The following is a 70,841-nucleotide window of genomic DNA, read 5'->3' as shown; positions in this document are numbered from 1 at the left end:
TCTATCAAAAACTTTTGATTCTTTCTTAAAAATTTCGGGGCAATGACTTGCAAAATCCCTTTTACTAGTACTGATGTGTGCAGAAATTCCAAGGCAAAGTGTAAATTAGTCCCCCCCCCCCCAAAGTGTAAATTCTTGGCTCCGCCCCCGCCATCAAATGGATGTTTTGGATTACCCAACAAGGTGGGCCCCACTCTATATCTAGTCGACGAACCAGATAGCTTATCTGGTCCGACGGACTAGATAATGTGAGCCCATATATATATATATATATATATATATATATATATATATATATATATATATATATATGTGTGTGTGTGTGTGTGTGTGTGTGTGTGTGTGTGTGTGGGTGTGGGTGTGAAAGTGTCTCTAGTCGGCCGACTAGAGAACCTTCTCTTGTCCGTCGGCCAGAAACACAATGGGCCCACGTTGCTTGGATGATCCAAAGCATTCATTTGATAGGTCCTCACATAGATAGGGGATGTGCCCAAAAAATCAGCTCCTTAGGATCATCCAAACCCTTAGATTTGTGGAGCTAAAAAATGGACAGATTTGTGTGTGTTTATAGCCGTCCATTTTAACATCCACAAATCGTAAGGTTGGGATGATCCTATGGAGCTGATTTTTTGGGCACACCCTATCTATGTCAGGGCCGCTCAAATGAATGGTTTCCATCACCCAAACAATGTGGGCCTCCACTATATTTTTGTCCGGTGTACTAGAAAAGTTCTCTAGTCGGCCGACTCTCTCTCTCTCTCTCTCTCTCTCTCTCTCTCTCTCTCTCTATATATATATATATATATATATATATATATATATATATGAAGATACACAAATCAACACGTATAATATGGTTAGTTGAGGATGAGAGCAAATGCGTATTTCCAAGTATAAAACTCAATTATACTTTTAAAGCAAAATTACATCAAACAGGGCATTTGTCCAAAAGACAAACTCATAAGCAAAGAAGAACTTGCAGGGATGCAACAATGTACGAGGAACATACCAGCACTTCTGATTGCAAATTCTCTTGTGCAGAATCACCTATCTTAACTTTCTCCTTCGTTTGCTTTTTTGCCTCTTTTTTACTTTTCTTTAGCTTTGTCCTCCTTTCTGCTTTTGTGAGCCTCACTACAGTTTTATCTTTATCATCATCATCTTTCGCACCACTGGCATCTTCATCTTCCTTAGATATATTTCCAGATCTTCTAGACTCCTTGGAGGCTGCACTTTCATTTTACATCAGTGAAACAAAGACAAAGCAAATCACTCTGCTCCAATCTTGTTCCAATGAAAAAACTATTCTAAAGTAGGATTGCTGAATAGCATGGAGCAGAAGAATCAAATAAATAGACATTAACTTAGTATGGCAAGCCCTAATGGAAGTACTGATGACTCAAACAAGTAGCCCAAATGCTCGAAGCAATTGAAAATCCTAAATGCTTGCTCTATGTGAGTTTTACTAGATGAAGGTGGAAAGGAGCCAAGTTAAATTTTTTGTGCCAGTTTAAAAAAAAATGTGGAGAGCAGCTCTTTTTCATTATTCTAATTTCTTTGAATTGCCCATCAGCAGCACTCACGAGCGACAAGAATAATCCAATTGCTGTGAGTTTTAGGTTATTTGGTGGCCCACACGACCAACAATCACAGTCATCATATGAAATATCAAATATTCAATTGTCGCAAAGATGGTGCGAAAAGATCCAGAGTGACTCGGCAGTCATGTCATGGGTAAGATGAAGATAATCAAGATGGCAAGGCCATGGCACAAGAGTAAAGCAAGTATATTACAATTAACTTATTATAACATGTACTTTACGATGTATATATATAAAGGAAATTGATATCCGCACGACCTATATCCAATAACAACATGCCAATCTCTTGCTTTTTCTGAACCTTTAAAGTTACTTTTGTAAATGACCACAAATACCCATCCCTTTTCTTGGTCCTCCCCGCTGGTCATAGGCAGTAAAAAAAAGAGAGAACCAAATGATTGTGGCAAGAGTATCAGCAGCAATCCTCAGCAATCCTTTCTTCGCCAAGACCATCTGCTACTAAGATCTCAAGCCCATCGTCGAAGATCTACCAATTATCTCTCTCTCTCTCTCTCTCTCTCTCTCTCTCTCTCTCTCTCTCTCTCTCTCTCAAGGTTTCATGTTTCAGTTTTGGTACTCATTTTGGTTGCCACAAAAAATGGAAACACGTCAACTTGGTTGAAAATTTGGGTGAAATCTTTTAAAATGACGAAATCGTATGGAATTATATGCAAATGATAGACATTTTAGATGAAACTTCAGGAAATACTAGAATAAGTATAAATACAGACTTAGAAACCATCATATCAGCAAGACAACCATCCATAACGGTTTAACAGTGAACACCTAGTGGCATGCATTGTCATCCATGTCCTATGATTCATACGCACCACATTTCAAGTGTACTTCATATAAATATACATCCACATTTCATATGTAATTCGTATAAATATAAAATGTAACACATGCCAGTATAATATACCAGATTGAACCCCCGACCTCTGGGTTGAAGAGCAAAGCATTATCATTAAGCTAGAGGCTCAATCCCATTTCTTGTTTATTAAGTTTCAAGGAGAAATGTAATTGACATCAAACCATGAAATTTCAGAGGGTGTTCAGGACTTGTCTTTTCATTATCAATAAGGGAATATGATGTTGGGCATCTATAGTTTGTGTTACGTGGCAACAAGGGTGGTTTTTCAGCAATGTCTGTGGTTTGTCTTTATATCTGTATGTTTGCATTTTATGGGCAGTAATAAATCGACCCCCCAAAATGATAAATCGACTCCCCATGTGTCTATCTCTCTCCTCTTTCTCTCTCTAACCCAGAGGAGAGAGAAAGACACATGGGGAGTCGATTTATCATATTTGGGAGTCGATTTATCACTCCCCTATTTTATTCCTTTTCTATATGTCCTGCATTCACTCTGTGTTGTGAAAATCTACCGTAAACTGATGCATAGGCTAGAAATCCAGATCCCTAATGTTTGGCCCAACAGAAATTCATGATACCACTTCAAGTATCAATTTTTAGAGAGCAAAATTCCTTAGTTACATATCAAGTACAGAAACCATTGGCTTGGCCCAATATTTGTTGATCCGATTCCAAACCACTCATTTAGCAAAACCCGACAGGAATTAGGTGTCTCACCTGTCAAATGATCCTAGACATCCTATCAGTGGCTTTTCCATTGAGCATTGACTGCATGGATATTATTTTTGCTAATGATCATTTGCATTCCATATTCGAACAATTAGATAAACGGTCTGGATCAACTAACAATAGCCAACAACTTTTTTATCCTTTTAGAATTATGTCTTAAACTATTTTTAATAAATCCAAATGGGGTATTCCCCGATTTACATGTAAATCTTAAGCAAATGGATTGCGTAAATGACTGCATGTAAATACCCAATTCCTTGAATTTCTCCTGTTCTTCATCAAAGAACTAAGAAAAGGCAAGAGGAAGAGAAGTATGGAATAAGATCTGAACGTTCCAAAAAGCCCGAAACGTGAATGCCCGAGGACCAGAAATGCATTTCCCCACATTTTGGGAAGCATGCCGTTTCCCACTTTAGTAACGCGCTTCCCACCCTCTGTAGCCATTTCTGCCAACATTGAATCAAACAAAAGGTCACAAAGGATCAAACAGGAACAAAAGACAGCAAATTGGGGAAACATCTTCCCAATTTAGGGAAACGCGCTTCCCGCATGTTTCAGAAATGCGCTTCCCCAATTTCTGGGAAGTGCGGCGTTTCCCGCTTCCAAAACACGCTTCCCACCTTCCAGGGGCATTTTAGGTAACTTTTAGCACTATTTATATAATTTGCTTCTCTCTCCCTCTCTCTCATCGTCCCTACCTCTCCCTCCCTATAAGAAGAACACCAACCACCTCTATTCTTCAAACTTTTAGCAAATCTACCTAATCCATTCCCTCTCAAATGCCATTTGATGTCACTGGAGTCGATGTAAGACCTTTTTCTAGGCATTTATATTTCAAATTTCCAATCTTCGCCACTAGTTTTTAAGGTTGATTCTTCTTTTTACTTTACACGGTCATTGCAAGAAAACTTAAGGAAATTGGAAGTGGAGCTTTTGGAACTCAATTTTGCATTCGATCATCATCAAAATTTTGTCTTGCAATTTGTTTCTTTCTCATCTATCGTCACAAAACTAAGTCGTTGGGGGAGTCTCTAGCATTTAACAACCTGAATTGAAAACCTTTCGGTTGTCCTTCACGATGTATCCATTGTAAATCAGCCATAGTTACTCAATTGGGACATTGCACTTCTTGGCGAGGATGCCCTTTAAATTTGCAATGGAGTCAAATCTCATTTGCACGAAAATCTTGGACAAGTTCAGACACTTCAAGGCAAAAGTGCTCCAAAAGAAGACCCAGGAAAGGCATTCATAACAAACTCAACCCTCTACTAGATGAAAAGGAAAAGGAATTTTCTTCAAAATGTCCCTCATTTTGCATGGCTTGGCTCAGGGTTGGGGTTTTCTTGAGGGAGATTAAGTGCCTCATTTCTTCCACCACTATATATAATAAGAAAGGGGATATAGGGTCGCCCTGTCTAATGCTTCGGGCTACATTTAATGATTATTGGGAAATCGAAATACATTCCTTAATCCGCACTCTCCATTTCGAACTAAATCCCATTCTCATATGAACAGTCCACAAAAAGCTTGTATACAACAATTTGAAATAATAATAAGATCCACAAAATTCCATTCTAAATGGTCATAAGATATCAACTTTGCAAATCACCAATTGGGCATCTTCTGTCTTCCAAAATTAATACATTCATTAGCCACCAAAACCCGATCCAAGATTTGTCTCCCCTCGACAAAAAAAACTTTAAGTAGGGAGCCAGTGTCTTGGCAATGATTTTATAAATGCTTCCAACAAAAACAAAAACAAAAAAAAAGCTTCCAACAAGACTTATTGGCATAAGGTATTTCACTTGTCTAGCACCATCTTTCTTCGATATGGGTTATAAAGGTCACTTTGTTACTTCATTGATTCTCCCCTTTGAAAGAATTCCTTAGCAATCCTCATCACATCCCTTCTTCAACAAATACCACATTGCTCGAAAAAAACACTGTGAATGCATCCGGACTTCTTTCTGTCCATAGAAAAAATGGTCTCTTTGAAATCTTCTTCCTCAAATTCAATCTCTAAACTTGCTAATTTGTCCCCATAAATTTGCAAAAAAAAAAAAAAGATTATCCAACATAGGAAATTCGCCACCCTTACTAAAGTTCTTTGTAGTAATCAATAATAGTGTTGACAACGACCCCTTTTTCCTCCACTCACCACAAGAAAGTTATGAGGCATTTATCTTCTCATGTTAGCCATCTTGTGAAAAAAAGCAGAATTTCCATCCCCACTTTTGAACCAGTTTTTTATTTCTGCAGCGAACTAACTTCTTCCAAAAAAACAATTTTTTTTTAAATTCCAGCTGATATTGATCACGTTTCTCTAACTCCTCGTTGTTAAGACTTTGAGATTCTTCCAAGTTGTACATTCTCTTAATCTCATTAAGTAAAAACTGTTTCTTATTTGACATTTCAGTAACTTTCTCACTTCTCCCCTCCTTTGTTTTTTTTTCAGTCCTTGTATCTTCTTACCCAAATTAAAACCTTCCCAACCCTCCAACCTTTTGATTTCTGATTCACTCCCCCAAGGCTCCATCTTGGATCTGAAATCAATAAATTTTATGGAACCGGAAAAGGGAAGGATTTGACGTTTCAATCAGCAGCAGACAAAATAATAGGGCAGTGATTTGAGACAGGCCTAGGCAACACTCTTTGATAGATAAACAGGTATTCCTTCCCCCAATCTTCAGAAATCAGAAACCTATCTAATCTGGCAAGCACAGCAGGGTTGCCCTTGTTCATCCAAGTGAAATTATTTCCATTCATTAGCAAGTCAATGAAACTATTTTTGTTAATAAGTTGTGGAAAATATCATACTAGTCGTCCACCTAGCTCACCTGTTTTCCCCAAGGAATTTGATTGTATTGAAGTCGCCCCTACAGCCCATGAGCTATCATCCCAAGCCTGAATAGAATTCAACCCCTGCCAAATATTATCCCTCATTAAAGATTTGCCGAACCATAAAAAGCATTAATGTTGCACCTGAACTCGTTAATTCTGTCGGTACATTTAGCAGATGGAGTGAAGTCCCCTGGCTTTGCCACCCACGACTACCACCTTTGCATTGTTCCACATGGTAGAAATGCCTCCAAACCTCCCAACCATTGGAATAGCCATCCAATCCAATCTCCACTAGCCCCTAACCACCTGGCCAAGTAGTCATTGAAAGATTAAGAAAGTTTCTCGTATCAAGATCGTATCCGGTTTTCTCTGCTTTGATACCATGAAGAATTTAAGATTCCTACTCATCTCAAATCGTTTTCATTAACAATAACCAATGCTTATATAAGCATTTACAGATAAGCGTAGAAGACAATCCTAATCTATCTTAACAACCTAATCTAGCTTTGATGACTAACCTAATCTTCTAATGATTAGGCAGATCTTATCCGATATATCCTAACATTCTCATCTTTAAAATGTCTTTAATCGCATTCCTTTTTTTCCTTTACCCAGTCCCCCATGTATTTCACAAAGCAATCCTCACTGATCAATATTTACATTCTTTCGCTCTGTTACATATTCCTCTCCCCTTCTCATAATGTATTGCTGATGAGATATCTGAAAATTCATAACAGCATCGTCCATTTCCCATTACTCAAATGAGAATCACAATGACAATAATTTTCATACATGAAACAATAACAATTGAAGGATATATATGAGAGCATGAGCACTTAGTAGGTTACACAACGAAATTAATTTTCACACATGAAATATTGTCAATGGAGTTGAGGTTAGGAAGGCGGGGTGCGAGGGTGTCCTCTTGGATTCGAGCAATAATTTTATCCTGCCTTATGCATAACCCTGTGGTGAAGCTCGTGCTATTGTGGCGAAAATTAGGGCTGTGTGGTTGGATTTAACAATTTTGAATCAAGTCAACGATTAGAACAGGTGGAATGAAGGCAGCGCTCTCAATGCGATTCGTTGTCTTAATAAGAAATCTAATCCACCTTGGAAATTTAGAATACTTTTTTTTTAACTGCAGGATATTCTCTTCAGGATATCTATGCTCTCAAAAGGAATGGAATAATCTACATGATAGGTTAGCAAATCATGTTTGTGTGTAGGGCAGAGAGAGAGAGAGAGAGAGAACCAGCATGGCATGATGTGTTTCTTCAGTAATTGTTGCTACTAATGGGGTTGCATCTCTGCTCTCCTTTATTTTGTTTGGGCTTTTGCACTCCTTTTGTTTATATAAATCCATATTCAAAAAAAAAAAAAAAAAAGAACACTTCAAGATAAAGCCAGCTTCCTTCGAGCATCACAAAGTATGTAACCATGTCAAAAATGCCACTTAAAAGGGGATTTGCAATTCATTTGTTGCCATTTCCACACTTCAAGAAAGGAATAATTAGATAAATAAATGAGAGACTTGAACAGACCTGTTCTATAATACAGTTTGCCATCTAATGTCTTGACAGGAAGTGCATCAACGGGATCAACCTCCAGCTTATCTTCCTCCGTCTGTCGCTGCAAAGATGTCTTTCTTATCCTTTTCTCATACAAAGATTCCAAAGCATCTTCTTTCTGATCGGCAACACGAACCACATGCCTTGAATGAAAGACGTAGAAATACAATTAATAAATAAAAACATGCAAGATATCTATCCTTCCCTCACACACCAACCGCCAAAACCCAAGCCCAAAACAGGGAAAAAGCATTACAAGGAAAATTCGAACTTTCTCTAAATTAAACCCTAAACCCCTAAAAATAGATGCATGATTAATGACCAAATTATGACTTTAATGATATAAATTATGAAAAAATCTTATATTTCTACGGATTAACACAGCAAGAGGAAAAAAGAAAAATTATGACACATTAGAATTGATCATGAAATATAAAATTGAGAAATTATCAAATACTATTAAAAACTATGTGCCTAAAGGCTAAATTATCAAAGTACAATAAGATCCTCATTTTCCAGCACATAAGCCATCAAACCTGAAAAAAATGATTAGTGAATAATAATCCATTTAATCATTCAAAAAAATCCCTTTAATCATTCAAAAAAAATCATAGTACCCTTTAGAATTGCTGAAATAGTAAAACTGAAAATAAAAACAAATGCAAGAAAATAGACTACATGTCTTTAAATTGAAGTGCAGATAAGGAAGAATCCATTTTTTAAAAGAAATGAAGAACAAAGTGAAGTAGTGGGAAACAATCATTTCCTCATTCTTTCAGAAATTATCACCTTTTTTATTATCCAAAACCCCTCTTCTTCTTTTTTGACTTGTTGCAAAATTCATTCAAAAAGAAGGAAGACTGAGATGGTCTGTAAAGGATACAACAGTGAGATAAAAATACAAGAAAGAAAATTTTAACAAGATCAAGGCGGAAGGAAATCAAACCACTCCAAGCCCAGTTCCCCATCCCAGCCCTATCTAACCTATCCGCTTCACTATTAGCAGATCTTCTAATGTGCCTGAAGACAATAGACGAGCCAAAACCCCTCTTTTTCAAATTCAGAGCAGTCACTACCATCTATCGTGGGATAGGATAGGCCCGACCAATCTTACAGATGAGATACTTAACAAATGAATGCACATCCTCTTATCCCTCCTTTCAAATAATGTGTTTCCCTTTAGAGAGAAGCAAGCTTCCCATAGATGACAATTGTTTCCCAAACTAAATCCCCATTTTGTTCCCCAAGCGTTTCTAATTTTTCGTCCACAGTCCTATAAAGAATGAGCATTTACCATTTCCACTTCCCATTTTGTTTCCCATCCCCATTTTCTAAGCAAGCAACAATGACTTAAACCCTAAATCCATAAAAACACAATACACTAGAATCGTTCAAAACCCTGCACTACCCAAGTATTGAATAAATTTGCTCTAAAAAAAAAAGGGTTCAACCATACCACGTTCCTATTTGAGATGAACAACATATATTCATTTTGTAGCATAAGAACTAGTCTAGATTAGTTTTCAAACCTTGTAATGGATTTTGTGTCGAGATTCTTGAGAAATCCAGCGTATTCACGGTTCTCTTTCACAAAGTCTAAATCCTCATCAGATAATTCGATCTCGTCTTCTCCAATCTCTGGGGGGAGCAGTGGAGGAGGGATTATCTTATTCTTTTTCCCCATTCTACAAATCACAAAATCAGAACAATAAAAATCTAACCAAGTATAAGAGAAAGAAAATCAAAGACAGATTTAGAAACTAACCAGATACAAGAGGGGATTTCTAGGGTTTCCTTTTTCGTTTCTTTTGTTTTTTGTGGGTGCCCAACAGTCACAAACCCTACACCCTTCAAAACCCTCGAATCTTTTAAAAATGCAGTACGCATCCCCCACCCTTATACTTATCGTAAGGGACATGATATTTTCACCCCTGTAGTACGCATTCGCCCCATTATAACGTGAACAGTGGGCCACTTTAACGCTTTTTTACGTCAAATCAAGTTAAAATGGGGCGTATGCGTACTTCAGGGGGTGAAAATATCATCGCCCTTCAGTAAGCAATTAAAAAATAGGGAAAATGACCAAATGAAAGGACTTTCTACTGACTATGACATATGAAGAGGGGAGACTTGGAAATAACCAATCTATAGTGATGGTGACTGGTTTGCAAGGGTTTAGGACAAAAATACCCTCATTTTTTAAATACCGTCACCTCTCTCTCTCTCTCTCTCTCTCTCTCTCTCTCTCTCTCTCTCTCTCTCTCTCTCTCTCATGGGATGATCCCAACCATCAATTAGAGGGTCACAATTCCTCTCTCTTTCTCTCTCATGGGATGATCCCAACAGTCCATTAGAGGGCTCTCTCTCTCTCTCTCTCTCTCTCTCTCGGGATGATCCCAACCGTCCATTAGAGGGCCCCAATGCCCCCCTCTCTCTCATGGAATGATCCCAACCGTCCATTAAAGGGCCACAATGCCCCCCCTCTCTCTCATGGGATGATCCCAACCGTCTATTAGAGGGCCACAATTTCTCTCTCTTTCTCTCTCATGGAATGATCCCAACAGTCCATTAGAGGGCCACAATGCCCCCCTCTCTCTCTCTCTCGTGGGATGATCCCAACCGTCCATTAGAGGGCCCTAATGCCCCCCTCTCTCTCATGGGATGATTCCAACCGTTCATTAAAGGGCCACATGCCCCCCTCTCTCTCATGGGATGATCCCAACCGTCTATTAGAGGGTCACAATGCCCATCTCTCTCTCATGGGATGATCCCAACCGTCCATTAGAGGGCCACAATGCCCTCTTTCTCTCATGGGATGATCCCAACCGTCCATTAGAGGGTCACAATGCCCCTCAGGTTCGTGCACCTCTCTCCGGTATCCTCTTATTCTGAGTGAACCTCCTCTCACAGGTTGGTAGTCTCTCCCTTTCAGTTGTTTAAACCCCTAATTTTTTTAGAAATATATGGTTTAAAGCCTTAAAGTTTGGTTTAAACCCCTAATTTTCCCAAATCACTTTAGACTCAAACCAATAAGTTAGGGTTGGTACTCTCTCTCTTTCAGTTTGGAAAATCAGTAACTAAAACCCTAATTTTTTTTTAGAAATCTATGGTTTAAAGCCCTAAAGTTTGGTTATGTTTTTTAGAAATATATGGTTTAAAGTCGTAAAGTTTTGTTTGAACCCCTAATTTCTTAGAATTGTATGGTTTAGAGCCCTAAAGTTTGGTTTAAACCCCTAATTGCTTCCAATTTTTTCACAATTTTTTTTCGACCCACAATTACGGGCAACTTCTTGCCGCCGATGTATTCAAATGATACTGCATCCTTTACAAAGCCGTCGACGTGTAAGATAAAAGAAGCTCTTCGTTCTACCGTTCTTCTGTTTACACAAAATTAAACCATTGTCAAAATAACCAATTGAAAAAAATCATTCCAATTAACAAGTAAAGCAGCCATTTTAGAATTATGCACAACTTCAACCACTACTAAATCTCCATAAAACAACATAAACCACTACTAAGACAATTCGGGCCACTTTTAAATACTCTAAACCACTACTAAGTCATGACAAGGAAATATGAACCACTGCTTACCCTATATAAACCACTTATAAATTCTATAAACCACTGTTAAGCCAATATAAACCACTTATAAACACTCTAAACCATTGGTAATCCTAAATAAACAACTTATAAACACTCTAAAACCACTGGTAAGTCTATATAAACCACTTATAAACACTCTAAACAACTGATAGGGTTATATAAACCACTTATAAACACTATAAACCACTGATAGGCCACTCTAAAACCACTGGTAAGTCTATATAAACCACTTCTTACCCTGTATAAACCATGTATAAACACTCTAAACCACTGATAAGCCTACATAAACCACTTATAAACAGTATAAACCACTGATAGGCTTATATAAACCACTGTTTACCCTATATAAACCAGTTGTAAAAACTTTAAACCACTGATAAACCTATATAAACCACTTACAAACACTATAAACTACTTCTTACCCTGTATAAGCCATGTATAAACACTCTAAACCACTGATAAGCCTACATAAACCACTTATAAACAGTCTAAACCACTATAGGCTTATATAAGCCACTGTTTACCCTATATAAACCAGTTGTAAACACTCTAAACCACTGATAAGCTTATATAAACCACTTATAAACACTATAAACTACTTCTTACCCTGTATAAACCAATGATAAACACTCTAAACCACTGATAAGCCTACATAAACCACTTATAAACACTCTAAATCACTGATAGGCTTATATAAACCACTGTTTACCCTATATAAACCAGTTGTAAACACTCTAAACCACTTATAAGCCTATATAAACCACTTATAAACACTATAAACTACTGCTCACCCTGTATAAATCATTTATAAATCCTTATAAACCAATTATAAACACTCTAAACCACTGGTAAGCCTTAATAAACCACTAATTACGATTATAAACCACTACGGAGGATTCTTAACCAAAGAAGCTATATAAACACCCACTTCAGTACCGGTTTATGGTAGTGAAATACTGGTTAAACTTAAGAAATTAGTGGTTTACAGAAAAATAACAATGATTATAAAGTGTTTAAAGTAATTTAAATAAGATTAAATAGTGATTGAAGGCTTTCTGCAATAGAAGACAGTAGTTTAACATGGGAAACTTTCATTCAAGTTTATAAACATGCCTTATAATGGAAAGAGAGGGGAGAGGGGTAAAAATACACATCTTTTCCATTAAATGGAAGCTTTCTGCAATGGAATGGTGGTTTCTAGTGAAGATTTTTAAGATTTTCAAATCCAATAACGTTTTTTTCCAATATTTGTTGAAAATGGAGGCGTTGTGCAACGCAATGAAGGGTTAGGAAGGCTTTCACATCTAAAAATGAGGTTTTCAGCAATAGAATGGAGCTTTTGGCATCTAACAATGGAGGTTTTTGGGTTTCAAAAATGGAGGCTTTTGGGTTTTTCATACGTACGTTTTTTTGGTAGGTGGGAGGAAGAAGAAGAAGAGGAAAAAATGTGGGTTTTGGGATTTGTTTTTCTCTAAATGTAATCATTTCAAAAAGGTGATTTGATAGGGAGAGAGAGAGAGTCAAGGGCATTTTAGTCATATGCACTCTTGATTGGTGATTTAGAAAACACCCCTCTTGAAATGTCATAGTCAGTAGAAACCCCTTCTATTTGGTCATTTTCCCTAAAAAATAGAGAAACTATACGGTCAGAGTCGTGTATGCAGGTGCAGCTCAAAAAATAACGGTGGGGCCCACATTATTTAGGTAATCCAAACCGTTTCTCCATAGGATGAACGTAACCCTTCGATCATTGGAGGTTTCCATTTTAAACATCCATAAATCAGAGGGTTAGGATCATCCCATGGAGAAGACTTTCAGGGCACACCCTAGAATCCAAGTCAGGGCCCCACATATGAGTGAACGGTTTGGATCGCCTAAATAATGTGAGCCCCGCTGTTATTTTTGGGCTGCACGGACTTGCACTAAATATTTTTTCTTTGCATATAATATGAGATCGTTGTTTTGCCTGTGAGCTTTCTGTTTCCATTGTTTTGCACATGATTAGATTGGATTAGGCTGGTCGGAGTTTCTACATACTTGATCCTGATGGTACGGTTTGCATAATCACTCTTGTTGAGAAAATCTCTTGAGCAAATCTGATCCGATCATGCACAAATTAAACGAAAAAAGTAAAACAATAAACAGGCCACAAGATGAATACCAGGATTTGTATGGTTAGGTACATCCACAGGCGAGAAACACGATCTTCCATTATGAGAAAAAATAATATACAATGATTACAATGGATTAAACACAAACCTACAAACCCGCAACCTTTTCCTTGTTTCACTCAAATCAAGACCGTACAAGAGTCACCCAAGAGAAAATCCCAAGTTAAAACCTGAGAAAAAGAAGAACCCAAGAACAAACCTGCTTATTCTTCATCCTCTCCCCTCTCTTTTTCTCTCTCCTTCTTTTGTTTGTTGTCACGCTTCTTGTGCAATGCAGCCAACACAAAAGAAGAAACCCATACCCAAAACCCTCTTGCCTTAACACAATTCACGTTGAGAGAGAATCTTTTATATAATAGGTTTCCAAAACCTAAACGACCCCTCTTTCCTATTTAGTTTCCCACTAGGAATTAGACCTAGCCAACGGGTGGGCCCGGCCGGGCCAGGTTTCAGCCAACCAGTACGGGTCCGGTGGTACGAGACGGGTCATAAAAGACCCGAAATTTTACGGGTGACAATTAGGTGAACCTGGACCCCACCCGTACGGGTCGGGTGTACCCACGGGTCACCCTTTTTTTGGGGTGTTTTTATTCCCACACTATAATAAGATGATCCAAACCGTCCATATGATGAGCCATAATGTAAATAGGTTGTGCCCAAAAAATCATTTCCATAGGATGATCCTAGCCCTCTAATCTATGGAGGAATTGCATATTATTATTTATGGAAACCTCTATTGGTTGGAGGGCTAGGATCATCATATGGAAATGATTTTTGGGGCACAACCTATTTACGTTGTGTTCCATCACATGGACGGTTTAGGATCCTATGACGCGGTCCATACAGTACTTTCTGAAAAATACGGCACTATAAGAACTTACACCATATAAAATCTCCATCATTTGGGTTTATATGGGCACCTGCGGGTGCACCCGGCCTGGCCAGTTTTGACGAGACCCGTATGGGCCGGGTCAAACTTCAACGGGTCACTTATTTAGTGACCCGGACCCGTAAATTACAGGCAGGCCAGGTGGACACTTTTTGTTATGTCTACAACAATTCTCTTGAACATGGCTTACAAAATGAAAGAAGAATGAAAGTAAACAAACCTATAAAACCATATAAGTCAGGTCACTAAGCCCTGTTTCTTTTGGATTTTAGGAACCGGTTGTCAGTCCGGCCAAAATTGACTATTGGACTTAAATTAAATGTAATTTTGCCAATAATCATTTTTGGTACCAATAAAAAAAAATCATTTTTGGACTCCCAATTGTAATTTTGAGTTTATTATCAATTTTGGACCTACAATTGGTTCTCAAAATACAAAACTAACTTGGCCTAAATGTGACAGGGTCAAACCTATAGGCTATTGGCAATGCATCAATCGTCTAATTATCTCTCCAGTGACTTAGGAGAAAGTGAGAAAAACGTTAAAAAATGAAGAGTTGTTATTCCCATTTTGTTAGAATCACAAGAAACAAAGATGTAGTAGGGCGTAACGACTAGATCGAAATGTTATCAATCAAATCCAATACACACACTATCATTCTTGGCCCAAGCTATACGCCTATACATGGGTGTAAAATAGTCGGTCCCAGCCCATCAAAACATGAGGTGTAAATGGTGAGGCCCACCCTATGAGTGGATTTGGTGGTTGTGGTGGGCTATGAGGTGTAACATGGAGGGCCTCACCCTTAGACCTGGCAATCGGGTAACCCGCGCGGGTATGGGTAAGAAATACCGGCGCGGGTAAGGGTAGCCTTTCATGAACCAGGAACCCACCCGGGCGGGTAACCCGGCAAATTTAAAGAAGAAAATATATATATACCAAAAGAAATTATATGATGAATGGGTGTATGAACATATAAAGATGGTACGATGGATGTACAAGCCTTGATATTTAATCCAACAACAGCTTCTTAACAAGTCAGCTGCTGTTGGATCAAATATCAAGGATGGGATGATGAGTACATGTTTATACACCCATTCATCATACAAATTTTCATCTACTTTAACAAATGTTTGTTTTGGTACAACCAAAGATACCAGTTACATGGTCTGATTGCTTTGACTTATTTTGTTGGCCCGCTCACATTGTCTATTTTTTAGTGTTTAGTGTTTAGGCCTTAAGAATAAAAAGTTGAAAACCGAATGGCGGGTAACCCGCGGACACCAACGCCCGACCCAGACCCACCCACAGGTCACGAGTACGGGTTGGGTGCGGGTATTTTTTTTTCACGGGTAATGAAATTGGTACCCCTACCCCTGCGGGCCGGGTGTACCTGCGGGTACGGGTCCCATTTTGCCAGGTCTACACACCCTATGCATGGGCTTGGTTGGAGACCGTGGGGCCAATCCCATCAAAACATGAAGTAAAATGATGGGCCCCGCCTGAAAAACACCGCTATTATTATCTATACACCGACGCTCTTAAAATAGAACAATGGTGAAGAGATATTCACGTGCTAGGAACCTGTCCTGCCCAAGAAATAATACCGGCGTTTTTTCTTATGTACAACGACGGTCCTAAACGCCCGTGAATACCATTTTTCTTGTAGTGTTTATAGGGGAATTGTCTAGGAAGTTTAGCATGAAGCCATTTTGCGGCCTAGTTTTGCAAAAGAGAACAACCACCCTATGAGTTATATGAACAAGACAAAATATGCAAAGAAGTGGTTATATATATATATATATATATATATTGGAAAAGTGTTGCTACTCAGTCTTGTAGCTAAGCTTATCTACTCAGTCAGGTTAAATACAGTGGGGGGGCACATTGTTTGGGTGATCCAAACCATTCATTTGAAAGTCCCTTACCTAGATAAGGTGTCCACAAAAAATCGGACCCACTAAAACCAAACTTGGCGAATCATATTTAATTCCCACTAAAAATTAGTATGGATCTGACTTTATGTATAAATGATAGATAGAAGAAGGTAGATAAAATGTAGGAGGGGGCATGACTTCATGTGGATTGGGCATAGTTCTGTATAAGTAGAGTCAAGAATATGATGATTTAATGATTTGTCAGCTGATATTTTGGAAGGCTAATGGTAGTTTATGATAATAATAGACAGGGAAAAGGCAAACAAAAATATTCAAGGTGGATGTGAAACAAGCACAAGGTGGAGATTGTTGGATTCAGAGTGTATTGTTTCAATTGAGAGACCATCTTATAGGCTCCTAGGAGAAAGAAATGAGGTTTTGGAGAAATCCAAGGGTCATTCTCTCTTCCATAAAAGGTAGTGTATAGATCAGAGAATACACGAAACACAAGAGAGTCCCCTCATGAGGAGTTGAAGAGGGATTTTTCTCTTTGGACCATTAATAGGGAGACAAAAGGGTTTGAAAGGCGTTACTTCTAAGGTGAGAAAGGGGGAAATGGTTACAATACTTGTAGAGAAATTATATAATGAAAGGAAGTATAAACACGTAAAGGTGGTACAATGGAAGTACCACACTTGATATTTGATCCAAGAACAGCTTCTCAAAAAGTGAGCTGTTGTTGGATCAAATAGTATGGGATGATGACCCTGGAGAGAAATAAATGAATTCCAAAGACCTTGGTTAAATTTAAGGAGGCTTTTTTCTAATCTTGCCATAGTGAAAAACTTGTTCTCGCTTGTGGGCACAAGGATCTATGTCTAACCATATATATATTTTGCGTGCTTTTGTGTGTTGCCTGGCATCGCTTCATCTTGTGAGCTTGCTATTTGTTTTGCACATGAATGGATCAAATTAGGCTGGTTGGATTTTCTTCACACTTTATCATGCTGGTGTGGTTTGTGAAAAAAACATGGTCTATATGTGAAATGGTCTAACTTGTAGGCTACTAGCAATGCATCAATCGTGTCTAGTCATCTCTTCAGTGACTAGTCGAGGAAGCGAGAAAATTGAAAAAACATGGTGTTATTGTAGTTTTGTTCAGATCACAAAAAAGATGTCCTAGGGTAAAACGACTAGAAGTGAGGGTAGAAATAGCAATTCCATGATACACACTAGTATTCGTGGTCCATGCTATGCATCGGCATAAAATAGTGGGTCCCACCCCATCAAAACATGTGTAAATGGTGGGCCCATTCTATGAGTGGATTTGGTGGTGAACATTGGTATACATGTAAAATGGTGAGCCTCACCCTATGCATGGGCTTGGGAGGAGATGATGGGACCAACCATATCAAAGCATGAAGTAAAATGGTGGGCCCCACCCGATGCATGGGTTTGAGTGCAGTTGGAGGGACACATACCATCCAAACATGATGTAAAATGGTGGACCCCAACATATGCATGGGGTTGGGTGGAGATGGTGGGCCATGATATAAAATGGTGGGCTATTATATCTAAATATGAGATGTAAAATGGTGGCTCCCACCCGTGCTAAGTGTGGGTGTAAAATGATGGGCCTCAACGTATCATAATTTGTGTAAAATCGTGGGCCCCACTCATGCTATGCATGAGGTGCAAAAATAACCATCCTGGAATACGGGTGCAACTCGGGTCGGGTTCAACCAGAAAAAATGTCGCGTGGGGTTGGGTGTGGTTCGGGTTGGGTTTTCCTAACCTGGTTTGAGTTCGGGTCGGGTTCGATTTTATAGTATGTAGGTTTGCTAGGGATTTCACGGAAAGCCACTGACTTTAGTGTGAGAGAACATCCACCTCAGATGAATTCAATGAATAAGACAAAATCTCTGCTGAGAAGTGTGTGCCTGGGTGACTATTATCTCCTGCAAATGTCAGTTGCGAAATGCCTCTCTGCGAAATTCGCTAGAAAATTCCTATCTATCTATATATATATATATATATATATATAAGTAGAGCTGAATGTGGGAAGGCAAGGTTGCGCCACGTGTCACCCCCACTGCATTCTGAAATTTAATAACACATTAAGGGGATGTGGCACACCGTTTCACACATATTCCTCTATCACACGTAACCATAATAACGAAATTTAAAAACCTGTTAAGGGGATGTGGCACCCAGAATTTAAAACGCCTAAAATCAAGGAATGGAAAAATCTCCAAAAATCAAGGATTGATTAAAATAATATCTCTCCACCGATTAAAATAGTAAAAAAGAATCCTGGAAAACGTGGTTGCGCCACGTGGCACCCCTCTATACATGCAAATTCTGCGTATAGCCCCTTTTAAGAGAAAGGGTAATACACATAGAACTTACGTTTCCTATTCCACGTATATCCCTAATTTATAGCTATTAATCGAAATCGAAATCTCTCCTCAAAATCAGCAACAAGGATTAGTATTTAACACTCTTAAAAGCTTTTTTTTTTTACTTTCGTATATATGTACTCAATTTTAACATATATCTTACACCAACGATTTGTTTTCCGATATAGTATGTAACCCTTCCCTATTTCACGATTTCACAGATAAGCAATCTTCCCTGCTCTTTCTTATTCTGCCTCTCTTTCTCTCTCACATGTGCGAGAACCCTAGCCATCCAAGCCTCACGAACACAGACTTTCACATTCCAGAAGAAGACTCAATGCATGTTTGGTGTACCGTTTAAAACACCGTTTGGCGTTTGAAACACCGTTTTGGGGCCAAACGGCCGTTTGGGAGTATTTGGGTGCGCAGCCACCGTTTGAAACGCCATTTGAAACACTGTTTTGAACCCTCAAAACGACGTTTTGCAAATGGAGGTGGGGATGTCCGTTTGCAAAACACCGTTTTGAACGGAGTTTTTGGGTTGTGCGTTTTTACGTGTTTGCCCTCACCAAAACCCATTTTTACATGCTGATGCTTTCATGAGTTCGGTTCGGGACCGCATTCGTGATGAATTATGTGCTGTTTAAATTAGTGCCACTTTTTAAATTTATTTTTTATGAACAATAGTATAACTATTTATGGCAATGATGTTTAATTTTAATTGTGTTTGAATGAGATCCTAATGACCTTTTAATATTGGGCCTAATGAGAGAGTAGTTGAGTTACATTGAAGCCAACCAAACAATGCCCTTTTTGGTCATTTTATCACTAAAACTCCGTTTTGGGGCATTTGCAACCAAACACACAATACCTCCGTTTGCCGTTTAAAATGCGGTTTTGATCTCGCCAACCAAACATGAAAACACCGTTTGGCAAAATGCCGTTTTGAACCATAACTCCGTTTTGCAAAACGGCGTTTCAAACGCTATTTCAAAAAACACACCCTCAGAAGAACAGGTAAGTTTCTTTTTTAAGTTTGTTCTCTTCTTTAAAATTTCTCATCTTTTTTTTTTTTTTGAGATTTTTACACTCAATCTTTCTCTATGATTTCTCTAGGCGGGGGGATTTCCTGTTTTTCTTCATTTTGTGAGATTATAATTTGTTCTTGCTTTTATTCCAAGTTCAAAGATTCAATTAATACCCCAAGGTCTTTCGCTGCAGATTCGTCATCCAAATTGGTGAGAAAACCCATTTATGCAGCAGCTTTTCTTATTGTTGACAATCTGCACATATTTTTACTTGATCTTATTTCATTTTGTAGAGCATGTAAGACAACAATCTGCACAGCAAAACGAGGCTTTTTCACGGTTACTCCTGAGAAGAATTTGCTTGAACATGACTTCAAGGTGTGAATCTTGCTTTTTTTAAAATAAGTTTGATATGATCTTTTTATTGTTTACATACCCTTTTTATACCGTTTGATCAATTTGCAATCTCTACCATTCAATTGGTTCATTCTCCCTTTGATCCTAAACCATTTGCCAATAGTTCAATCGTGATTTCTATTGTAGAATATTGCACCAAATTTGCTGAAGCAAAGAGAAGGAAGCTGAATTCCCTTTATGTAATTAGAAAATTAGGGTGTCCTTTAAGTTGTCATAGAAACTTATGCAAAATGTAAGACTTCCATTGACAACTAAGTCCTTTACTAAAATTGATAACTGTAGTAGTCCAAATTCTGCTTCCTAAAATATTTCTCATCTAAATCCAAGTAAAAGTTGTACAACTATGATTACAACTTCATTCGATTCTGCTTTTGAGTTCGGGTTGGATTCAGGTTGAGGGTTTGGGCAACCTGACCCAAGTGAAAACCCTACATTTTTTATGATTTTTTTTTTGCGCTTAAAAACTCAGGTTAGGTCAGGTTGAACTCGGGTCGGGTTGGAAATCGGGTCAGGTCAGGTTCGGGTGGGAAAAAAGGGTTTCTTGGCCGTTCCAAGTTTGGGGGTTGAGCTGGATAGGACATGACCAAATTGGCTAGATCTATGAATTTAAATAGATCAATTTATTAGGTTGTTTTAAGGCCTAGATATTTTTATTGGTCTTTCTTATAGACAAATTTTACAAATTTTGTATCAATATTTATCGGAATTATATCAGATGAGAGTACTTTTCGGTGTGGGTTTTTTCATTGGTTCATTTATGCACTTTTTGCCTTTATTTTATTTTTTCTATCATTTTGATGGTATTTTGATATTGTTGTTGATGGTGGTGGTGATGTTGTGTGCTGGATTTCATTTCTTATTTTTGTTTCCATTTCCATGGTCATAGGTGAAGATTGTAATACCTTTGGTTTTCAATTCTTGAGTGTTTTAAGAATAATAAAACGTCTCATGTAATACCATGTTTTATAATGCATTTTTATTAATAGTTTTATTTTTCTTTATTAACGGAAGGATGGAGATATTTTTAATTTTAAAGCATATTTTTTCCTTGCCCTGTGCATCGCACGGGTCTACAACTAGTTATATGTTATAGGGGATTGTCTAGGCTATTTCGCATAAGCCATTTTGCGTCTTAATATTGTAGGAGGGAATTGCCCCCTCATATGACTAAAATTAATAAGACAACAAATGCTAGGAGGTGGCTATGAGAGAGAGAGAGAGAGAGAGAGAGAGAGAGAGAGAGAGAGACTTATGTCTAAGTCACCACACAAGCTCTTCATGATGGGCAACTTTCACATGATGGTGCACCCACTTCTTTCATTTGGGTTTACTTAATCATCTAACCTAACGTTGAGAAGACATGATCCATCACGTTTATGTTCTTTGTCCTTTTGGTGGCAAAGCACCCACTATGAGAAGATAGACATAAAATCCTGCAACAATTTTTTGATAATAAATGTGTTATAGATGAACCCTTTCTTACTGTTATTACTGTTAGGTAATGTATATGAATGCCTCTAATAAATGACATAACTCGTTGCCATGTTTAGATAAATGCACCTATCTTTCATTTTAAGGATATGCTTTAAATGTACTCCTCTCATTACTGGCTATCTTTCTATGATTTCTAATGTTCAAATGTACTCCTCTCATTACTGGCTATCTTTCTATGATTTCTAATGTTCTCGGTTTTGGTAGGTAAGGTTAGTTGAGGGTGATAGAACCCAATTAATTATTTAGTAATCAAGGCAAACCAGGGGTCTAGAATGCTTTAAATGCACCTTGTGTCGATGTCATGATATAAAGACTTTGCAGTGAATGGCTGTAACCATAGTCTTAAATAGTTGACTCCATGATAAATGTATATATCCTTAATAATTAATGCTACATACATATACAAAATACTTGGATGGTGACAGTATAGTTACCTGGATCAATGGAATGCTTGGTACATATATGGGTTGGGTTCGTATTGTACTTGGCAGTACATTGCCTTCGAATGTGAAATTATATGGTGTCCACCGTATTTTCCATATAAATTATCAGCAAAAACAATAGAAACGGGGTTCGCCACTTTGGTGATCAAGGAAGATGATGTTCCGATAGTAATCTACAATTGGGCTCTAATACAATATACTAGTACTAGGTAAATGATATATCTGTTGAAGTATAAGTGATTAAATAACACCAACTCCAACATCTTAAGCTTTTGGAGTGATTGGTTGTTTAACGTGGTATCAAAGCTATTGCCTCACGGCAGGTCCTGGGTTCAAAACCCAACAGCTCCTCTGATATTGAAAATCTACATGTATAACCAACCCCAAAAAGAGGGGCCACATGTGAGGGGGAGTAATGAATTATAAATGTTTAAGAAACTCCAACTCCAACACATATAAGCTTTTGGAGTAATAGATTGTTTAACAAGTTCGACACTATTTTCCAGCATTTATATTCCAATTTGCTGGTCTAGTGTTAAAAATGATTTCATTTCCAACCCTTTTGTTTGAAATTTTGGAAAAAGACAAATAAAAAGGGGTGGAAATGCTGGAAATTGTACCAATAACCATTAAAAGGTGGGATTAACTATTAATCTTAAGGAAATGGTATCAATAATCCTATATTTTATACCATTAATATTCGCAAAATAATATTTTCACCCCCATTTCATGCATTTCCAGTCTTCTACCCTCTTATATGTGTCTTTCCTTGAAAGTGAAGAAAAAGAGAAACAAAACTAAGTGAAAATTTAGGAACAGACAAACAAGACGGGGTGGAACTGCTTGAAAAGGGGGTGGAAACACCATTTACCTGAATACTATTATACGTTTTAATTAATTGATATGCAATTTAAGGAATAAACATGTAGTTTCTTACAAGGGTTCGAAGCTCTAGCTAATTCCATCCACTCACAAAAGATTTGTGATATCTCTTTTTCATATCTGTGGTACATGCTCACACGTGTCTGGTGATCGATACCATTGATCTAATTAATGGGCCACCAGGAGGGTAGGCTTTAGTTAGGACCTGGTGGAGGTTAGATTATCTTAGTGCACAAATCAGTGGATTGTAAATGAAAATTAGATTTATAAAGAGTGGAGTGCCATTATCAAAAGAAGTGGATGCAGATATCATTTCCCTTCGTAGAAAGGCTTAATGATAAATATGTTAGAGAAGGCCAAGAAGCTATTTAAGAGATGGGAATTGAATGCTGAGCATTGAAGAGAACCACATGGAACTGCATATTTGGCTTGTTAGCTTGTCAGTTACGGTATGGTGTGGGTTTCAAGTTTCAACTAGGTAAAACCTTGGCTTCAACTACTAAAATCTCTTTACCCCTTTTGGGACTGCACGTAATTTAAACCTCTAGGGTGTACCGCCTATTAAGGTTGTAGCCCAACAAATGAACGGTTTGGATCATCTATGAAGTGGGCCCCAATGTCTTTTTCGAATAAAAAATCTCCTTCAATCATTCCTTTATACATAACGTAAAGCCCCCTCCTACTTTTAGTGGGAATTAAATAGTGGGGAACAAACACCTCCCCCCCCCCCCCCCCCCCTCTCTCTCTCTCTCTCTCTCTCTCTCTCTCTCTATGTGGATGTTTACGCAGATCCTAACACTCTTTTTTTTTTTTTTTTTTTTTAATATTTTTTATGGGTAAGCTGGGGTTAGGCAAGACCCCGACCAGATATATTAATAGAAAACGAAAGATAGGAGCAAAAGGGGGAAACAAAGAAACAACAAGCCAAAACAAAAGCTACAAAACAGGGCGAAACCTCAAAAAAAAAAAAAAAACTTGATCCTAACACTCTTTATATATATATATATATATATAGAGAGAGAGAGAGAGAGAGAGAGAGAGAGAGAGAACGGTTCAACTCTCTACACACTAGCTTAAAATACAGCGGAGGCCCACATTGTTTGGGTGATCCAAGCCATCCATTTTAAAGGCCCTCATATAGATAGGGTGTCTACAAAAACTCAGATCCATAGGATCATCCCAACCCTACGATTTGTGGAGGTAAAATGGATGTCTTTAAACCTTCACAAATTAGTCTATTTTTTGCCTCCACAGTTCAAATGGTTAGGATGATCCTATGAATTTGATTTTTTGTGGACACCCTATCTATGTGAGGGCCTTAAAAATGAATGGTTTGGATCACCCAAATAATGTGGCCCCCACTGTATTTTAAGCTAGTGTGTAGATAACTTATCTACATGTGTAGGAACCGTTTTCTCATATATATATATAAGTTAAGTGAAGCTACACATATGTGTAGCTAACTTAGCTACACCGACGGCTTAAAATACAGTGGGCCCACATTATTTGGGTGATCCAAACCATTCATTTGATAGGACCTCACATTGATAGGGTGTGCCCAAAAAATCAGCTCCATTGGATGATCTCAACCCTTCAAACTGTGGAGGCAAAAATGGACAGATTTGTGAAGGTTTTTACACATCCATTTTTGCCTCCACAAATCGTAGGGTTGGGATGATCCTATGGAGCTGATTTTTTGGGCACACCTTATCTATGTGAGGGCCCATCAAATGAATGGTTTGCATCACCCAAACAATGTGGGGCCCACTGTATTTTAAGCCGCCAGTGTAGCTAAGTTAGCTACACGTATGTGTAGCTACACTTTTCTCTCTCTCTCTCTCTCTCTCTCTATATATATATATATATATATATATATAGAGAGAGAGAGAGAGAGAGAGAGAGAGAGAGAGAGAGAGAGAAAACGGTTCCTACACATATGTGTAGAGAGTTCTCTACACACTAGCTTAAAATACAGTGGGGGCCTACATTGTTTGGGTGATCCAAGCCATCCATTTTAAAGGCCCTCACATAGATAGGGTGTCTACAAAACCTCTACAGTTCGAATGGTTAGGATGATCCTATGGATCTGATTTTTTGTGGACAACCTATCTATGTGAGGGCCTTAAAAATGAATGGTTTGGATCACGACTGTATTTTAAGCTAGTGTGTAGATAACTTATCTACACACATGTGTAGGAACCGTTTTCTCATATATATATATATATATATATATATTTTAACAACTTGATGTAAGTTTTGGACTTCCTTAGGCCCGCTCTGGATTGCGAAGATCTTTTGAAAAACTTTTGGAAAGAATTTTGTTTTCCTGAATTTCTTGCTTTTTTTTTTTATTATTATTACACATGAAAAAAGTAATTTGAACCGTAATTCAAGTTTTACCTAGAGAGACCTTCAATTTATAATAATATCCATCAAAATAAGCCATAATCATATAATTTCTTTCTAAATTTCTAACAAAAAATTTCTATGAAAAATGTTTTTCCTGCAATCCGATAGGACCTCGAGGAAATCAGAAGTTCATATCTATCAATTTAATATCTATGTGAACACTTGGATATCCCTCGAGGTTATTTAAAACCTTATAAATGTGAAGTTTCTTCTAAGCATTTAATAATATATTTGGGAAAACATGGGTGGACTCTAAGGTTATTTAAAAGGGAGATGATATTTTCACCCCTCATGTATTACGTGCACACCCCCCTTATAACCTGATTTGACGTGAAAAGTGGGCAACTTTATGTCAAATCACCTTATAAGGGGGTGTGCAAGTACTGTAGGGGGGTGAAAATATCATCACCCTATTTAAAATCCTTATATATGTAAATTTTGCTTTAACTATTAAATTTCCTTAAACTTACAAATGCAAATTTTTTTGTAGCTATTAACCTTCTTATACGAGTCAATTTATCTAGGTATCAAATACCATATAGATTGAAAATTACTTTACAACTATTAAATACCTTACACTTTTAAGCTTTGGCTATGTTTGCATCTCATAAAAAGTTAGTCATAAAGCACATACTTTTGGCATGAATACCGTTGCACAGTAGCTAGTGAATATCTTATAGTTGTAAATTTCTTTATATAGCTATTAAATACCTTATATTCAAGCCCTCGCTCTATGTTTATCTTAAAAATTTAGTAACAAGAGCAATTATTTTGTATTTCCTGCATGAATGATGTACTGTGTATAGCGCATGCTATTTTCTTTTCAACTATTTAATAGATTTACATCGTTCATTTGACGGGTTATACGAACAACATGCCATAAAACAAAAATGAATTAAGGGTACTGACATATCCATTATGGTGTTTTGATAATGAAACAAACTCATCTCGTCTTTTATTATTTAACAAAATGTCAAAAGTTATTACAATTCCCAAAAAGTTCTCGGTAGGCAATTAAAAAAGAAAAGACAAGGTGAGTTCGTCTCGTTTATCAAAACATGGTAGTGCAAATATCAATACCAATGAATTAATTGATCTAATAATCCCAATAGTCTGTCAGGTGACATACAAATTGGTTGTTAAAAAAGAGCAGCAACCCGCATTGAAAAGCAATAACAATTCGCGATCATCGATTATTCAGATGTGATATGGATGTGTCGTGCAAACAATTTATAAATGATAAGACTTTGAATGACACAAATGTTAATCATATCTAGAAATTAATATAAATGACAGAAAGTTAAAAGACTAAAATTTAAATCTTATATAAGAATATGAACCACATAAAATAAATGATTTGGTTTTTTAAACTCAATAATCATGGGCTGACCCTTGAGGCTAAAACTACCATTAGTTAACTCACATATAAGAGCTTGAGTCATTCAATAACCACAAGTGAAGCCTTGGTTTGACTTGAAGTTGGCATTTTTTTTTTAACTTTTGAACTTTTTCAAGTTAAACTTGAAGCAAGCTATATAAGCCAAAGCCAACTAAAAGCTCAACTAAAGGATTAAATCTCAGCTTGCTCAATGGTTAAGAAAGTTACTTTAGTGAATTTTGGGCTTTATAAAAGAGGGGGGAGTGTGCTTGAAGGCTTTTGGGTTAGGTATATGGACATCATCCGTTTCTTCATACCTCCGGACCTTGACAGTTGACGATATGGATATTAGTTTTTAATGAAGACCTACTTTTCAAAGTTCGCGCAGGGCCACTTTCATCTACATGTTTAGCTGGGGCCAATTTGGTGCGCAAATGTCTAAATTTAGTTGACCATGGATGTAGACGAGACGTTCTTCATGGATACAGCAATCCCGTATTTATTTTATCCTCGAGTAAGGTATGTCATGCAGATAACCAATCCAACAAACAGCTTAGCCAAGGATAGCAGGCTTTTTAGATGAATGCAATGTTGATTGCTAATACTATTGGATGGGCACAATTAGATAAGACCCATCTCATTGAAAGGGCTATTCATTATAGGGATAGCAAGACCGGGTTTATTTTGTCCTAGAATATGCTTGCTATCCCCAAAGGACATAAGGAATCCAAGGATTTCTTCTATCCCCGTCGAGAACAAGAGAAGACGTTGCATTCTATTGGTAAAAGAGACAAATGCCTCATTTAATTTCAAGTTTTCCAAAATCCTTCTTTGAAACTTTGAATGCCGTTAAAAGCCAATAACGCGGTATTTAATAACTCTCATTAAAACGACATTAAATTCTAGACGTTAATTTCTTGTTTTTTTCTTCTCCACTCCTTATCGTCCACCTTGGCATGCGTGGCGTAGGTTAACCACCTTCACCCACCGAGGCGCAATTTAATGCGGGCCCTTTTCTTTCCAGCATTCAATAAAAAAGCATTAATGAGGTTTCGTACGCTAAACGCCACGCGTGCGAGGACGAAAATTGTTAAATGCTGCTGGACCTTGAGATGACACGTGGCATAAGAGGTCTGAGTTATGTGGGCCCCTATGCCGCTTCATTAAATGTCCGACGTGGACAGCATTTAATGCGTATTTAATGCGGGGAAATAGTTGCTGGACTTTTTAGAAAGGTAGTAGACGGTGACGTCACGTCTTTAACTGCTGGAGAGAGAAAAAACCGTTTGGATGACGGTCGTCTCACGTTTGCCGTCAGATGGACGGTCACGGAACTCGTTAAATATTAATTTCTTGTTTAAAAGCTGTGCGTTTTTATACGGGGGAGGTGATACTAAAAATATTACACTCTGACCAATTTGAAAATTGTTAACGCCACCTACCTTGATTGAGATTTGAGGGATGCGATGTGTATTCGACCCTTTTCGACTTTAGGAGAGTCTCCTCCTCTGTATTAATGATTTATTGACTGCTCTTTTAACTAGAGGGGGGGTGTTTCAGGTTAAAGAAGAAAAAAAACAAGGGGCCAGTATATCATTTCCCTTGACTGAGTACTCTGGATAAGTGGGGCTGTTCGTTCAATGATCCCAACCATTTATTTGTCAGGCATTGCCATCTGGGTTTAGTGCTCTGTTAAGGGGGGATTTTGATTTATGGCTATCCACAATAAATCATAATACAAGTTTTTAAATAATGCTTGCATGTTGGTGCATGCATGGTTTTAGGACCGAAATAGAGTATACCAGAAACGTTACGAAATTTCGAAAGGAATTTAGGGCTGGTTTGGATACCTCCCATTTTGAATTTTGATTTGCAATTGAGTTTTGAATACAAATTGAATAGATCCGGCAGCTTGTGTAGAGGGAGATAGAGACGGAAGGGGGTACTTCCTACTGGAGGGGAGAGGTTGAGGAGCAAAGAGGGTGAAGGAAACTGCCACATATGTGGATGGCATATTTAATAGGTAGATGATTTTTTCACCACCCTGTAGGAATATGCGCCCCCTTTTTATGTGAATCGTGGGCAGACTTTAACTCTTTTTAACGTCAAATCACGTTAAAATGGGAGCTCATATCCTACGGGGGCGAAAATATCGTCTCCCCTTCTCCTAAAATTTTGGCTGAAATTTTGTATGAGATAAAATATTATTTTAATAGATTTCATTGGATTTCGGCTGAAATTTCAAAATTTCAGTTTCAGTGAGGACCAAAACGCATTCCGAAACTCAAATTTGAAACCATGGGTGAGCATATTTTTAGAAAAATACAATGTGCCCAACTAGTTCATGTATTCAAACTATTTAATTTTTGGGTCCCAAGGTAAATAGGTTGTGCTACAAATATAATCACCATAGGATGATCAAAACCCTCCAATCCCGAGAGGTTTATGTAATGTTCCATCCATCTAGAGATCAGCAGATTAGGGTCATCCAATGGAGATGAGATTCACAGCCTAATAAAAATAGTCTTTTTGATTATTGAACAAATGGCAATAAATGTACTTTTGCCCACTAACATTTATCAACAAATCACAGCTGACCAACTATTTATGTCGAAGTAAATTGTAGAGTAGACAAAATATTAACATGCCGTTTTAGATCGCGTGGCTATCAACCCTCAATTGATAATTTGTGGTAGAATGAATAAATTAGGGCGACTGATTTTATAGCAAGCGCATTTCTTTGTTTAATTTTTTCTTTTAACATAGGAAAGGGACACCTCTTGCTGATATATGTCCTATCAATCAAACAATTGACTATAATTAAGTGGCTGGGATATTTAGGAAGATTATTCACCTAAATCCCACCTATAATTCTTTAAGTGTAGTCATGTTAGGTGGTGTTTGGCGAAGAGAGAGACGTGAGGTAACTCCCACTTACATGAATTATTTTAAAAATAATTCGATGAAGATTTTTAACTACAAGAGGAAAATTTGAAGAAGCAAAAACCCCGACAAAATTACGCACGTTTTCAATTCCATCTTCGTTATGCTTGTTGATATTTTTTTTTATATTCACCCCGCCTTTCTTCCCCAGGCCACCCCATATGGAGTATTGATGACTAACCATTTTACACTACAAGGGTGTGGCGTGGGAGGGGGAATATATCATTTCCCTTTTGTTCTAACATATCATTTTACATATATTTAGGGCGTGTTCGACAACTATTCTTTTTCTGGATGTTTCTCCCTTTTTAGGGGTGTAGAATGAGGAAAGCCAAAAAAATCACTAAAATCTCCTTCCACCAATTTAAGATTTTACGAAAGTAATAAATAACCATTTCTAAAGTTTCTCATCACTCCGTTTCTCGCCCGTGTAATCGGACACCTTGCTCGAATCAAGTTGAATAATAACCGTAAGTATGGCCAAATTCATTTGAGATCACCTTGATTGGTTAATCTTAAAGCGTTGATCCATCAAGCCTCTATCAAGCTGCATTAGGATTCCATCAAGATAACTAAACCGCTGATTTTTATAGTTATTTATTTTACACATTTGCTTCCCATTATGGATGAGACCAAAACCATGCGGGTTGCCTCATAATTTTCTACAATCTCCCCACCCCCTCCTTTCCTCTTTGTAGAACCTTAAAATTGACTTTTACCATTGAAATTGCAGACCATAACGACATCTCCCCACCTTCCTTTCTCCTTTGCAAAACCTTAAAATTGCCTTTTACCATACATAGATTCATTGTACCAGTGACTTTCTCCTATAATTGAAGACCATATCCCCCCACTCTGAATATCTTAAGTAATGTTATGAATTTCTTATTCAAAATTTAAGATTTGTTGTTGAGAATGCTACCGATCTAGGAAGTAATGTGTTAAAATAAAAAGAGGAGTGCCAATATAAAAAAACAAGTGTAATATTATATCATCTCAACATACAAATCTTGTATGCGTTGTGATATTCGCTGTTAGGCCTAGGATTTATTCTGTTCTTTTTCGTCAATAAACAAACTTCGTGATATATGACCAAAACGCCCATGGGTTAATAATATGGCGCACGTGAGGGCATGGTGTTCGGTATTTTATTCAAAAGTGGAGCGGAAACTGATAATCGCCCCCAGTTTTGATATTTGCAACCACCCAAAAATTGGATAACAATTAAGAAGAGAGAAAGCAGAAATAGATTGAAATTCAAATTCAAATTCAGACTAGAGCAAAGCAAAATTTCTGTAGCCTATATTTCCCCATCTATATAATATATATGAATTTTCCTGTTCCATCTGCCCTATCAATTTACAAAAAAGAAGAAGAAGAAGAAGGATAATTAAAGCTCCAATTTTTTAAGTCTACTTACACGGATAAGTTAAGATCTATGCGAGGCTTTTTGAAGGCCGGACAAGGCACGTGCGAATCGCATCTCGGACATTTAGGGTTTCGTTTTGAGATCAGAACGTAAAGAAGACAACTCGGACAAGCAGAGGCGAAGAGAAGACCAGAGGATTTGGATGGTTTTTCTTCTTCTTCTTCTCCTTCTTCTGTACTGGCTCTGATAGAGGAAGATGATGGAGAAGAACTGATGTTCAGAGGAGAAGATGAAGATAGTTCGCTAAAATGAGATCTCTTCTTTGCTGAATCTCTCTCTGCTCTTTCTAGAGCTGATTTTACTTTTTCTAATGTGCAGACGCTCTGGTATTCCATTGAAGGTACGAGCTTCAGATCTAAGGTTTCTTCTGGAAGATTTGACGAAGAAGATGGAGGAAAATTCAGATCTTGTAGGTGCGGATGATTTTGATTTTGCTGTTTTTTCTGATCCGATGAGATCGGAGTACTGCAGGGTTGCAGGTAGATTTGTCCTGACTGTAAATGTAACAGAGAGAAAGATAAGATAAAATGAGAAAAAGAGGAAAGTTAAATTTGCAGAGTACGAATGAAACAGAAGAGAAAGTTACGGGAAATGGAAAATAAAAAGAGAAATCTGGAGATCGTACGGTTGGAAAATAAAGAAGTTGCAGAAAACGAACGGCGATGAAGAGGCGGAGTTGCAGAAAAAGAGATCGAAATAAAACGCGATCTTGTGCAAAGATTCGGATTTTTTTAAGATATGGATCGAAAACAGTAATTTTCAAGAAAAAAAGAAGAAGCGGTAAAAAAAGGAAAAGTAGAATGTAAAGGTTCAAGTTCGAAGTCGTAGTTTAAGAAGAAGACGAAACGAATTCTAGAATTTAAACAAAATCAGAACTGAAAATGAAAAGATTCGTGAAAATAAGAAAGAAAAAGAAAAGCGGAGAGCTTAAACAGAAGATTTTTAGAAATTTGTACAAGTAAAAACATGAACATCGAAATATATTAGATAAAAACTGAAAACAATGAGAAAGGAATTCCAAAACATTCCACAATATGGAAAGAAAAGGTGAGGAAAACAATAAAAAACTCAAAACACAAGCCGAAAAATCACAAGAAAGAAGGAATGAAAATCCGAAAGAGAAGATAATATTACCTTCATATCAAGGCGTTTTTCCCAACCGTTAGGAACCTGAGAATCCAGATCTAATTCCTTAGCTCCGATCTTAGAACAACCACCGAGTAAATCTCTAGTGATCAAAACCTTTGCCTTTCCATTCACCTCTCCTCCTCCTCCATTAATCTGATCTTCCTTGTATCCGTTCAAGATCCGAACCATAGAACTTACGTCTGCGGCCATTAACGAGGGTTTTACAGAGCTCGAAACCAGAGATATAATAAATAAATTAAAGAAAAGATGGAAAAGAAAAAGGCCCAGCGAGAAGTGGAAGGGGAATGGAGATATATAAAGGGGTGTGTTCGAATATAAGTCGAAAAAATATTAAATGGAGAGAAATAAGTGGAAGTAATCCGTTAGAAAAGATTGGGAAAAGGGGCTGTCAGTAAAAAGAGGCATTTAATGCACCCTAGTACTCGCTCTATCTGTTTAAACAAAATTTAAACAAAATCCAAGAGATAGAAACGAAATAAATGAGCTTAACATAGGAAAGATAGTTCATAGGACCACAATAAAAGGTGATCTCCTCGGTATCCCTACTCTTTGATATCCCCACTTTACTGCATGCCTACTAGGAGTGGACATGGTTTCGGTTCAACCCGAAGAACAGAACCGAACCGAACTGGCCTATTTGGTTCGGTTCTAGGCTTTGGTGGTTCGGTTCCGGTTCTAGGTTCCTGGAACTGTGAGAATGTGGTTCGGTTCTGGGTTTGGGATCCAGGAACTGAGAACCGAGTAGGATCATATCCCATCCCCCCTCACAATCGGATAAAGTTACCCTCCCCAATACGGTTCCTGTGAGAAAAAAAATGCTTTAGACTTTATACTTATTGCTTGAGGATAAATTCACCCCCCTTTAACTTTATGATTTGCCTTTTAACGTTTTAATCGTAAGTTATTAAAAACGAATAAAATCTCAATCGTCATGTGGAAAAAATCTTAAAGTAAAGGTTGGGTAAACCGAGAACCGAACCGATCAAGTTCGGTTCCAAACATATATGGTTCGGTTTTGGTTCCAAATTCTGGGAATCGATTACATATGGTTCGGTTCTGGGTATACTCCGGAACTGAACCGAACCGAACCATGTCCACCCCTAATGCCTACCACAATGGTTGGTTGGCCCACGTTGGGGGTGGCCCATAAATTTCTTCAATAAGATGATCTTAGCCTTCCGATCAATGGAATTGTACTAATCTATCAAATGAATGGGTTAGATCAATCGCGGTTTGCCATAAATGTATATGCATTGTATTAACATACTTTTGCTGTGTTTGTTTTAAAGAGAAATTATATGGTGGTCGACCGTGTAGTAACAAGGGCGGAGAGAGAGAGAGAATACCTGCCCGTCTTGATTTGTGATCCAAGGAAAAGTAAAAATGGGGGCTTTTCTTGGATAAAAAATCAAGAGAAGGGGGTTTTCTCTCTCTCTGACCTTTACACGTAATGGTTGGCCACCATATAAAATCTCAGTTTTAGATTATGACAACCGATTGTGAGCTGTAAACCTATTATTGGACTCAAATTTAAATGTAATTTTGATTCCAATAATAGGTTTTAGGGTGGCAAACGGTTGTCATAATCTTAAACGAACACGGCTACTTTTTTCGTTTTAGATTTTGACAACCGATGGCGAGGGCACCTACCGATTATTGGCCTAAAATTAATACAATGTATACAAACAGGTCAAGAGATTGAAACTACTACTACTTTTAATCCATGATCTAATCCTTCAGCCAAATATCTAATTTTAGAGTTTTTCGGAGAAAAATTAACTCTCGATTTTTGCAATATCAACTCATAATTGATTAGGGCAGAACAGAATCCCTTGGAGCAGCTCAACTCTGCGTCGAGAATTCAAAAGTATGTAGATCTAGCCCACTCAAATCGGTTCCATACTCAATCTACATCATACATGTGGCATGAATCTAGGAATTACAAGTTTATCAATGGTAATCATCAGAATGGCTGAAAATACCCAAGATTTTGGACCAAAGTGATCTGATGGTGGGGCCGACATGCAATGTGTTGCCTAGTGTAGATTGAAAAAACGGGGCGAACTACCAATTCAAATATTACTACCCACTTCCATACTATCCACCACTACTAATTAAGGGTTGTAATTCAAAACGCGGCCTCACTAAAATAAATGATGAGGCATTTATAAGAAGCTATCTAATTCCACCTAACTAATTAAAGGGGTGCATTTAATAAGAAGTTATTTATTTGATTTTTGAACATTTGATTATCTCCCAAATAAAGTAAGAAAGTAAATGTCATTTATGTGAGTTTTTATGTTTGGGATATTTCCGACTTCCGAGAGAGTCCTTTGTTTTCTCCTACACATTTTTCATTTCCATCATGTGTACTTGGATGGTCTTTAGGCAGAGGGGAGGCGCACGTAATTAAGATGCGCCATTAAGGCTGGGGAGCGCATTCCCGCCCCCTCCCCAAATGAACGTTGAATGACGAAAGCTGGGTTATATTTTTTTTTTGTTGGGTATTAATGATATTGACCGACGCGTTCTTCATTGCCACGATTTTCTTTCTTCATTTATTAACAGGGAAGGTGAGTTTGATGTGCGCAGGGGTGCATAATGCGCACCACCCCCGAACTGCGGCTTGACTTTGAAATTTTATGAAGAATATGATTGGAACTTGAGTTCTCGGGTGACTTCGAGGAAACATCCTGAAATTAAATTTGATGATGGGTTCTTAAGGTCTATTTTGTAGTTTATGAATGGTGTTTTTGTCAATTGAGTCGATTCGGTCAGTCACTTTGAAGTTTGAAGGCATAACATTTTGAGGGTGATGATATGCTTTGAGATGGCCTTATGATGAGAGCTAGACACCCTACATAATGGCCATGGATCTAAAAAGTCTCTCATTCAATGGTGACATGCTGTACCTAGGAGTGCAACTCGGGCCAGGTTGGGTTGGGTTGGGTTGGGTTGGTCAACCCTAACCCAACCCAACCCAATCTGCCTTTAAGTCTTTCAACTCTAACTGTCTAACCCAATTCATCTAACTCCATTTTTCAAAATAGGGTCATGTTAGGTTTGGGTTGGCCCAGGGCTAAAAGAGAGAAAATACAAAAGAAAGGATAACCGTCTAACCCAATTCATCTAACTCCATTTTTTAAAATAGCGTCATGTTAGGTTTGGGTTGGCCCAGGGCTAAAAGAGAGAAAATACAAAAGAAAGGATATTGGGTTCGGGGTCATGTCACCCTTGAGCTCCAATAAAATCACGATAAAATTAGGTGCGACGTGGTCAAGTTAGGATCAGGTTGGGAAAGCCTCAACCCTAACGTAAACCGAACCGAAATCGGGTAATACCTGCTGGTTTCAGTTTTGGCCCGACTCAAGTTGCACTCCTAGCTATAGCGTATGGATTGAAATCAGCTTACAGATTGAAATCAGTTGATGATCCAATGGGAGGACTCGATTAGGGCCCTTTGAACATACGACCTGTTGAGTCTGGGCACAATTGTGAGGCAACTATCACTTTATGATCTTGACCATCCAATCTAGTACCAACTTTTGAATGGCCCTTTACCTTCTATTCATATCAAATTGCACATTGGGCTTTTTCCAATGAACTATGGGCCATAGGTCTTTCCAAGTACTAAACTGGAGGGCGCCCTTATAACAACACTTAAAATAAAATATTAAAAGAAGGGTAGTGATATATCTGCCCCTTTTGATTACTTGGGGCAGCTGGGGCCAGTGTACGTGGCAATCAGCCTCATTGAATCCTTTTGACGTGAAGTACATGAGCCCCTCTGCAGTCATTGATACACTGCTGCTGGGTGTCCCAAGTAATCAAAAGGGGCGGATATATCACTTCCCTAAAAGAAAGATAAATGCGGTTAAAGGACCTGATCCAATGGGATGCCTTAACATCTGGGTTTTTGCATGCGAGTATTTCAATTTATCATTCTTTTTTTTGTATTATTTAAAGGAGATTTTATATGGTGTAAGCTAGTATAGTCTAGTATTTTTCAAGAAGTATTGTACGGCTTACACTAGAGGATCATCCAAAACGTCAATTTGATGGGCCACAATGTAAATAGTTTGTGCCCCAAAAATCATCTCCACAGGATGATCCTAGACCCCCCATATAGAGGAGCTGCAGATTACGGAAACCTTTATATATTGGATGATTGTGATCATCCTATGGATACGATTAATGGGCACAACTTATTTATGTTGTGGGCCTTGTGGCCCATCAAAAGAACGGTTTGGATCATCCTATGGTGTAAGCCATAGAGTACTTTTTGAAAAATACTGGGTTTTACATGGCCTTAGGCAGTGTAAAAACTCTGTTTTAAGATTGAGCTATTCGAGGAATTCGATTTAACTTCTAACGCATTGCTGTACCATCCACAAATTAAACGAAGGGTGCAGACATATGGAAGTTAATGTCAAAAATTAAATGCATTTATGGCGAAAATTAAGCCCTAGCAAAGTGCGTTCAATACGCATCCTGAAGAGTTATGATCAGTGAACAAATGTTGGTATCCATTATATGGACATAACGTGAGTGGGCTCCATCGAACTTTCTCATGTGCATGTCATCCCAAATGAAGCCCATCTGTATCTTTGTCTATACTATATACTAAATATAATGAGAAAACTTGCTTCCTTCCTTAGTTATTTAAAACCTTATAGATGTAAAGTTTTGGTCAAGTATTAATACCTAATTATAAATGTAAGTTTCTTTAAAACTATTAAATATTTTAGGGTAATTTATGAAGAAATTGCATTATAGTTATGAAACGACATGTGAATGGCGTTTTATTTGATTTCACGTTCGTCTGGTGCCGTATGAGAAAAAGACCAAAATACCCTCTTCCCTTTCTATTCCTGTTTTTCATCTCCTTCTCATCTCCATTATTGACGACGACCATCGTTAAACTCGAAAGAGGAGGAAGAGGAAGAAGAATACAAAGATAAAGAAGAAGAAACCTGCAAGGGTGTGGCTCTTGGGCTTAAAGTCATCGGTATGCTCCCCACTGATGCGAGTTTGAATCCCCCTGGGCTTACCCGATGCATGTGGTTTAAGGGTTATTGCGTGCAAATGTAGGGAATAGTCCCTCTCAAAAAATTGGCGTGGGATACCCTAGGTCATCAAAAGAAGAAGAAGAAGAATAGGAAAATGAACAATGAGAAGGAATATGAAGAATCGACGTCGAGAAAGAATGAAAGATGCTAGAAAAAATAGAAAAGAGGAGGAAGAAGAAGAAGTATAAAAGAAGATTTGACGCTGTAAAAAATAGAAGATGCCGGAAAAATGGTAAACAAGAGAAAAAAGAAGAATCAACACTAGAAAAATGGAAAAGAAGAGTAAAGAGATGATGGAGAAAGAAGAATCGATGCCTGGATAAATGAAAGACGCCGGGAAAAAATAAAATGGGTCGTAACAGTGACAGTTGGGGTCAATGGGTGAAAAATTGGGGTCTGTGGGGAAAAAAGTGGTTTGTGTCCATCTGTGTGCATGTTCATACCAAATGGACATGACCCCACTTTTTTCCCAATATGACCCCAACTTTCATTGATACGATCGAACTTTTTTTCCAGTGTTGATTCTTTTTTTTCCCCTTCTTCTTTTCTATTTTTTAAGCCCCTTCAATTTTTTCTGCTTCGATTCTATTTTCTTCTTCTTCTTCTTATTCTACTTCTTCTTTTCCATTTTTTCGACGTCTTAAATTTTTCTGGCATCAATTTTTCATTTTTTCCTTCTTCTCCCTCTTCTTTTTTATTTTTCTAGCGTCTTCTATTTTTCATGCATCTATTGTTCTTTTTCATTCTCTTTCCTCATTTCTTACTCTTAGTATTCTTCTTCTTCGTCTTCGTCTTCTTCTTCTTCTTCTTCGTCATCCTCTCCTTATTCTTCCTCTTCCGAGTTATATTGATGGTCATCGGTGGTGATGGAGATGAAAAAACAAACATGTAAGAGAAGAGAGAAGAAGAAGAGGCTATTTTGGTCTTTTTCTTTTGTACAGCGCCGCTTGAACGTCAAATCAATTTCGATGCTAGTCCTGCGGTCATTTAAAAAATAAAATACACTTGAGAAAATTTTCCAATATTTTATAAATGTACATATTATAACACTTAAATACCTTGTATATCTGTAAGCCCAGAGGTTCAACCTTTGACAATCCTCGATCTTGTTTTGATGATCCCAAACACAGTGTTTGATGCTTTAAGTTGTAGATTTATTTAATGGATCAAAGTCAAGGAAGAATGAATCAAGGCTATGGATCCATATTAGAGAATCTAAGGAGCCAAAGAAATAAGAAAATCCAAGAATATGAAGACTTAAAGTGAAGAAGAAGATGAATTTAAAGATCAAGTCACAATTCAAGTCCTTAGATTGCAAAAATCTAGTCCCTTAATATAATCACATTTAGAGCCACGAAAAGGGGATTAAAATAAACTAAATGGATTAAATGGATATGTGGACCCAAGCTAGGATGTCACAAAACACTTGTTGAAAATAAGGAACAATCAAAACAGATTGTTCCATGGTCGATAGTAGAACTTGGCGGTCGATCGAGAAACAAACCATTGCAAAAAATATTAGTTCGTCCTAGCCGTTTGAGGCCTATAACTGCTACTTTTGGGCCACCCCCACCCCTCTCTCTCTCTCTCTATTATATATATATATATATATGAGAGAGAGAGAGAGAGAGAGAGAGAGAGAGAGAGAGAGAGAGAGAGAGAGAGAGAGAGAGAGAGAGAGAGAGAGAGAGAGAGAGAGAACTGTTGGAGCGCTTAAGCTCACCATTTTTTTGGTGCGCTTATGTTGTTATAACGCCTCCCATTCGTTTAAATGTTTGGGTCCCGCTGGGTCCCGCTTAAGCGCACCAATGGGAAGTGTTATAACAACTTAAGCGCTCCAAAAAAATGGTGCGCTTAAGCTCACCAACAGTTTTCTCATATATATATATATATATATATATATATATATATATATATATATATAGAGAGAGAGAGAGAGAGAGAGAGAGAGAGGAAAAGGATTGTATGCTCGAGTGTACCTAACCTTAGGTATGCTCGAGTGCCAAATCACATGGGTCCCACATTTTTTGTGGTCATCTAAACCATTCATTTGCAAGGCCCCATCATAGATAGGGTGTGTACCAAAAATCAGCTCCATTGAACCATCCTAACCCTCCAAAACTGGAGGGAAAAATGGGCAGATTTGTGGACAAATACTGTCTGTCCATTTTGACCTCAACAAATGGATGGGTTAGGATGATCTTATGGAGCTGATTTTTGGTACGCACCCTATCTATGATGGGGCCTTGCAAATGAATGGTTTAGATGACCACAAAAAATGTGGGACCCATGTGATTTGGCACTCGAGCGTACCCAAGGTTAGGTACACTCGAGCGTACAATCCTTTTCCTCATATATATATATATATATATATATATATATATATATATATATATATAGAGAGAGAGAGAGAGAGAGAGAGAGAGAAAACGGTTCCTACACATATGTGTAGAGAGTTCTCTACACACTAGCTTAAAATACAGTGGGGGCCCACATTGTTTGGGTGATCCAAGCCATCCATTTTAAAGGCCCTCACATAGATAGGGTGTCTACAAAAAATCAGATCCATAGGATCATCCCAACCCTACGATTTGTGGAGGTAAAATGGATGTCTTTAAACCTTCACAAATTAGTCCATTTTTTGCCTCCACAGTTCGAATGGTTAGGATGATCCTATGGATATGATTTTTTGTGGACACCCTATCTATGTGAGGGCCTTAAAAATGAATGGTTTGGATCACCCAAATAATGTGGCCCCCACTGTATTTTAAGCTAGTGTGTAGATAACTTATCTACACATATGTGTAGGAACCGTTTTCTCATATATATATATATATATATATATATATATATATATATATATATATATATATATATAGGGGTGTAACCCATCTACACTTGTGAGGTTCACATTAAAATTATTCCTGAACATCCTCTAGAGTGAAGTAATCATTTGTGCCTCCATTTGTTATTATTTTGTGAGGAATTCGACTTAAGCTTAAACTTGTATATCTTTTACTTTGTTTTTGTGAGATCAAGTGTTATATTAGCCTTGGAAGAAGGCATTCTTTGTTTCTTTGATTCTTGTACTTGACAAGTGCTTAGAGACGCTGAGCCATCTCCGTAAGCAAGTGTTCGGAGACGCAGAGTCACAATAAAGAATCGCCTCTTTTTTCATAATATGAAATTTCATTTTGCCGGCAGCCCCCTAAAACATTTTGTTTTTCATTAGGGCGCTTGGTTTGGATCTTAGGAAAAATATTTCTCATGGGAAAAAGTTTACTAAGAAATTTTTTTATCTGCACAATTTAGAGTTAATTGACCAAAATATGGCTTATTTAGAGGGGAGTGATAAATCGACTCCCCATGTGTCTTTCTCTCTCCTCTGGGTTAGAGAGAGAAAGAGGAGAGAGATAGACACATGGGGAGTCGATTTATCATTTTGGGGGGCTGATTTATCACTGCCCTATTTAGTGGCATTGCCACATAAAACTGGCTCAAGTTACTTTTTAAATTTCTAATCAAACAATTGAAATGTAAGAAATGTTGGAAAAAAAATTTCTTTTAAAAAAATTTCCAAAAAAGTTCCTATAATCCAAACAGTAGAAAATTTTCACAGTTTTTAAGGAAAATTTGAAACCAACTGGACCTTGGAATTTTTTTTCCACTGAATAATATTTTCCATACTTTTTCCAAAGATCAAAATATTGCAAAGAGACGTTGATTCACGTGGATCATGATTTTATGGGTGAGATCACCATTTGAATTACTTTAGAGATGGCCCACGACATCAATGGTTATAATCGTCCCACGTTCTATCTTTGTCATGAAAAGCGAGTTTTTATATGGTGTAAGAATATTTTGATAATGACACCCCATTTGAAGGAAACATTCGTAAACTCAATTTTTGATAAGGACACCATTTTAAGGTAATAATCGTAACTTAATTTGATAAGGACACCCCATTGCAAGATTATTCTAATGTACATGCGTGCGTGGCTGCGCCGGGTATCACAGGAAAGTTGAAGAAACTTTTGCCTCTTTATAAGATGTGGTGTGGAGACAAGGCTTGGGCCATTCCAGGGGCATTGGAATTGGTTGGGTGAGAGAATTTATAAAGAACAAACATAAACACACGCCAGGACCCCCCCCCCCGGGTGTGGGTTTATGTGAAAATTATCTTTTTATTTCCCAACGGTTATGTATTTTCCACCATAATTATCGTGTTTACCTTTCTTAATTATAAGTTAGATTTTAAGCAGAAAATCTTATGGCATTAATTACGAACACATCTCTTGAATGCCATTTTTATTTCCTATCATTTTGTGACCGTTTTCATGTGGTCTGTCTTCTCCAAATAGCCACAAGAAGTAACTATTGCAGAGAAACATCTGCTTCTCTTTGGGCCGTGTTCTTCTCTACAAGTAGGGAAGAACTCCAATGCCTAGAAACACAGAAATACGTACATAAATCTAGTTTTATAGAAAACGATTTATCTCCTTAAGATTTATCTGTGAAACGACCTCTTACTCGAATAGCTTAAGCTGTTAGAGAAGGTGTTATTTATTCTTTTATACTTTAACACCCCCTGCCCCCCCCTCACGTGGGCCCCTCTTTCTTTTGGTTGGCCTACAAGTGGCACATGTGGCCGCACTTTTGGGTTGACCATTACATGTGAATTTTTAATAACAAGGAGGTTTGAACTCAGGACCTTTGCTCTGATATCATGTGAAATTAACGGCCAGTTACTCCAAAAGCTTAAGTTGTTGGAGAAGACGTTATTTATTCTTATATACTTTAACAGTATCTGTGTCTGAGCGTAGTTTTGAAGTGGTTCAAAGAGGACCGGTAAGCGAGTGCACGTCTAATAGACGCAGGGAGCTGTTTTATTTTTTAGAATTGATTATCTCGGTTGCACCATAGCAGGCGAATATGATTCTTAAGGAGGCACGACTCAGCCGTACGTCTCCTTCCTTCTTTCAACAAACAGATTTTGAATCAAGGATTTAATCTTCAAGTCGATAAATGTATTTGCCTTCTTATTTTGTATTTGATTTATCTTAAAACTCAGATTAGCTATGTCACATATCATTCAAATCATCTATTTTCCCCCAACAGGTATACTGATATTTGCAGTCTGTTTCTAGTACTTCCGTTGCCTTTTGTTCAGTCTTCGGTGAAAATGACCACATTCTCATGTTTAATTGCTTATCATTTGTACAAAAAACAAACAGATGAAATATTATTTCCCCTTCTTAAATTTAGAAGATAGTATTGCGAACAACCATTAAAGACAAGGCGTAGTGCATGTTGGCTTCAAGATGGACTATACATTTCTTAATACAATGAAAAATCTTACAAGATGATTTTGTTTTTGTGATAGAAAACGACATGGACTTACTATCATGTGTACGATAATTGGGTCCATTTAAATTCTTGTCAATCTCGAATCTGGCCCATTGCCGTTGATCCAACCCACATCAGAGGAATCTAGACCGTTGACGAGCATGATGAAGAAGACACCGCAAAGATGCATTGAAGCCATCAAATTTTGTACACCTCAGTAAGACGATTGAGATCTCTGTTGACGTGGACCCACCGTGCCATCATATGATAGTCAATCAGATGAACGGTCCTGATCACCAAGATCTTGTTAGCCAAATATCCAAAAAATGAATGCACAAGAGTTTGGAGCTAGCCTTTGGCTACGACAATATACCAAGGAAGCCCCATATGTAAAAATGTAGACAAATTTGAAGTAGAATATGGCCGTCCATAAGTAGTACATGGAAACATTCAATGAGGAAAGAAAGATACCCTTTCAATGCATAGACGGCAACCTAATCCAGTTGGGCATTGCATTACCCTCTTCACTCGTATAACATACACGTACTTCTCTCCCTCGAGTCTCTCTATATATATGACTTCAAAGCCATGCATATTTCATCACTCCACATTGTTAATTAGTGTTTAGGTATTTGATCTCTTGTATTCAATTAGTAGAGATATAAAAAGAGAGGGTTTTATGATGGCCACCAGGATTTTCCTGTTAGGTCTCCTCCCTCTTATTTGCTATCTTGCTTTACCCTCCCATGCAAGTAATTTGCAGGACTTTTGCGTGGCCAACAGCCAAGGTATTAATCCTCTCTCTCTCTCTCTCGCAAGAAACTAATCCCTTCTTTTTTTTTCTACATACGTATATACACAAATTTCAGCACTTCCACCTTTCGATCTTGTTTGTATATTCTTGAAAATTTGAACAAAATGGGCGAAAATGCAAAAAAATGAAATAAAAATGAACTAAGACTTCATGAATCTTTCGAAATACACAACTCTTTTTTTTTTTTTTTGGCGGAATGTATGATTGCTATTTATCTCTATAATTTTTTTTAAAGCTTCAAAAATTAAATTGACTTTTTTTACAATTTTCCTTTTTGTTTCATATTCTTCTTTAGACGTGGTTCATGTCATTAGTGAAACTCGAATGAAAATAAGGGTTTTACAAACTTCCTTTGAGATCTTTGATGAAATCTGAGATGTACTAATTTGAGATATAGTGCTCGATGTAGAAGAAAAAATATTGATGAATTAATATGTTACTTAAATTATTTTTTTTGAAATGGTAATTTATATATTGAAGGAAGAGAAACCGAGATGGTTCTCAATGATTACATTAAAAGATAAACAACAAAATAAAAAGACTCAAGGCGGAAGATAGTCGAACCATTCCAGACCCAACCTAGGTACACCCGATCTAGCTAAGCACCTTACATCTCATCCATTCTAAACCAGTAGTACTTATACCCTAAAGGAAGTCCCTAAAAAGGTAGCCATCCTAAATGAGATAATCTCTGTTTGCTTTCCTGGCACTTCCATTTTCTTCTTATTGCTCGTGTAGCATCTCAAACCAATAACATTAGCTGACAGAGATCCCAACAGCATGGATATCCTGCTCACTGCATCTCAGACCCAATGGCCTTAGCTGTCATTAGTAAATAAAGATAAAAATGACCTCATCCGGTGAACTTTTTATCAAAATAAAGTGGGTGGATTCCATTGTGGCGTTTCATCTCGACATCATCAATAGGGTCCCAAACTCCTTTCTCTTTCCCAATATCTTTTTCTTTTTCTGGTTCTTTTAGTGGTTGGTGGGCTCCACTGTAGCCATATACTAGTCTTGACACTTGCCGCTTCATCCAATTTGAGATTTAGCCAGCCTGCAGGGTGTAGTCAGATAGCTATTGCAACCTAGACATCGAGGGAACTTCCCTTTAAAGCAAAGCCACATGAACGCCACAGCTGTCTGTGAGTTTTAGGAGCCAAAATCATGAAAAGTAGGATTGCTATCATGAATTATTTGACTATGAAGAGATCTCTTGACAAACGAGCCGAACAAGTGCTTGCCCCAATGAAGTACTTTGAAGAGTTGGAGGAGTTTGATGCAAGAAAGTTGGTGATGGTAGGATTGATAGAGTAATAGGAGCGCATGTGGTGTGGAGAAAATGACATCATCAATAGGGTTTGACAAGCTCCTTGGTCATTCCTTCCTAAGTAGCGCCGAATTGCAGTTCGGAAGAGGGGGCCCGTACCCACGGGCACTATTCCTGCTTCTAGGAATTGACCCTTCTAAAAATATGTTACTTAAATGCTGTTTATATTTATGAATAATCTAATTTGGTTAGTATGCTAATAAGTAGGGCTGCAACTCGGGTCGGGTCAGGTCGGGTTTTGGAGAGACCCGAGAAATATCTCGGGTCGGGTCGGGTCGGGTTTTTTTCGGAAAACCCACGATTCCCAAACCCGGCCCTACCCATGATAAATCTCGGGTCGGTCGGGTCGGGTCGGATTTTTCACGTTGACGCAATTTTTTAGGGAAAATTCTTGTTTGGCAAGGCAACTCAACTCATAGAAGTAGAAATTCACTCACATTACACTTGAATCAAACAATGATGTAATTACACTCACATTACACTTGAATCAAACTAATCAAATAATGTTGTAATTACAATCAAACAATGCTAATCAAGTCAACTCATAGAAGCAGAAATTACACTCACAAAAAATAACAGTGGGCGCGTGGATTTTCACTCTTAACTTTTAACTAACAATAGAAAAAAATGTACATACTATAACTTATGTAACTCGGGTCGGGTCGTGTCGGGTCGGGCCCCTTCAAACCCGGCTCGACCCGAGATTCATGCGGGCTTTTGAATGCTCAACCCAGCTCAACCCGAAACCCATGAAACCTGAACCCAACCCAGGCTATTTTCGGGTCGGGTAAAACCCAGCTCGAGTTGAAGCCCTACTAATAAGCTCCAAGTGCATTATTGAAATACCAAATAGAATTCTTTCTCAGTCTTAGGCTTTGTGAAAAGCTAAATTTGAGACCCTTCTACCCATCTGAAGTCTGAACACTCTATAGCACTTCAATTTGAGACGCTTCTACCCATGTGAACACTCTATAGCACTTCCATAAGTCCTACAACATTTTATTTTTTAATGTATAATCTAGTTAGTTAGACACGCTTAATTTCAAATATTAATAATAGAGGAAAATGATTGTACGCTCGAGTGTACCTAACCTTAGGTACACTCGAGTGCCAAATCACATTGGTCCCACATTTTTTTTGGTCATCTAAACCATTCATTTACAAGGCCCCATCATAGATAGGGTGCATACCAAAAATCAGCTCCATAAGATCATCCTAAACCATCCATTTGTGGAGGTCAAAATGGACAGACACTGTTTGTCCACAAATCTGCCCATTTTGCCCTCCAGTTTTGGAGGGGTTAGGATGATTCAATGGTGCTGAATTTTGGTACACACCCTATCTATGATGGGGCCTTGCAAATGAATGGTTTAGATGACCAAAAAAAATGTGGGACCCATGTGATTTGGCACTCGAGCGTACCTAAGGTTAGGTACGCTCGAGCGTACACTCCTTTTCCTCAATCCTAATAATTAATACTACTGCTATACAAACATTATGATGGAAATCCCTTTTCTTGACATAATTTGTAATTTGTTATCAGGATTAATGAGTGGCCAAGCATGTAAGGATCCTAAGCTTGTTGAAGCAAACGATTTCTTCTTCTCAGGGCTTCATCTACAAGGAAACACATCGAACCCACTCGGATCCAAAGTCACCCCAGTCAATGTGGCCCAGGTACCAGGACTCTATTCCCTTGGAATCTCCAACGTCCGCATAGACTATGGACCATGGGGTCTCAACCCTCCCCACACTCACCCTCGGGCCACTGAGATCCTCACTGTTATAGAGGGTACCCTCTCCGTCGGTTTTGTCACCTCCAACCCTGAAAATCGCCTTGTCACAAAGACCCTTTGCAAGGGTGATGTTTTTGTCTTCCCAGTAAATCTCATCCACTTCCAATACAATGTGGGGCCAACCAATGCCATTGCTATTGCTGCTTTGAATAGTGAGAACCCTGGTGTCATCACCATGGCTAATGCTATCTTTGGATCCAACTTGCCCATCTCTAGTGATGTTCTTGCTAAGGCCTTCCAACTGGACAAGAATGTAGTCGAGTATCTCCAGTATAAGTTCTAGGTTGGGAAGAGACAAAGAGGATGAAGTTAGGAAAAATAAACCTTCTCTCTCTAGTTTCACAGCAATTGTTTTCTAAGTTTATCGACATTGTAAGAGTCTTAATGACTAGTCATTGTGTCATTTGGAATATGCTTGGATTGTAACCGACTGTGTTGTGCATTTTCTTTTTCATTTTTTTATGAAAATGTGTTTGTGTTTGACTTTGTTTTTTACTAGTTATTCATTAGAGCATGTTTGGTTTACACTTAAAAAGGGCTTTCCCTAGAAAGCCTTCTCCTTTCCATTACTTTCCTATAGAAAGCTGTTTTATGTGTTTTGTTCCACAAACATTATAGTTGAACCTTTTTCTAGAGAAAGGGTTTCTCTTCTTCTTTTTTTTCGGTAGGTAAGCTGGGATTGAACCTAATACTGGATAAAGGTTGAGCTTCTTCGGATGTCAGCTGTTCTGATTATTTAGACTATTTGGAAAGAGAGATGTAATATGATGATGGAGGGACAGAGCAATGGCTCTGGATGGAAAAACAAAAAAAATAGAAGGTTTAAGAGTGCATAATTTGTAGGGAATTTAACAGGATAGATCTCGCCCCTAAAAGCTAGCCGTTAGAGGGAGGGTGCCCATTCCTTTATAACCCACCCCCATCCATTTCACTTATCCGATGTGGGACTATTTGCTTTTGCGTGGAACCCCAACAGAATTTTCTAATAGAGCAAAGTTAAAGATCTAAGCATGGAGGATAGACTGTCTTTTGATCTCATTCAAGTTGAAGCACGTAGGCCGAGCGTAAAACGAGACTTGTGGGTTTGATGGCAAAGGTTGGAGAAGGGGTTCTACAAATTGAACATCAATGGGGCTTCGAGGGGTAACCCAAGAGATAGGGGAGAAGGAAGAGTGGTTCGAGATTCGAGTGGGATAGTGGTCTCCACTTTCTCCTTTTACTATATGGGAAAACACTAGACCATGGTGGCAGAAATGAGGATAATGTTAGATAGATATCTAAACATCTTTAAGTTAATTATGGATCGTGTCGGATAGTAAGGCCCTCATGGATCTCACCTCAAAATAGTGTAGCCACCCGTGGTCCATATTCTATTGTTGGCCAGAAATCCTGCCACTTATGAAAATTCTTTACCCGGTGTGTCAGCATCACTATAGAGAATGAAATTTCGTATGGTGTAGGTGGCTGCTTCCTCATCTTGGATTGGATTGGATTGGGTGCTCACTGTAAGTTACATTATAGCGGATCTTCTATAATTTTGGTCTCAGGAAGCTCTTATCTCTAAGTTTGGCAAATAACTGGTTCGAGCAAAGTCCTCTGCTTAGACCCCATCTATGCAGCCCATTCGAGCAGCAATGCCCCATGGTAACTCGTCTACTTGCTTTGTGGCTCCAACGCATGAGTGGATTGTTCGTTTCCCTCCCCCCAAGCTCTGCTCCAGCTAGTGGGTTTCGTTGGTGATTAATTTGGGTGCACGTCTATTATTGTTCTCAAATGACTCGGGCCTGTTTTACTGCTCTATTTAGGGGTCTATTTCCCCTATTTCTGTTTAGATCTATTTCTATTTAGACCTGGCAAAATTGACCCGTGCCCGCGGGTCGACCCAACCCACCCGCAAATTTGCAGGCACGGGTCGGAGTTTTGGTGACCTGTCAAAATGGAACCGCGGGTCACCCAACCCGCAAAAACATGGGTTGGGTCGGGTCAACCCGTGCGTACCCGTAAAAACTCTTTTATTTTTATTTAAAAGGAAAAGAGATCAAGGGTCAAGATCATAAGATCAAAAGCCAAAACAAAAGGGATTTCAGATTTGCTTTGAGTCTCGTTTTGAGTTCCTATAAGTAATTCATGTTATTACGTAAATGGATTTGCACTAAATTTGTTAATAATTTTGTTCACTAAGTTTTACATTTTTTAATTGGTCCATTCTTCACCTCTGTAATTTAGAACTCTACTTACAATAGATTATTTTATATGGTGTGCGCCCCTAAGGTTGAGAATAGGGTGAATATTGAATAAGGCCTGACAAAATGGGTTGGAAAATACAATGGAGAAATTTTTGGAAAAATTACGGGTAGCCCGCGGGTTGACCCAACCCACCCGCACCGGGGACGGGTCACCTAAGTTGTGACCCGTAGGAATGCGGGTTATTTTTTGACCCAACCCGTTTGACCCATACCCGCATGACCCGCTGGTTGACCCAACCCACCCGGCCTGTTTGCTAGGTCTATTTCTGTTGAGGTTAGGTGGTTTGTCCTCTCCTATTTTCCCAAATCTCAAGATATATTCGGTCCGCCCCAGGGCCTCTGTTGGCTTGGGCACTAGGACCCAGATTGGAGTCTGGCCACGTGGTCCTAGGCTTGGGGCCAGCAATGCCCCTTGGGCTCAGAGGGCATGTCCAATGATGGTTTGGTCAACCAGGCCTGACACAGGTATGGTGCTACCCAATAAAGACAATGGTTGCGCTTTTTCCATCAGCTATAGCTTTAGGTAAGATTGGCAGCGCTACGATCCTACAGGTGGTATCAGAGCAAGGCCACTGGTTAGAGACTCTTAGGGTCATCGCTAGAGAGGGGGATTGTTGGCTTGGCGTTAGGACCCAGATCGAAGTCTGGTCACGCGGTCCTAGGCTTGGGGCCTGCAATTCCCCTTGGGCTCCGAGGGCATGATCAATGAGGGTTTGATCAACTTGGCTCCGACACCGCGATGATACTAGTCAATAAAGTTAATGATTGCACCCTTTCCATCAGCTATTGCATTTGGTAACATTGGCAGCACCACGATCCTGCAGCCTCCTAATTCCGGGTTAAAAAATGTTCCATCTAGAGTAGAAAGTTAGGTTATGTTTGTTTTGGATTTTGAGAACCGATTGTGAGTCCAAAGCTGATTATTTGACTCAAGCTTACATTTAATTTTGATTCTGATAATTTTGGACTCACAATCTGTTCACAAAATCCAAAACAAATATGGCCTAAAGATCTGTTTTAGAATTGAAATGAATTAGAGTATCTTTATCACTTATCTTTTATTTAAACCACTACATAGGCTCGTATAAGATGCTCTGATTCTTGAGCTCTTTTTTTTTTCTTGTTTTTCTTTAAAATTCGATGATTGGCTCTCTACATAAACCAGTATTTCCTACATTATTAGTTTTGGCATTTCCTCCAATATCTATTGATGAGACTAGGAGGGACTAGGAAATGAAAGAGATTATACACGCTTCTAAATACAACAATAAAGATGTTAGGGTTCTATGCAAAATAAAGACCCCACATTGGAAAAGTAAAAACATGTGGACGGGCTTATAAGGACTCCCCTTAACGGCTAGCTTTTAAGGATTACTTCTATGTCCAAACAAAAGAGGAGAGAGATTGCTTACCTCATATAGGAGACGAGAAATTGCTTAGTATCTTTCACACATTTGGAACTACAAAGATTGTTCAGGGACTTCAGAATTCTATCCCACTTGTAATTACACAGAGAAGTTAACCTAGTTCCTTCCACTTGTGGCATAAGCTCATTGTAGAATATGACATAAACAAGGCTTTAGGAATGTTTATTTTATACTCCACTTGGGTCAATGATAAACCTAATATATATTAATCTTAAAGGGGGGGGAGAGGGAGAGAGAGGGGAGGCCCATGAAAGACTTTGTAGACGGTTGGTCAAAAGTAGGACATACTATGTAAATCATACAACTTGGGAGTATAGAGAAAGACGGATTTCACAACACTGGAAAATCCTCTTCTCAAATAGTGAAACCAAAGTTTACACTAGCCCAAGATGAACAACCAAGTAGAAGAAGAACAATGCCCAAAAGAGATGTGCTTCAATATATGATAGAAAGAACAACACTACAAGATAAACAACAATAAAAAGAAGAAAGCTTCAAAAGGAAAGCTTGCACACAAGAGAGCTTCGATGGAGCTTTAATGGAGGTCTAGGTGGTGGAAAATCTCTACCAAAATGAAGTTAATGAGAATAGGCTTGGTCAAGAAAAGTAAAGAGAAGATAGCTTAGGTAAGTGGTAGTGGGTATGGGAAAGTGTTGTCTTAAATGCTTAGGGAAGTAGTGGGTTTGGAGTTCTAAGTAAATGTTTGAATTTGAAATAGGTAGGTAGTGGGAAAAGATGGAGCAAACATGTGTGGCTCACACATGTGCAAGCTAGGCAAAAAGACCAACATGCCCATGGACACAAAAGTACATATTTGCCCTCATTACAACACTCAAAATAAAAATAAAATAAAGCTACCCAAAAAATACACTTTAAAATTTAACACTCCCATTTAAAGTGATTTTTTGGAAACTACTCCAAGCTTATCCCGAAGTAGCTCAAATGATCATTTGGAAAGTGACTTAGTAAAGATGTCGGCAATGTTCTCTTTGCTCCTTACTTCCGCTACACCAATTGTACCATCTAACACTTTTTCATGAATGAAATGATGCTCGATCTTAATATGCTTTGTTTTTGCATGACAAACCGGATTTGTGGCAAGTTTGAGCGCACTTTGGTTGTCACCAAGAATAGTCGTCGCCTTGTGGATAGGTAAATGGACATCTTCAATCAACCGCCGCAACCAAACACATTCTTGAGACGTAAGAGCGGCGGCCTTATATTCCGCTTCCGTTGTTGAAAGAGACACCGAGTCTTGTTTACTACACCAAGAAACACCCACCGATCCACACAAAAACACATAACCGGAAGTAGATCTCCGATCATTCAAGTCCCCTCCATAGTCGGCATCGGTAAATCCATTCAACACAAAATCAACCCCTTTCTTGTAAAGCAACCAAAAGTCAAGGGTAGAATTCACATACTTCAAAATTCTCTTTGCCGCTTCCAAGTGTGGTTTCTGTGGCGATTGTATATAGCGACTAACAAGCCCAACGGAAAAAGAAATGTCCGGTCTTGTGATAGTCAAGTAGATGAGACTACCCACAAGAGCACGATATGGCCGTGCATTCGGAAGAAGCTTGCCTTCTCCCCGCCTTATCTTTATGTTGGGATCAAGAGGAGTAGATGATCTTTTACTTTGACTCATCCCAAATCTTCCAACTAATTTCTCCGTATAGCCTTTTTGAGAAACTAGAACATCATCCTTCAAGGTCTCCACCTCCAAGCCAAGAAAGTGACTTAGCTCTCCCAAGTCTTTCATCTCAAAACGAATAGATAGCTCATCCCTTAGCTTTGCAACCTCAACATCATTGTTATCGGTAACTATCATGTCGTCGACGTAAAGAAGCACAATAACAAACAAGCCTTTGTCTTTCTTCACAAATAAACTAGAATCGGAGTTAGATGCAAAATAACCACAAAATTGCAAGTATTCGGCAATCTTACCATACCACGCCCTTGGAGCTTGCTTCAACCCATAAAGAGCTTTCTTGAGCTTGCAAACATGAGTCGGATGATCACTTGAATTGTAACCCGGCGGTTGCTCCATGTAGATGTCTTTGTCAATCTCACCATACAAAAATGCATTTTTCACATCAAGTTGAAACAATTTCCAACCAAGACAAGCGGCCAATGAAATTACAACTCGAACGGAAGTCATCTTGACAACGAGACTAAAGGTCTCCTCATAATCCTCTCCATACTTTTGAGAGAACCCTCTAGCCACCAACCTTACTTTGAATCTATCCACACTTCCATTCGCTTTCCGCTTCAATTTGTACACCCATTTACATGTAACCGGATTCACATCTTTAGGCTTAGGAACAAGATCCCAAGTCTCATTTTTCACAAGTGCCTTCATCTCCTCATTCATAGCATCTTTCCATTCTCTCACCCCTTTTGCTTCATCAAAGAAAGAATGCTCATTATCATCAAATGGACCGGAAAGAAAACAAGAATAAGTGCTCAGCATGTTTTCATCCCGATACCGTGCCGGCTTGACAATCTTTCTTTTTGATCTTCTAAGACGTGACACACTACACTCCTCTTCATTAGTTTCTTCATTTTGCTCATCTTCTTGAACGTGACATGCAACATCACTCCCCCTATCACCTTGCTCCTCCATCGGCAAAGAAGAGGAAGACCCAAATTCCATTAGAACATTTGGTGTCACCGGCAAGTTCATTATTGCTTGAGGCTCAACCTCAACAAGGATGTGCTCACCTACACCCACACCATTAGTGGAACCACCATCCAAAGCATAATAAGAAGAAACTTCATCAAACACAACATCTCTTGAAACAATGGACTTGTGAGTTGTAGGATCCATGCACTTCCAACCTTTCTTCCTTTCATCATACCCAATGAAAATACACTTCTTCGCCTTAGCATCCAACTTGGTTCTCCTTTCATCCGGCACATGCACATAGTAAATTGAACAAAAAACCTTGAAATGCTTGACACTAGGCTTCACTCCAAACATCAACTCATAAGGAGACTTCATATTAATCGGACTAAGAGGCACCCGATTAATCACATAAGTTGCACATGCCATACCTTCTGCCCATAAGGCCTTGGGTAAGTTCTTTCCATGCAACCAACTTTTACAAGTTTCCACAAGATGCCTAATCTTCCTCTCCGCTACTCCATTTTGTTGAGGCGTATAGGCACAAGTGAGATCCTTTTGTATACCATGATCACGACAAAATATATAAAAGTCATCGGAAGTAAACTCCCCACCATTATCGGTTCTCAACCGCTTGATCTTCTTGTGAAGACACCTTCAACGGTCTTCTTGAACTCAACAAACTTAGACAATGCATCAGATTTCTCCCTTATAAAATACACCAATGTGAATCTAGTAAAATCATCAACAAATAACAACATATAGCGGAAGCCGGAAAGTGAAGGTGTCCTACAAGGTCCCATTACATCACTATGGATAAGCTCCAAGGGAGCCATGCACCTTGAAAGAGACTTGTCAAATGGGAGACGATGTGCCTTACCATATTGACAGCCCTCACACACCTTTCCACCACCAAAAGAATTCAAATTTGGTAGCCCATTCACTAGATTCTTAATCACCATGACCTTCAATTTATCCATGCTAATATGACCCAATCTAGCATGCCAAATTGAAGCGCCATCATTTGTACTCATTTTATCAACATATAAGGTTGAAGCCGATAAAACAAATAAATCTTTAACTCTCTTACCGGTGTAGACAACATCCGCCTTCAAGCTTGAAATATTCCGAAGAAATTTCACCTCCTTAGGCCCGAACAAAACATAATTTCCCGCATCAACCGCATTTGCGACCGAGAAAAGATTCTTCTTCATACCGGATGTATAGTGTTGTCCGCCGTGATAATAGCATCGTTGCCTTCATATTTTCAAAACTTTGAAAATTTGGATTCGTTCCCTGTAAGATGATGCCCACAACCGGAATCGACAATCCAATCATCCTCAAAATTGATGGATGCCAAAGCACCCATCATAGTAGTTTCCGCCACAAAATATCTACCCCAATCTTCTTCATGTTTGGATCATCAACTTTTTCGCTACATTTCCATCATTCAATTTCACACGGCAATTCTTTTGTATATGCCCAAGTTTACCACATCGGTAACACTTGATACCCTTCCGATTTCCATTACTCATAACGGATGATCCACCTTCCTCTCCACCTTTACTTGGAATATTTTTCTTCTCTTTATATTTGTTGGAAGGCTTCTTGTTGCTTGAAAATAATGCTTCTCCTTCACTCCCGGATATTGAACAACCCGCCATTTGTCTAGCTAAAGACTCTTGTGAAGCAAGAAGATTCTCAAACTCCACCAAAGAAGGTTGCCGATCCCACCCTTGAATCGACGTAACATAAGGAATATACTCTCTTTTCAACCCACGAATAATATGCCGCTTCATTCGTGCCTCCGAAATAGGCTCTTCCGGATCCAATAAAGAAATCTCCGAACAAAGATTCTTGATCTTAAAAAAGAATTGAGAAATAGAGAGACCACCTTGTGTAGTATTTGTCAACTCATTTTCCAACATTTGTAGACGAGCCATATTCTTCTTGTTGAGCAATCCATCAAAAGTAGTCTAAATCTCACTTGCCGATTTACACCCAATGATGTGCTCAAACAAGTCATGCGAAATAGACCGCTTCAAAAGAAATTCGGTTTTAGCATTCTTCATCCTCCACGCCTTCAATACATCGGCATTTTCTTGTGTATCTTCCGGAACTACAACGGCATTGCCACAAACAACCTCCCATAAATCTTCTCCCACAAGATAAGACTCCATACATGTTCTCCATATCTTGTAATTAGCTAGTGATTGAGTCCGAAGAACCATTCAAGGATCTCTTAGAAAAGTACATGGCGAGACATGCATCTCAATCTCATCGCCTTGGATTCAGAGATTTCTGCCGTCATCCAGGGGTTATCTGCCCGCCAGGATTCAAGATGCCTAAGTTCAGTAAGTATAATGGGACAGGCGATCCAATGCAACATCTAGTCGCCTTTTGCAACGATTGCTGCATGTAAGAGGATAATCCAGGAATGTTGATCTACCTTTTTCAGAAGTCCTTCGGAGGAGGACCGCACGATGGTTCTTATCTCTCCCCATTTATGCAATCCGAACGTTTGAGGATGTGGTGGACTTATTCATCATAAAGTAGTTGCACCAAGCAGATCGTCCGCCATGCGTTTGAAAGCCTCGAGATGAATTGACTCTTGAAGAAAAAATGCTTTCTAGTTGGGAAAGGTTTGTCTTGTGTCTTCGTAACAAATGGTCCATTTATTGATGGGCGAACGACGGGGATTGAACCCGCGCGTGGTGGATTCACAATCCACTGCCTTGATCCACTTGGCTACATCCGCCCCTACCCCCGCACTGGTTTCAGTCTCTATCTACGATCAGATCCTTTCTGAACCCCTATGGCGAGTCACCGCTCATCCTCTAGCATGCCCATCTCCACCCGATCCTTGTTTGCCTTAAACTGACTAATAAGGGCGTTAATAGGGCGTGATAGGGGGGATACTATACTCAGAAGGGCGTTTATGGCGCGCCAGAACTTATAAGCGCCCTTAACTTCAACTTACGTGATAGGGGCATTAATAGGGCTAATGGGGGTAGGGGGCCGTAGTTTGCTACTAGCGCACGTAGGCTTTTCAGCCTACTCCTTATGTTCCGGCCTTCAGTTCCGGGTTGGCGAGAGGGAAGTTCATAGAAAAACGACTTCTGTTACGGTAGTCGAGGACTCTTTGTCGTAGAATATCCTCTTTCTGGCTAGTGGGCAACTCAATGCCTGTCACGCCCCGAACCCAGAATTCGAGGTAAGGCGCACGTGACAGCCGCCGCACGCCCATAGGGTCGCCCCCACAAGCATGCAAGGCTCCTTTACAATCAACTATTCTCAACATTCAGAGCAACTAATAAATGTGGAAATTTTAGTCTCAATTAAAGCTCAAACGAAATACATATATAGGTCCAAAAGTCTAAATCCACAATAAAATAACAAACGCTTCTAAACTGGAAATAATGAAAGAAAGCAAAAAATGTCTTAGGTTCCAATCCAAGTGCTTGAATTCCTCAGCAAGTCTACTGCCGCTCCTCTGTATCTGAAAATTGTTAAACCACATAATGAGCTAACAGCCCAGCCGGTTTTCCAAATCCAAGTCAGCTAATAGGAAAACGAAAACATGCTGGTGCGGAAAAGAAGTAACATGCCATAAAATTTAGCCAATGCAGAAATTGATAAGAAGCAAGAAAATCATTTCTACATAAGTTACATAAGAAAAATACCTTCTTTTACTAAAAACGGTTCCAACCACTCGGTTATGTAGTTTTTCACTTTGAAATCAATGACAAAGAATATATATTTTCAAACACTTGGTTTTGTAGTTTTCCATTTAGAAAACAAATACTTAACAGTCTTCTCTGTGGCCAATTTCCAACCTTATTGGCAAGTAGCGTAACCCAAGGCGAACACTCGTTCGCATGACTCACAGGTCCTAAAGCGCGCAATATCACAATATCAATAGCCAGAGGACTCCCTACTGGCCGCCCGAGATCAACCTTACGGGCAAATAAACTCGACCGCTCTACGTGATCACATCCAGTGTACTCACCCACTGGCAGGTTGGGCACTAGATCCCCACCAGAGATCAACCTTACTGGCGAAATCCATTACATACCAAGACTGTATACAAATATAGAGATCAGCAATTTAATGTTTGCAATACCGTGCCATAAATAGAATGCTTTTCAATAGTGTTTCATGAATTTGAGTTTCCAAAATCATGTTAGTCACAAAGCTCTTTTTTGTATAAATAAGGAAGCATGTTAAGACTAAAACAATTCATGGATAATGACAATTCAACCATTTAGTATGACATGCTAAAAGATATCAGTGATAAACCTTTCCAAAACAAGTTCCATATAATGGACTGCAAATAAAGCTTGCAACAAATCTAAGTATATGGAATATACGTAATACACTGACATAGGGTAGGATCACCTACCTTAAGCGCTACTCCAGGAATTTCCTTTGCAAGGTCAAGACCCACGAAGAAGATCTTCCTAGAGTGTAGAAAAACATAGAGTAGAGTAGGTGGTGAACTTGTAGTTACAGAATCACTTATGGCAGCCACTTATAATGGCTGTAGGTAAGGAAATAACTCCCAAGAATTGGTTTGCTAAAGCAAATGACAGCCACTAATGATAGTCACAGCTCCGAAGCATTGGAACGAAGTTCATATCACGGGTGGGCAGCAAGGTTCACCCAAGATCACAAACTATTTTAGCTACAAGCAACAACATCTCCAAGGCACTAATCTCGTGAATGGATGTTGTTCTCTCTCCCAAGGTAGTGGTGGCTGGTTTTGTTTGCAGAGAAAAGATCCCACAAGTTGAAGTTCTTGAGTGTATGGAAAGGCTAAACCGTGACCTTGAGGGATTGATTTTAATTTCCAAAATTTCAACAATTTGAAGATGACATGTAGAAGCTACTAGTAATGCCGGAAGTTTAGAAAAATCTGACTTTTAGTGAAGTACCCAAGTTGGAGCTTGTGGCTGCTATATTAACAGAGATTCACCAACGGATGGAGTTTATGGGCGAGATCCAATGCTATTATAAAACTATCAAGAAATGCAACTTTTATAAGTTGTTTGCAGGTTTCTTGAATCGAACGATGAGGGCAGCAGGGGCTTCCAATGGCTAAAAAATAAAAATCTACTTGAGACAAGAGTTTTTTTGATGCCATAGGGTATCCCCACCCCACTTCGTGGGGCGGGACTAGTCCCTAGGGATGCACGCAGGCACTCGGTAGACCATGCACATCAGTTGAACAAGGGGGATTCGAACGCTTGTCACTGGGGAGCATACCCATGACTTTACGCCAAAGAGCCACACCCTCCCGAGTTGACTTGAGACAAGAGTTGCAAGGTAAGGCTCATCAGTTTCTAAACCTTGGAAGCAAGAAATCGATTGCAAGTCTGGGTAGAAGTATGTATCATAAGGCTTCTGTAGATTTTGAAACTCACGGCCACTCTCACCTTCTATATCATTTCAATCAAGATTTTAGTGATTCTCGTTCATGTATAGAGGCACCCTTTTTCCTAGAAAATAATTCATATCAATTAGGCAGTTACCATTACATTTAGTGTCTTACTTTATTAAGAATAGAATCCTAATTAAATAGAGAATTAAAGACCTTCAATTAGCCTATGTAGCAGCGCCTTCTAAAGATAAAACAAGCATCTCCAATAGGAACTGTCCAAAACAATGTGGTCCACATGCCTTATTTGCTATGTAAGCAATATTTGAAAACAAGGAATTATTGACCTCGATTCCCAATTTCCATTTGAAAACACTTCCTGTATAGATGCTACCTTATTCCTTATTAGCTGAAAATCCAAAGGAGGAAACCTACCAAGATTAAATCTTGAAATGATAGGACTTCATAATATATCCTACTCACTGGTGCAAGATTCTATTCTAAGCCAAATTTAACATAGTGAAGGTGTCATATTCGGTCAATCTAATTGTGCTTTCCAAAATGAGCGCCCTTTACAATTTTGACTGTCTCATGCCTAAATATCATGCTTCAATTTGAAAAAGACACCCATTTCCAGGCAATTATTCTTATACTCGATTTGGTAACGACACTCATTTCTAAGCAATTAATCCTGAGCTTGATTTTTAGTAATGACACTCATTTCAAGTAGTTAAAACAAGTTCAAGCATTGGGGCTGGGTGTTACAATGCCGAGTCCACTAACCCTTCCACTCATATCCATCTTCAAAGCACCGATTGGACTTCTTCACCAAGGATTTCTTGACAAGCATCAACTACCACCCTTGTGGCTCTGATACCATATAGAGAAAGACGGATTTCACAACACTGGAAAATCCTCTTCTCAAATAGTGAAAAAGTTTACACTAGCCCATGATGAACAACCAAGTAGAAGAAGAACAATGCCCAAAAGAGATGTGCTTCAATATATGATAGAAAAAACAACACTACAAGATAAACAACAGTAAAAAGAAGAAAGCTTCAAGAGGAAAGCTTGCACTCAAGAGAGCTTCAATGGAGCTTCAATGGAGGTCTAGGTTGTGGAGAATTTCTACCAAAATGAAGTTAATGAGAATATGATTGGTCAAGGAAAGTAAAGAGAAGATAGCTTAGGTAAGTGGCAGTGGGTATGGGAAAGTGGTGTCTTAAATGCTTACGGAAGTAGTGGGTTTGGAGTTCCAAGTAAAGGTTTGAATTTGAAAAAGGTAGGTAGTGGGAAAAGATGGAGCAAACATGTGTGGCTCACACATGTGCAAGCTAGGCAAAATGACCAACATGCCCATGGACACAAAAGTACATATTTGCCCTCACTACAACACTCAAAATAAAATAAAATAAAGCTACCCAATAAAAACACTTTAAAATTTAACAGGGAGTTCCGATTTGAAGAATTTAAATTCCAACACCTATAAACTAAAAATGGAAGGTGAAGGATGGATTTGAAAATAAGTCCCGATTGGATCAAATTCAACCTCTAGAATCCCCTCATAGGATGGACAGGAAAATAGTGGCTCTGATGAACTGTTCATTAGACTTTGCTGATGGCTGTCTCCGGGGCCCCACAACTCGAGCTCGTTTTCTAAGTATGTTAGCCACATTTTGGACTCAATTTCTACTTTGGATTCTTCTCCAAAAGCTTCATTTTGCTGAGCCTCATGTTCTTCCATTGGCCCCACACTGGATGCAAATAATCTTAAGTCATCGTCTACCATGTCCCAAAAGTCCACAAGTGCAGGCTCGAAAGGGATGCCGTGAATTTCTTGGGAGTGTTCTTGCTTGTTGTCCTTGTATAACATCGCCTTGACTTGTTGGGGGTCTTCTAGTTTCAGCAGTGGATCTGCTTTGTCTTGTTGTCCCTTTCCATAATCTTTATTGTAACATGATAGATGTGAAAAAGGGGAATAACATGCTGATTCTTTAGATTCATTTGTGGATGGTTTAGTTTTGTTGTCATGACTTTTGGGCAAGTTACAAGAGTCTTCATCTAAGATGTCCCAGAAATCTAAGTTAGGTTCTATAGGAATTTCAATTATATCATCCAAGGGCTTTGGCTTCTTCTCAATGGGTATTATGCCACCCACTTCGGAGGGGCTACCCGATTCGAATATTGGATGCGCTTGTTCTTCATGACCTAAACCTTCAGCTTGTTTGCAATTTGACCCACAAGAACTGGAGGAAGAGGAGCTTGATGATTGATTGCGTTCATCTACACCAGGATTAGGTCCTTTTGATACTAATCTCCTCTTTAAGTGCGTATTCCACACGTTCTTAATTTCATTATCCGTCCTCCCGGGTAGGCGAGATGCAATTTTTGACCACCTGCATGACATCCACTAATTAGTTAAGCCTCAATTCCTGATCGTGGAAGAAAAAAAATGCTAAAACAATTTTTACGCCCATTTAACACTTAAAACTGGGTGTAAAGTTTCTTGTACGTCGAAAGAAACAGAGCCTTAAGCAAGATGGAGTAACTTTGCTAGGTTTATGGAAATCTTACTTGTTCCCTAGCAATCCATGCAGCTTGATTATGGTTTCCTCTTCTTCTGGGGTGAAGTTTCCACGCTTGATGTCAGGCCGAAGGTAATTGATCCATCTCAACCGGCAGCTTTTTCCACATCGCAGCAATCCTAAGAAGCGGAAACCTTTGTCAGCTCCAACTCTAGACATCATCTTGTAGTGTAGTCTACATTGTTGTTGGGGTTCCAAGCAAAAGCATATTTCCCACATTGGATAAGTGAAAGGATGTGGATGGGCTTATAATGATTCGAGCTCCATCCCCTTAACTGCTAGCTTTCAAGGGCGAGTTCTACCAGGTCCTAACAAGTGGTATCAAAACCTGAGCATGGTAACCTCGGCGTGCCCCCGAGGATGGAAAAATCCTCCAGGGAAGATCTTGTAGTTCCCACGTTGCACCCGCGTGGAGTGACGGGATTGTCTACGTTGTTTTTAAGGGTGGGTTCTACCCGTGTCCCAACAACTATAGAACGGGGTTGGTTTAGTTTTCTCATAAATTTTTTTCAATCAACGACTTTAGTAGGCTGTTTGATTGAAGAAAAGACTTTCAAGGATAAGCCCTAATCTTGAGCCACCTTCTATTTCAGGATAAATTGATCAAGATTTGTTCTATCCATATGATTTTATCCAGAAAAAAAGACTTTGGGTATGCTTGGCAACCATGAAAAATTATTCCATGGAATATTCACTGCCCCAATTGTGAAAGAGGAGCTGAGGAGGGAGTAGGGAGAGACTTGAGAGAGCAGGAGTGGAGAATGCATGATAATTCCCTAAAAAACAAAGAAAACATATGCTATTTCAAATTGGGGTTTCCCCCTTTTTTTTTCTGGTGCTTTTCATGCTCCTCTCACTTCCATGCTCTCACGACTCTTGCGCTCCATCCATCTCTAGGGCTGGCAATGGGGCGGGTCGGGGCCGGATGTTGGGGTCCCCTACCCCTTCCCCTCTGCGGGGAATTCCCCCCCTCTCCTTCCCCTCCCCACTGCGGGGATCATGGGGAATTCCCCTCCCCTCCCCACGGGGAATATCTAATCCCCCTCCTCGCCCCGCATCCTTCGGGGACAATAACTTTACTTTGTTAAATGTTAGGTTTAAAACTAAGCTAGGGACAATCACTTTAGGCATGTTGCGGCTTGGCTGTTGCATGTGAGAGTAGCCACACAACCCACACAGGCTAAGATTTTGTCTTATTCATTTTATTAACCTGGGGACAAAGGTGGTTGCTCTCAGATTCATTTAATTGATGGATAGTCCTAGCAGATCCCTAATTCCCAATCCCACTTGCCAAAAAGTACTGTATGTGCCACACCATAGGAAGATCCAAACCGCCCATTTGATGGGCACACCATACTACCATAGGCATAGGATGATCCAAACCTTCCACTTGATGGGCACATTGTAGGATGATCCAAACTGTCCATTTGATGGTCCACAATGTGTAAATAGGTTGTGGCCCAAAAATCATTTCCATAGGATAATCCCAACTCGCTGATCTATAGAGGAATTGCATATTATGGTACCTTCTATAGATCGGAGGGTTGCAATCATCCCATGGAAATGATTTTTGGGCCGCAATCTATTTACGTTGTCGCCCAACAAATGGACGGTTTGGATATCTATGGTGTGGCCTGTAAAGTACTTTTAAATTGTAGCCTATCAAATGGACGGTTTGGATCATCTTATGGCGTAGCCCATACATTACTTTTTGAAAAATAATGGACTGTATGAGCGCACACCATATAAAATCTCATCACTTATTAGAGAGATGTTGCCTTTATTTGGGGGAGGGAGATTTTCAAAGGATTTAATGTTGCCTTACAGTGATGGTTCGATGGAGAGATTTTAGGAATTTCTATGGGTAATATACTAATATAATGAGGGACAATGCCCAATGGATTATGGGTAGAAGAAAACATAAAAAGCTATTTTAGGGACAAAACTGTATTAATGGAAATTATGAAAATTTTGGGGGAATCTTCTAGATATGTTTCGATTCAAGGGGTTTCTAGTAGTTTTCCAAAAAAAAAAACACTTAAAAAAATACAAGGAAAAAATGGCACTAATGAGGGCGGGGTGGGGCCGGGCGGGGCCAATCCATCCCCTTCTCCTCCCCTTCCCCACTCAAATCGGGGAATCCCCTCCCCAAGGGGGAGGGGCGGGGCGGATCCCCGCTTTCCCGGGTGAAATTGCCAGCCCTATCCATCTCTTAGAACTGGCCCCACTAATATTCCGTGGAATATTTTTTCGTGATTGACAAACATCAAGTGCAATTCCTCAATTTGGTAGTAATTTCACTTATCCCCATCTTCTAAAGAAAAAAAAATTTGCTTTTCTGCGTATCTTATTATGAATAATCGTGCGAGAAAAACAACGGGTAACTCTTATCCTTGAACGTATCTTATCCAGGAAAATCTATTCTATACAATCTGAGTCATGCTAGAAAAACGAGAGGAATCTTTCAGAAATTTATCAAGTCTATTCGAAACATTTAACATTAAATATACGGGTGGGGCAGATACATGTAAGACAAACTGACATGGTGGAAATTTCTAAACTGATATGTGGGTGTCAATATCAATTCCGATACAACAATAACAACAATAAATGCAATTGCAATTACATTTGAAGCAACTAAGCGCACCTTCTTATTTGAGCTCTCTATACTTATAGGATTCGAATTAAAATCGTGAACAAAAAGTATAGCACGGGCATGCTTGTTTTGGAGTTTGATAATCCATTTTGAGTCCGATGGAATCCACATCTCAGCAAAGGAAAAAAACACATTACTGGAATGTAGAATCAATTTGAGTGGAAAATAGATTCTACACAAATACATCATTTCGTCAAGACTCAAGAATCTGTTTTGGACTCAAAATCTATTCTCAAAATTCTAAAACAAACAGGGTTTAACTAGTCACATGCGTTTCTAACCAATCTGAGTTGGGTTTCATAGTAAAGTGCAAGAAAACTTGGACCGAAAATCGGTCCATAAAATTGTTGAGAGAAGTATGTGTTAAGCTTCATAGATTCATGCTTATTAGGACTTAGTAGGCAAAAGTTGAGAGAGGGAGAAAAAGAGAGACCTGCTTGTTTAGGAAGAGCGCGCCAATTCCTATGGCCATTCTTACGAATATAAGAGATGAGTCTAAAGTCCTCTGCTGGTGTCCATGGACCCTTCTTTAGCCCTAACTTCTCACAGCATGGAGCACGCCCACGTCCCATTTTTCTGCGTGGGAAATGGTTCGATTCACAAACACACAAAATTTATCAACCATTGGCTCCATTTTGCAGGGTTTATATAGAGTTATGAAAATTCAAGAGCAAGAGTCATGCCCTCACATCTGTTCTTACCAAACTCCACAATAAATAAAGACCTTGGAAAGTCCATCTACGTACATAAATGTCAATGGAATATTATTTTTTTCTTGAGTTGAACATTTTACCAATATATTAGGCTCTTATTAACCACCAAAAAACAACCCAACTTGCACCAACTGACAGGGTTTTTAATGTTCTATACACACAAATGATCCGGTGTAATGCTACAAGTGATCAATCTCAACAGTGGTGTTTCCCACATCTGCATGCAGTTAGGTCATGTTTGACAACCATGAAAAATTATTCCATGGAAAACTCGTTGGCTCACTTGTGTGAGGGTGGCGAAGAAGGAGAGAGAGGAGGAGAATTGAGTGGGGCCGGGAGTGGAGAGAGCATTAAAAATCCTTAAAAACTAGTGAAAAATTACCAATATATATTTAAAATTGGTTTATTGTTTTCCTCATTTTTTATGAGCTTTTAAGATCTTTTTATTCTCCATTGTGAAACAACCAATTACTCCAAAAGCTTAAGATGTTAAGTTGGTTTTATATAATCATTTATACTTCAGCACTCCCCCTCAGAGTCTCTCTTCTTTGGGTTGGCCATACACGTGGCACTTGTGGCTCCTCTTTCGAGTTGGCCGTACCGGTGAGCTTTTGAATATCAAGGAGTTGTTGGGTTTTGAACCCATGACCTGCCATGAGGCAATTGGTCCGGTACCATGCGAAACAACCAATTACTCCAAAAGCTTAAGCTGTTAGAGTTGGTGTTATTTAATCACTTATACTTCAACATCCACTCACACCTACTCCCACAAGTCACAACTAGCCCCACAAGTAATCCATGAAATATTTTTTCTTGGTTGCTACTGTGGCCTTAACATTTTTTTATCTTCAAATCACTTACACCGCTTATTCGATGTAAGCGAATTGCACAGTATCATTTCTGTTAGAGCAACCATTTGAAGGAACTCCTTTTGCTCCACTTAAAATCTTTGATGGATTCCCGACCCATGTCATATCGAACTCCAAAGTAACCACTAGGTACATTTTTTAGGTAACCGGCTCAAAACCATATCTAGAAAAAAGAAGAAGATAATGCTGCTGTATTCCCCCCTCATTCTCCATGCAACTCTTACATTATTAATTGGTGTTTTTACCATCTGGGCACCTAACATATGACTTGGTACTTAGGTAAGTAAGAGTTTCGCTTGCGTTGGAAGACTTTTGAGGACCACACAAGTCTAGATATGATTTTTTTTAGGGTATTACCTGCATGAAGACCATATGAGTCTAGTTTCTACCCATATAATTTTAACATTTTAGCTACCATTCGTGTCGTATGCATGGTCATGGTCGTCGGAAGAGAAAAAAATTGGTTTCACATATATAAAACAAAAAGCTATGAATAATAAAAAAAAAAGGGCAGCCCAGTGCACGCACGGGGCTCCTGCCATTGCGAGGGCTAGATGTATGGGGTCTAAATCCTCAAGTGAGAAACGGCATGACATAATTTAAGTGGCTGATGAAGTTTCAAATTCTAACTAGAAAATGCTAAGCAAGTCAATTTGATGATTTACCTATTATTTTAAGGTGTAATTTGAAGAAGAGCAGTTTAAGAGGCATGTGAACAAGATCGGGCGATCATTAGATCGACCTGCATTGTAATTTAGGGGATGGGCTTACAATATATAGAATTTACCACAAAATTATATAGAATTTAGAAAAGACCAGAGGAGGACTAGCCGCCTTGCCTCAACCAATACACGGGGAAATTAACCCAAAACCAAACATGATGAACAAGATTTACGAGATTTTAAATGGTGTAAGCTGGTATAGTCTAGTATTTTCCAAAAAGTACTGTACGGCTTACACCATATGATGATCTAAGCTGTCCATTTGATGGACCACAACATAAATAGGTTGTGCCCAAACAAATAATTTCCATAGGATGATCCTAGCCCTCTGAGCGATAGAGATTTCCATAATATGCATTTCTTCTATAAATTGGAGGGCTAGGATCATCTCATGGATATGATATTTTGGGCACAACCTATTTACGTTGTGGCCCATCAAACGGACAGTTTGGATCATCTTATGGTGTAAGTGGTACCGTACTTTTAGAAAAAATATTGGACTAGATGGGCTTACACCATATCAAAATTCCAAGATCTAGAAAAAGACACATGCAGGGACCGGCCATAGGAGCCAAGGCATAGGCATCGAGTAGAATGATGCATGAGATTATGATAGTTATTTTGTATGGCCGTTATGAAGACACCCGTCAAATGTTTTCATGGGTTTCAGTGGCACCACCAATTAGTTGATTTTGAAATGGACGTTTCATGACCTCCCATAAATGATTAAGCCATATAAGGTCAAACAGTAACGTCCCTCTGCAAGGTTTTAGAAAGAAAAACTTTGGCGACAAGGGATTGATACAGAACATCTGAGTCATGAGCTGCCTTGTATACACGTTTGATAGGTGACATAGCGACACATAAGCTGCTTTGTTTGTTTAGGGCAAGCTACTGCCACGTTATCAATCATTGGGCATTTGATTGCAAAAAATGAAGGGTTTTGTTAACGGGGGCACTCGTTAAGGTGCACTGGGAAGGGAATTTTACACATGTTTTGATAAAAATGACTCAAAACATTTGTAAAATTCTCAAACAATGTGAGAAATGATTGGAAAATTCCTTTGCCAATGCACTTTAACGAGTGCCCTTGACAAAACCCAAAAATGAAAAGTAAACCTGATTTCTCGTTTTGGTTGCCAATACTGCATTGAACTTCCGGGAGACTTCTTCGTATGTTTGTAACATAATTATTGCATGTCTACTGAGGTGGTATTAATGTGCACTCATTAAAACTCTCAAACCTACTTTTACAAAGGAAAAGTTGTAATTTTGGTTGAAAAATCATAGGAATTGTGCTTTGTTCTCTCTTTGTCCCTCTTCCCTTTTTCTTCACTCTCTATATTGATAATGAGTCCCCTACTCTCTAAGCCTATGTCCTGCAACCGAACAATTCTTACCACTACTCTCCAAGGTGATTCCAGACAAATATCCAATGCTTGCCTCCTCCATGTTACTCTCTTGTACCCATAATCTCGTCCTTGATATTTGACCCATCGGCAGCTCACTTTTTGAGGAGCTACGGTTGGATAAAATATCAAGAGTGGTACTGCTGTCATACTAGCTACCTTTACGTGTTTATACAGCCTTTCATCATATAATTTCGGAGAGAGAGAGAAGAGTTCCTACTCCCCAGAGTAGATAACTTATCTACTCTGTGGGCTTAAAATACAGTGGGGGCTACATTATTTGGGTGATCCAAATCATTCATTTGATGGGCCCTCACATAGATAGGGTGGCCCAAAAAACCAGCTTCATAGGATCATCCTAACCCTTCGATTTGTGGAGGCAAAATATAGACAGATTTGTGAAGGTTTATACCTGCCCATTTTTGTAACACCCGGCCCCACAATAATAAAAGTGTTCTCTCACACCTTCATATGTAGGAGAGCTTTTGTAACACCAGGCCCCACAAGGAACAAAAAGGGAAAAAAGAATAGAAAGAAAGCTAATTGAGAGAGTTTTTAAGGCTCTATTCACTTGCCTTCTTGAGAAAGGAAAGGAGAAGAAAGTACGCCAAATTTTCTCGTGATTGAACATGATTTGATATTTTCCGCCGTTCACTTGTTTTCTCGGGAAAGCGGAATTATGCAGGTGGAAAATATAAATAATGACATGGAAAATCAATTTCTCGAACTTTCCCTCTAAATTTTCTCACCAAAAGGATGGGAAAAGCACTTTCCTGAGAAAACTACTTTGCCTTCATACTTTCTTTTCCTTTCTCGGCCAAGTGAACAACGAATTTTTCTCACAAAAGGAATGTTCTCACAATTTCTTTTCCTTTCTTTTCCAGTTTTCCACGTTAGATTCTTTTCCTTTCTTTTCTTTTCTTGCAGCTAGAAAACAAGTGAACAGAGAGACGAGATTCATTCTCTTTGTAGTTTTTTTGTCGGTAAGAAAACCCCTTTTGGGGATTCCGTATAAGAGGGTGGAACTGGCCCGATTTTTAGAGGGGTGATTCCCTGTTTGTTGAAGTAATAAAAACTATCACTAAGACGAGAGAGAAACTACCCTAGCACTTGCCTAATTAATAGGATAGTTTTTCCCCCGTTTTGTATATGATGGTGAGGGAGAATTCTCTATGAATTTCAATTAAATACGGCGATTTTCATCATTTGGAAAGTTCTGTAGACTTATTTATGTAAGGACTTTTCAGTTTTCAAGGATGTGAACTATAGACTACGCCCATATGAGTGGGCATTGTATTTAATCATTTTATGTCATTTTAGAGAGCAATGAATGCTGCGTTCCACAAGGTCAGAGGTATGAATTTTAGTGCTCTAATTGAATGTGAAAACGAAAATAAACAGAAATTTTACGACTAAAGGGCCCATGATCGTGTAGAATTGTTTGACATGGAAAACTTAGGATATGTCTAACGTGTGTTTTACCTTAGAATGTAGAAGGTTGATTTCTCAAGTGCAACGGTCGTTGCGTTTAGGTAGAAATAGACTAACAGGACTCCCTCTACCTCTTTATCCCTATGTTTGTTGAGGTGCATTTCTGTTTTTATTTTGTTGATTATGTGACCTAAGACTTGTGTAAGCCTAACGTAGGTGATGATTTTGTCCATTTCTTCTAGGGAAATGTTTTCAGCACTACTGTGTTTTGATGAGGGCACTCCTCAATTTATTAAAAGTACGGAATGGCCATCACCATAAGATGATCCAAACCGTCTATTAGATGGGCCACAGACCAAATAGGCTGTGCGCCAAAAATTATTTCCATAGGTTGATGCTAACCCTCCGATCTATATAGGGTTGGATCAACTCTCTAACATTCAGATCGGAGGGTTAGGAAGAACCTATGGAATTAATTTTTTGGGGTACAACCTATTTAGGCTGTGGCCCATCTAATGGACAGTTTGGATCATCTTATGGTGTGGGCCATAGTGTACTTTTATTAAAGTGAGGAGTGCCCTCATCAAAATACGGTAGTTCTGATAACATTTCCCTTCTTCTAAATAAGCAAAACAAAAAAAAGAGAGCACTTGATGCTGAAAAGCTGGAAAAGGAAAGCAAAATTTCTTTTTCATCAGCGAAATGGGATTTGCTATCTATATCCAAGGTTTAAAATTTTGGTTTCAGTAGCGGTTTCAGATCCTGCAATTCTGAAATTTCGGGCGAAATCTGGTACAAAAATCAAAACCAATATTTTATTCAATATTAAATTTCGGCTGAAATTTCTGTGAAATATTAAATTAATTTAAAAAAAAACAGATTTTTTGGGTCAAATTTCGGAAAAACCCAAATTTCGGCTGAAATAAATGACTGTTTCAGTTTTTGGTGGTTTCGGTGTCGGGTCTCCACCGAAATCCAAAATTTTGTATTTCAGTCGAAATTTAAAACCATCTCTCTCTCTCTCTCTCTCTCTATGCTCTGTTTGGTTGCTTGTAGATGGCTGGGAGAATAGGAGAAAAATAAGTCAGAGAATTAGACAAGAATGGAAGATGGGGAGAATATTAGGAGGGATATTTGTGAGTAGTGTTTGGTTGCACGAGGAAATTAGAGGAATATGTAGGGTGTCATTATCAAAATACAGGTGGAAGAGAGAGAAAAGTAAAAGAGAGAAAGAGAGAAAAAGAATAAGACAAGAATTTCTCCTAATTCCCCCAACAAAATTTTCCATTTTGGTGAAAAAAGGGAAAAAGATTAGAGGGGGTGGCGGGGGTGGGAACATCTCCGCCACGTAGGCTCCACCTAGGATAAAAACCAATAATGATGTCTAGAAGTTGTCTAATGGTCAAAGGTGTAAATGACAACCAAACATGCTTTGGAGAGATCTCTGGGAGATCTCATGCATTTGAAACTCCTACAATTCCCCCAAAACAAGCAACCAAACAGAGCAGGGGTTTGCTAAGGAATTGTGCCTTAAGGCATTTCGCTGCTGACTGTTGCATTAGAGACATTAGAGAACAGCCACAAAGGCTGCTTCTTTTCAGCAGATTTTGACTTTTTCATTTAATTCATCTGAGGTGGTTGTTCTCTCGTGCAAATTTCAATCGCGAATTTCCCTAGCAAATCCCATATGGGTGCGTTTGGATCGAGGGAATCAAGAATACGAATTGGCATCCCATTTCCCATTTCGTTACTTTGATTTCCGCTGTTTGGATGGCTCTTTAGTTATCGGAGTAGGGATGCCAGTGGCGGAATTAGAGCGAGTATATTGGGCGGGGTCTGAAACCCTCCAAAGAGGTGGTATTCTTGATCCTTGACTCTTCTCTCTCGAGTTTTTATATGGTGTAAGGCCTTACAACAATACGGTAGGGGTGGTAGGGGTACCACCCTCGATATTTGATCCAACATCAGCTCACTTTTTGAGAAACTGCTGTTGGATCAAATATTGGATCAAATATCAAGGTTGGTACTTCCACCGTACAAGGGCCTTATTATTGTAAGGCCTTGCACCATATAATTTCTCCATCTCTCTGGTATCTTCGTTTACCGAGAATCTCTCTTTCTCTCTTTCATTTGTCACCTGGAATGTCTATCTCTCTCTCATATACCATTCACACGAAAATCTCCCTCTCTTTCTCTCATGTACCCCCTTTCACTTGAAAATCCCATTTGGGTTGCTCCAGTTCATTCTTCTGATCGACAAAGATATCGTGAGAAAAATAATGGGCTCTCGTTTTTTTT

General features: G+C 38.8%; 4 protein-coding genes across 4 annotated transcripts in view; 1 reads left to right on the top strand and 3 right to left on the bottom strand.

Moving 5' to 3' along the window:
• Positions 1 to 9,538, bottom strand: part of LOC143884667 (binding protein) — a 56,719-nt gene extending 47,181 nt beyond the window's left edge. The window contains exons 1-4 of the mRNA XM_077388347.1: positions 9,382 to 9,538; positions 9,146 to 9,301; positions 7,590 to 7,759; positions 1,010 to 1,227 (exon numbers count right to left, since the gene is read on the bottom strand). Coding sequence (XP_077244462.1) covers positions 1,010 to 1,227; positions 7,590 to 7,759; positions 9,146 to 9,300 — 543 coding nt within the window. The 5' untranslated portion in view covers position 9,301; positions 9,382 to 9,538. The remainder of the gene's footprint in view (positions 1 to 1,009; positions 1,228 to 7,589; positions 7,760 to 9,145; positions 9,302 to 9,381) is intronic.
• A 21,242-nt stretch (positions 9,539 to 30,780) lies between these two features.
• Positions 30,781 to 32,474, bottom strand: LOC143884666 (uncharacterized). Its single transcript, XM_077388346.1, has 2 exons — positions 32,113 to 32,474; positions 30,781 to 31,472 (listed from the first exon to the last, which is right to left on the bottom strand). The coding sequence occupies exons 1-2, from the start codon at positions 32,314 to 32,316 to the stop codon at positions 30,966 to 30,968; spliced, it is 711 nt and encodes a 236-aa protein (XP_077244461.1). The 5' UTR covers positions 32,317 to 32,474; the 3' UTR covers positions 30,781 to 30,965.
• Positions 32,475 to 43,139: 10,665 nt separating this feature from the next.
• On the top strand, positions 43,140 to 46,917 carry LOC143883373 (putative germin-like protein 2-1). Its single transcript, XM_077386732.1, has 2 exons — positions 43,140 to 43,330; positions 46,230 to 46,917. Exons 1-2 carry the CDS (start codon positions 43,222 to 43,224, stop codon positions 46,763 to 46,765), a joined length of 645 nt encoding a protein of 214 aa, XP_077242847.1. The 5' UTR covers positions 43,140 to 43,221; the 3' UTR covers positions 46,766 to 46,917.
• A 12,212-nt stretch (positions 46,918 to 59,129) lies between these two features.
• LOC143884665 (transcription factor MYB58-like) lies at positions 59,130 to 64,087 on the bottom strand. Its single transcript, XM_077388345.1, has 3 exons — positions 63,833 to 64,087; positions 60,733 to 60,862; positions 59,130 to 60,554 (listed from the first exon to the last, which is right to left on the bottom strand). Exons 1-3 carry the CDS (start codon positions 63,969 to 63,971, stop codon positions 59,642 to 59,644), a joined length of 1,182 nt encoding a protein of 393 aa, XP_077244460.1. The 5' UTR covers positions 63,972 to 64,087; the 3' UTR covers positions 59,130 to 59,641.
• Between the last annotated feature and the right edge of the window lie 6,754 nt (positions 64,088 to 70,841).

The sequence above is a fragment of the Tasmannia lanceolata genome, unplaced genomic scaffold, assembly GCF_043159265.1.
Source record: "Tasmannia lanceolata isolate RefF3 unplaced genomic scaffold, GAP_Taslan_0.1 ptg000008l, whole genome shotgun sequence".
In the NCBI taxonomy this organism is placed as follows: Eukaryota; Viridiplantae; Streptophyta; class Magnoliopsida; order Canellales; family Winteraceae; genus Tasmannia; species Tasmannia lanceolata.
The sequence above is the reverse complement of the archived record's forward strand: the minus strand, read 5'-3'. Positions and strand labels throughout refer to the sequence as shown.

What these genes read in the sequence shown, in the direction of transcription:
- LOC143884665 (XM_077388345.1), bottom strand. Translation starts at nt 63,971, where the DNA reads ATGGGACGTGGGCGTGCTCCATGCTGTGAGAAGTTAGGGCTAAAGAAG. An exon ending in CGCTCTTCCTAAACAAGCAG is followed by an intron (nt 60,863 to 63,832) that starts GTCTCTCTTTTT and finishes TCCGCTTCTTAG; the next exon opens with GATTGCTGCGATGTGGAAAA. An exon ending in CATGGATTGCTAGGGAACAA is followed by an intron (nt 60,555 to 60,732) that starts GTAAGATTTCCA and finishes GATGTCATGCAG; the next exon opens with GTGGTCAAAAATTGCATCTC.
- LOC143884666 (XM_077388346.1), bottom strand. Translation starts at nt 32,316, where the DNA reads ATGGCCGCAGACGTAAGTTCTATGGTTCGGATCTTGAACGGATACAAG. An exon ending in AAAAACGCCTTGATATGAAG is followed by an intron (nt 31,473 to 32,112) that starts GTAATATTATCT and finishes TTACATTTACAG; the next exon opens with TCAGGACAAATCTACCTGCA.
- LOC143883373 (XM_077386732.1), top strand. Translation starts at nt 43,222, where the DNA reads ATGATGGCCACCAGGATTTTCCTGTTAGGTCTCCTCCCTCTTATTTGC. An exon ending in TTGCGTGGCCAACAGCCAAG is followed by an intron (nt 43,331 to 46,229) that starts GTATTAATCCTC and finishes ATTTGTTATCAG; the next exon opens with GATTAATGAGTGGCCAAGCA.